The sequence below is a fragment of the Podarcis vaucheri genome (genome assembly GCF_965113315.1).
Source record: "Podarcis vaucheri genome assembly, chromosome: 8".
NCBI lineage: Eukaryota > Metazoa > Chordata > Lepidosauria > Squamata > Lacertidae > Podarcis > Podarcis vaucheri.
In genome coordinates, this window is record NC_138766.1 from 19,202,397 (window position 1) to 19,274,485 (window position 72,089).

The window sequence follows — 72,089 nt, forward strand, 5'->3', positions numbered from 1 at the left end:
TAGGAGGCACCAATGGTCTCCTCCCCCTTCAAGAGAGGAAGTTGGGGGTGCTGTCCTCTAGGCTCTCCTGGTTGCTACACCCATTTTGTATGCTTCAGAGTGGGCCCCCTTCCCCCCCCCACAACAGCATTTGAGCCCCGCTGAATCTGTTAGGTAAGGTTGATTAATTTCGCCCCTTGTTCCTGATGTAATCGTCACTCAACCCATTGTTCCCAATGTAGATTGCTAGTCTAATGTCTAATGTCTCTTTATACTCATGGCATGATATAGAGAGATAAGCCATAACGTAAGTTTGGATTTACATACACCTCTTCACAAGATCTTTATTTTCCCCTTGTTCCCGATGTAGTTCTTCACTCTTGCCTTGTTCCTGATGCAGACCTTTATTTCCCCTTTGTTCCTAATTTAGGCCTTCATGCACCCTTTCTTCCCTGGTGGGGAGGATGTTATTTTGTGGTTCACCTCAGGTGCCAAAATGTCTTGGTCCGTTCCTGGTTCAATGTAGTGGTTCAAAATCAAATAGTATCAGAATGAACATTTATTTTTCATGCTGGGTGGTATTCACAATAAAGAAGCAGTCCCCCCCCCTAAGAGAGTAGCACAATTTTAAAACAAAAGATTGACAGAAGAACATCACGATTATAAAGCATTTTATGCAGCTCTCCCTTTTTCTTACTAGTATAGTTCAGCTTATTACATTGCAAATTCTTCCGAACAAATGAGAGTCTTATCCCTTGTTCCTGGGGAGAGAAGTAGTAATACTTTGATGTTGCTTCCAAATATAGAAATTACTTCTGTTTTAAAATGCAGATGAGATTCCTTTCTTTCTTCCCCTGCCTTGCTACAGACTCTGCCTGTCATAATTGAAATTTGAATATGACTCATTCTTAAACTTGAAGGGTGTTTGGGTGGGGAAGAAAGTAACAGAAGAAGCAAATAATTAAAAGAGCTCTCTGGAGAGATGCTATGCTCGCAAATTAAATATTGTTTGAGTTATGCTTGAAGAAAGAAAAGGAGAAGTTTTAAGGATGGAATAATAACAAGGGATGAGAGAATGGTAGTTTCTGGTGCAAATAATCACAGTGGAGTGAAGACAGATGTGCGGAATAGTAAAACACATTTTGTTTTACAAGTATGGTATAAAATGTTGTTATAGATACACTTGTTATAACTTTTCTTTCTGATGCATCCAGACCAGCAAGCACTGGATCACTAAATCGTTTCCCATGCCAAAGAAATGTTTAATCTACAGTTTACCCCAATCTCCTGTGCATGAAGTATGATAACATTTGAAAGGAGTTTATATAGAATTATATAATAGTAGGCTATTAATATCTACACAAGTACAATGGAACCTTGGTTTTTGAACGTCTCTGCTGCTGAACATTTCAGAAGCCGAACACAGAAAACCCAGAAGTCAGATGACTGGTGAATGTTTAGACACTCTAATGAATGGTTAGACACCATTCTGGCACCACATTCATAGCTGTAGATCCTGGGTTCAAGCTTTTCAGACAGGGGAAATGCAAAGCTTGAGAAAAACCAGGATACAGGTGCCCAGCTACCGAATATTTTCTTGACTTTTCCATAACATTTTACAGAGAACATCTGATAATACTGAATGGCACCTTAGAGCAGAATGAGGAAAGGGCCAAGGGTTTCCAGAATGACCAGCTGCTATACTGCCATCCACAGTGACGGTAAGCAAGCAATCTTGATTTTGAAAGGCTTTGAATGTTAAAGTATGTCAGTGGCTAAACATTCCTCTATATTTCTCTACTTGCGCATTTTTAATGAGGAGCTCTGGGGATAATTGTCTATTTCATCCCCTATACTTATGTTTCTTTGAATGAAATGGTAACTTCTGAATTATGCTGATGAAAGTCAATATTTATCAAGCGCAGCTCGTCTATATATATATATTACAGGTCTACTAATTGTCAGAGAAACTATTTGTCAAAACCTAAAGATGCAATGACAACACAACAGCTTAATTATTAATTGTTCAAGAAGACATTGTTAGTTTTCATCCTTTTTTTAATGAATCTAAAATGATTTGAGGTCCCTTCTCTTTTTGAATCACTCTAGGAAATGTGTGCTCACACACTGCATAATATCAGACTTCACAGAGACATTGCAGAAAATCACTGGGTGGCCTACCTAGCTCTACAGAGTTGTTATCAGTGTGGAAACTCACGGCACTGCCACAGTGATGAGCCTTAAGGTGGCTTTCAAGTTCTGAAATGTTAACACTGCAATGTTGACTCCTGCTCAGTCTCAGTCCCATCACCACCCTCCTCTTCCCTCCCCAGCCAACATGCTCTTCCTCCTGTCTTCCTACCATTTAAAATTCCAGTGGCAGCACCAGTGACTTCTTCACTGCCTCCTGGTCTCTGGGAAAGTTTGAGCCACTCCTGCTGTTTGCAGTGGACAGTTTTAAAAATGTTCAAAACTTCATTTCTTAAAAAAAGAATTTTTTAAAAAGTATTTAGAAGTCCTTTCTAGACGTTGTGGCAAATAGCAGACATTTTTTCTGATCACCTCATGCAGGATGCCTGAGGGGAGGAAAAGACCCACAACACTGTCTCAGATACTAGGCTACAGGTGAGACAGCAGGGAAGTGGAAGTGTTTGGCTAGGTGGCTGCCATGGCAAATGGAAGCTGTATCTGGTGGACAGGTGATTGAATGAGTGGCAGGTTGATCCAGTGAGCCCTCAGCCAGTGCCTGACTAGGCTTGTTAATTGGTTTAATTGACACAACAATGGGAAATGTGTGTGCTTACTGATGATGGTTTAATATGGGGAAATTCCATTGCAGCATAATACGGGACTTTAAGCTCCTAAATGACTTAATGGTGAACTGTTGATTGCTTTCTACTCTCAACTCAGTGTAACCTTTGGTCATGTGATGAGGGTCTTGAGTTGCAAATTTGCCAACTTGGAAAGGTGGTGGTTAGAGTCTTTTGTTCTTTCATATTCTGTGGAGTAATAGACATGTGATAGACTCTCCTGAAGGAAGCAAAAACATTTCCAGGAGAAATGGAGGCTGTAGAAATAGAGAGACCTTTGCTTATACTGTAGGTCTGTTTGGCTAGTTTTGTTTTCCCCAAAACTCCATGGAGTAAGGATGTAAATAAAGCTCTCCAGATAAACAGCTCCAGGTTAAAGGGGCTGGAATGCAGGCAATGAAAGCTGAGACAGAGAGAGAGGGGGGGGGTTATGTTTGTCAGCTCTGATTATAAGTATTTTATTTCTAAGATGCTGGGCCTGTGCTGGACAGTGCAAGGCATTGTATGGATGTATCTTTGATGCTTTTGTTCTGCAAGTAAACTTTTGAATTAAAGTTATGGACCTTGGTGATGTTTTTATTCCAAAAGGACTCAGTTTTTATGCATCCAATTGCTTCAAACTATACAATATCAATATCTGGCAGCACCAGAACCAGAAGTAAGTGGGGGCACCTACTTTCTCTCTTTTTGTACCAGTTCCCATCATTTATCTCTCTCTTCTTTTCCACTCTTTGCAGGGTAGAGATCCTTCTAGCCAGAAGTCTGAACTTTTCACTTTCAGAGGGCTTTTCAAATTAGGGAAAGGGCTGCATGAAAGTAGGCTGAGGGTTACGGACTGCCTGTCTTGGGCCTGAAGGATTGTAGATGTAAGGAGCCCTTTTATTCCTTCAATTGCTGATCAAAGCATAGAGTAGGCAGAATGACAGCATGCCATTTTGCTTCAGCAGATGAATTAGAGGACTATAATGAGAACTTGGATATATCCTTTGGCTGCTGGTTTATCTCTAGCTTGAAGGAACAGAATGCTGGATTAAGTGGCTTAATCAAATGAATATGTTCTCAATGTGGTTGAGACCAGCAAGAGAGCTGGTTTGGAGGCAAGGAAAAGAAAGTAGAAATGGGGTTCACTTTCTCTTCCAATTCTTATTTCGAGCATCCAAGGCCAATGCCATTTATCTCTCCTCTACCACATGTGGAGATGTTTGTGCTCCAGGTGCAGAGTTAGACGTGCGTATATCTTCAGTTCTTTGTTTAGTGGTTCAAAATGGCCCTGCTGTAACACATTCATTCCCAGCAACCTAGTAGACATCATAGCTAACAGAAGACATTATACCTAACAGAAATTTCCATACAGTCAAATAATATATGGGCAAAGTCCTGTGCCTCGTGGCAATGGCAATTTCTTATTCAGTGCTTTAGTGAAAAATGGAAGCTTCTAGCTGCATATGTCCTACTCTTGAGAAGAAGTATTTGTGATAATGGTATCTTCATTCTGTATTTTCTTGTTCCACAATGACCAGGAGTGCAATAACATTATTCCAAGCCTTACTTGGAATGTGAAATATTGACTTCAGCCATTGACATTATAATGATAAACGAAGACTTTGAACTAAAGTACCTACACAGTTAGCTATGAGATACTTATTGCAATAACCATTGAGCTGTTGGACACTCATATCATTCTTAGATATAACTACAAGGAACAAAATTTTCTTCTCCACTTGAAAATTCAATTTCCCCAATAAAACTTTGCTCAGTAATAACTTGAGAAGTATGATTGCGATAGGAAGCCTCATCATCATTCTGTATTGATTTATGCAGAGGGCTGTGAGATTAATGTTTACTGTAGTAGAAATGAAATCCAGATGAGTCATTATATTGTTTATCTTGTTCTTGCCTTGGTCTTATTAATGCTGGGGGAGTGGGGAGGAAATGCATTTTTGACAGGAGCTTGGAGGAATACATTTATATTTAAGAGCAGAGTATTAAGATCTGGTTAATAATCTTATTTTGTAAAGTGCATCCCTGACAAAACTGATAAGAATAACTAAAGGGTCGAAGTTTGAATTGCCCCAGTGATCTTTGGTGTTTTAATTGGTTGCAAAGTTGTGTAAGTAACTGAGGCTGAGCCAACAAATCACCTCACCGAAATGGTGAGGATAAATTTGGAGGTGTTTGGATGTGAAAGCTTCCTTCCAAACCCCAGATTACCTTTGAAGTCAATGTTTTATATGACTGAAGTCTGATGCACAACTGAGATGCTCAGTTTAAAACATAAAGTTGATTACATACATTGGGATCAGCAGGGGCAAGGGGAATGATTAACCCCCACCCCATGGTGTCCCTAATGGATGACATTTGTGCAAAGTGAGGAAATTAAGAACTACATTTGAAGATAATTTTCCAGAAGAATAAAAGTCAATATTTTGTGTCCCTGAGAGCAGGGGGCCTGTTCTCCACTGACAGGGATGCCCTAGTGGCATGCCATGTGTCACTGTGAGCAGAGGTGCATTAAGCTTTCAAGGCGTACCAGAAATATATGGACCATCATGCCATGTGTGTATAGCTATTCCTACAAGGTGTGACCAGAAAGTTGGGTGAATGGTCACAGAAATCAGACAGTGAGAATATTCAAACATATATATGTTACAAGTCTTCAAAGTAGGCCCCCTCTGATACAATGCACCATTGACAACGTTCGTAGAACTGTTGGAAACTTCTGGAGAAGTCCTTTTTTTTGTACTGCTTTCAGTTCCCTTGTCACAGCAGCTTGAACATGTGAAACGTTGGAAAATCTGTGCCCTTTCAGTGCAGATTTCAGTTTTGGAAAAAGAAAGAAATCTGGTGGAGCCAGATCTGGAGAATATGGAGGGTGGGACAACTCAGTAACCTCATTAGCAATTTCATGTGGAATATGCAATTATTCCGCCCTCATTCAGATGGACAAATGCGAATTCTGCATCAATAACTGACGAACTCTGTCAACATTTGCGACTTGACGGTCATTGACTGTCTACCAGACCAAGGGTCATCTTCGATGGTTTGCCGCCCTTCATGGAAGCGCTTAAACTACTCATATATCGTCTTTCACCACACTGAGAGCCAGTGTGGTGTAGTGGTTAAGAGCGATAGTCTCGTAATCTGGGGAACCAGGTTCGCTTCTCCGCTCCTCCACATGCAGCTGCTGGGTGACCTTGGGCTAGTCACACTTCTCTGAAGTCTCTCAACCCTACTTACCTCACAGAATGTTTGTTGTGGGGGAGGAAGGGAAAGGAGAAAGTTAGCCGCTTTGAGACTCCTTAGGGTAGTGATAAAGTGGGATATCAAATCCAAACTCCTCCTCCTCTTCTTCTTCTTTCGAGTGACAGATTCATCTCCTTACACAATTGTGAGCATTTCCAATGCCGATTGAATGTTTGAATATTTCTCATTCTCCGATTTCTGTGACCATTCACTGAACTCTCCGGTCACACCTTGTAATTATGGGTGTGATGCTATTATTAATAAGCGGAGTGAACGATCCTCAGGAAACTTCACATCTGCTACTGCAAACCAGGATCTCCCAAGAGTGAACAGAACAATGACTCAGGCAAGAGTGAAGCACCCATCTCAGGTGGTAGAAAGACAAGAGACAGGGGCACGGAGGACAAGCAGGAGGACAAGCAAGAAGGGGGAGCGATCCTGACTGCTGGGGGTGTGGGGTACAGTGGGGGCAGGAGGTGGCACCTTCCCTTTTTGCCTCAGGTGGCTAAATAGGATGGGCCACCCCTGGCTGAGGATCATTAACTGCAGGGAAAAGAAGAGGCAAAGTTCATTGCACTCCATCCAGGTACCCTTTTTGCTAATTAGCAGTTCTGTCAGGCTTATACCTTGAGCTTTCTTGACTGCAGTGCTCTCTCTCTCTCTCTCTCTCTCTCTCTCTCTCTCTGTGTGTGTGTGTGTCGGTCTGTCTCTCTCTCCCTCTCTCTGTGTGTGCTGAAACCACTTGGATAGTTTGTCATAGAAGTGTGTGTGTGTGTGTGTGTGTGTGTGTGTGTGTATCATATAATTGCATGCCCTCCAACATTTCTCCAATGAAAATAGGGACATTCTAAGGAAAAGTTGGACATTCCAGGATCAAATCAGAAACCAGGACGGCTTCTCTAAATCAGGGATGTCCCTGGAAAATAGGGACACTTGGAGGGTCTGTTCCTGTTGACAGATCTGGGTCTCTTCACACAGCATGTTTGTGTCTCTGGTGAGCTAAGATCTTACAGGGCTATCACATAGGCAATCATGGATTTGCGACAAGCATGTTTGCACATCACACAACTGAACAATTTTAGTGGCATCATCAGCCAATAAAAACATTACTGTAGATCACGCCTGCAAAATATGTGACCTGCCAAGATGAAGTAGCGCAGTCAGCCACAGCAGCAGACTTCATAGGCCTAGCATTATTATTTTTTGCTGTTTGTTGAGAAATAGAAAAATAAGACTGGATTTGGGGTGGGGAGGCTGCCAAGCTCTTGGCTGGACAACTGCCTATCTGATAATCTGTGCTTGGCTCAATGGGTCGCAAGCTATGCTAGGCTTCTGTCGGCCAGTCTCATTTTGTATGAATATGTGATGCCCATCTGAAAGTCAGAGTGATTAATCTGTGAATGGTCTATCTGAGAGAGAAAAATTCTGCTTCATGTTCAGCTTGAAATAAGCATGTTAAGTGCTGTTCTGAATTAATACATTCTTCTTTATTAAAAAAATAAGACTTTTCAGATGAACAAAACTCCTTTTTCACATTCATCAAGGGCTCCCCTCCCCCCTTTTTAAAAAGGCATTAACATGTGCTTAACTGTAGGTGCATAATTCAGTGTAGAATAAGAAATTAATGTTTTAACATTTACATTCTTTTCAAGTCTTATTCATTGTAGTTAAAAGGAACTTGCTGAAATTCATAGAACACAACCCTCCATCATACCCTTCAACATTTCTCTGATGAAAATAGGGATGTCCCATTCCATAATGATAATTTTACTATTTATACCCCATACATCTTATTAGGTTGCCCCAGCACTCTGGGCAGCTTCCAACATATATAAAAAACATAATAAAACATCAAGCATTAAAAAACAGCAACAACATCCCTTCAGGTGGTTCAGGGATTGGGTAACTCCATATTCTCCAACATTTCTCTAATGAAAATATGGACATTCTAAGCAAAAGTGGGACATTCCAGGATCAAATCAGAAACTGGGATGGCTTCTCTAAATCAGGGATGTCCTTGGAAAATAGGGACACTTGGACGGTCTGCTACATCTCAAAAAACCCACTAGCCAAGAAGCCAGCAGAGTAATATGATTCAGGGGCTATGCAACTTGCCTGTTTATAAGCCTATTTGTTAGGCGTCTGAGGATTACAGAAACAAACATTGAAAAACAATAGAATTTAAATATTATCGTACTGTACTGTAAGTAGCTTTGTCAGTGAACCACTTTGGTGTACCTTAACTCCCTGATTATTTTAATAGAAAAAATATTTTCCCCAAGCAATGTGATAAAAACAAACAAACAAACAATGTTCAAATGTGGAGCATTTCTTACGAAAATGTCATTACTTTTGCAACAACAGCATAGCATAAATCAGAAGGAATGTACAAATGTACAATTGTTCCCTAACTTTTATTTCCTTTTCTATGTGATGTAATTCACACACCAAATATATTTATATCTGCAGCTAGTATTGTAGAGGTTCTAGCTCTGGGCTACTTTTAATCTGTTTTAGTATTTTAACTTTTGTATGTTTTAAAATAGGGTTCTAATTTTTTATGGTTTTAACTTTTTGTAAACTGCTTTGGAGTTGTCGGGGTTATGCAAGCAGTGTATACTTCCATGGAGAAAAAACAAAGCTCTCTCTCTTTGCCAAATTCAGGGTATTGGTGTTATATTTTAAATTTAGTTTTAAGTGGATTTGTCCAAAAATATCATCCATTTATTTCCCATAAAAAATGTTCCCAAACTGGTTCACAGCATCAAATGAACAACGGTAAGTCTAACAATTAAAAATAATAATTGCATTATTGCATTATGTGTTTATTAAATTTATACCTGGCCGTTCCTTCCAACGAAGTCCAGAGATAAACAACTTTGGAACTTAGATGTATCTTCCCATGTGCATTTGGATGTGCAACAGATTAATGACTACATATCCCAGTCCTGCAAGTAAACTGTCCATAGAAATCTCGTATTTTTCGCTCTATAAGTCGTGCCACACCATAAGACGCACCTAATTTTTGGAGGAGGAAAACAATAAAAAAAATATTCTGAATCCCAGAAGCCAGAACAGCAAGAGGGATTGCTGCGCAGTGATCCCTCTTGCTGTTCTGGCTTCTGTGATAGCTGTGCAGCCTGCATTGGCTCCATAAGACACACACACATTTCCCCTTACATTTTAGGAGGGGAAAAGTGTGTCGTATAGAGCAAAAAATATGGTATACTTACATACACTGATTTTCTTAACTGAATAGGAGTGACTGAGGTTAGACCCTGACATGGAAAACACTCAACATGTACAAAATTAATGAGACCCTAGCATATAAACAAAATTCAGAGGAGCTTTACATAGTCATTTAGATTTTCTTCTACTCAGAGTACTCCCACTGGGTAGTTCAGCACTGCTGGTAGCATTGTTTGAGTAGACTTCATGCTTTTTGGCCTTTTTATGGGTAACAAAACAATTAACCTATGCTGCAGTAACCCTCAAACTCATTTAAGATGGGATTTTCCTATTAGTTCAAGCAACTCACTTTGGTGAAGCCTTGATCTATGTGCCTGATATTTTCAGCAAAATGGCATGTCCATGTGGAAAGGGATGCAGTGAAGCATCCAGTCACGATCTTGACCTTTTTAAAAATTCTGCTATTTTGATAACATTCCAGCAAAAATAAAATAAATAAGAGCATAGCCAAAGTGACATTATTCCCCCCCCCTTTTACTTTCTATGCACAGGCATAAGTTAATACCTGACTTAATCAATTCTCTGTCTTAGCTTTGTTCTATCCAGATATTGTGAAACTGATTTATTTCCTCCTTCGTGCATAAATAGAAACATAGGAGTGCTTCATTTCCCTAGCTGCAGTTAGCTACAAGCTTAAATAAGTTGGAAGTCCTTATCAACAGACCTACTAAGCAGAAAACAGCCCAGCAGCCATGTTTCAAAGCCTACCAAATGGTTGAGACTGTCCCACTACCGATTTTTGTGGCTTGAAAAATGCAACAAGAACAGATTTATTGAGTGTGTCATACATGGGTTACTTTTGGGTTACAAATTGGGCAGGCTTGTGTAACACATGCATGTAGGCACACATGTATCCCCATTTACAGGGATGCGGGTGGCGCTGTGGGTTAAACCACAGAGTCTAGGACTTGCCAATCAGAAGGCCGGCGGTTCGAATCCCCACAGCGGGGTGAGCTCTTGTTGCTCGGACCCTGCTCCTGCCAACCTAGCAGTTCAAAAGCACGTCAAAGTGCAAGTAGATAAATAGGTACCGCTCCGGCGGGAAGGTAAACGGCGTTTCCGTGCGCTGCTCTGGTTCGCCAGAAGCAGCTTAGTCATGCTGGCCATGTGACCCGGAAGCTGTATGCCGGCTCCCTCGGCCAATAAAGCGAGATGAGCGCCGCAACCCCAGAGTCAGTCACGACTGGACCTAATGGTCAGGGGTCCCTTTACCTTTATCCCCATTTACACACACACACAATGTATGGGCATGATACTTCAAGTCTGCTTTTGCCAACATCCCAAATGTCTCTGTTGGAGACATACCCAGAAAATTCACTTTGGCTTTTGTGCAAATGCCTTCATGTGGGATTCCACATGATGTGCAGGGAGTGGGGCTGTGTTGCTGGCTCCAGCTTGTGCACCAGTGTTTGGCAACCCTTCTTTTTGCAATTTTCAGGTAGGCAAGAAAGTCATGCCTGGCGGTGTGGTGTGTTCAGCATATTGGGTTGCAAGTTCTGCAAGGCAGCTTTAAGATGCTAAGAAGAACTTTACTGGATCAGACCAAAGACCTATCTAGTCTAGGATTCTGTTTCTCACAGAGGTCAGCCAAATGCTTATTGGAAGCACACAAGCAGGACAGGAGGACAATAGCCCTCTCCTGCTGTTGCTCCTCAGAAACTGATATTAAGAGTCATCATGACACAAAACCAAGCATAGGCAAACTCCAGCCCTCCAGATGTTTGGGACTACAATTCCCATCATCCCTGACCACTGGTCCTATTAGCTAGGGATGATGAGAATTGTAGTCCCAAACATCTGGAGGGCTGGAGTTTGCCTATGCCTGCACAAAACCGATGATAGCCTATTCTCCATGAATTATTCTAATCTTCTTTTATACTGTTGCAAGCCATCCCAATCTCCAAGATTCCAGGCTAACCAAGGGTTCATGTTTGCTTTTGAATGAGGTACAGCAGAGATTGTGGTGTATTTATGATACATGGTTTATTTACACATATGTGCAACCTGAGCTTATGATGAAGGGGTTCACAGCATTAACACCCCAAGAGTTGCTTCCTCCATAGTTGCGGCCCGGGATTCAAACAGAAATCAAACATTGTTTTCTCTCTTTCTATCTCTCGTCTACCAGCTTGACGATTTTCTTCTAGCTCCCGTCACTTGAAACCCTCTGTTCTCAACTCTTGCTTTGTTCTTCTAACTATCCATAAGTGCCCACCCCTTTGCCTTCCCACATAGAGCCCCTTCCCTTTGTTCCCCTTAATGACACATCACTCTTGCCTCACCAGGAAGCTTGCCTGGCCAATATGTCAACACTTGCTGGATCCAGGTATTAGAAAGAGCCGAGGTATAGGACGGTCTCGCCATATAGCCCTCTCTTGCCCACCAACTCATAACAATACATTTAAAACTGGTGACATTAAGTCAGCATTCACCAGATGTGATGTGTTAATGAATAGGTCTACCTTACAGTCTGGTTACCCCCAAGGATAGCATGAATTTTCACTGACATTCCAAGCTTATACTTCATGTATGATTGAAGAAAGTTCAATATCAAAAGTATTGACGCACGTATTGCAAAATAATTAATTTTAGTTTCAATGACTTGTGGATAGGCTATGCTAGCTTAACGATCCATCAAGAAAGCAATAGTAAACCTCAAAAGCTGTCTGAGTGATTGTTTTTATGTGGCAGATTTTATCTTAATAACAGCATGCTTGTTTATTGTTTCTGGTAAACTTTATGACAGTTCTTTCCATAAGGTTTTTAATCACACATCTCAATTGGCCAGGGGGTTTCTTAAGGCAAGAAGAGCTAGGTTTTATTTCCACAAAGGACTTGCAAAGGTGTTAGGCACATAGCATGCACTCTGAGACTTTGCTGTGCACTCCAAGTCTCAGAACTAGTGGTCTGCTGAAACCTGTCATCCAATACGTTGAAAGTATTCGTCCCCTGTAAAATAAGTCTGTTATTCTGCCTCACGCACAGTGCACATTAGAATTTCAGTGGGTGCAGAATTGAGCCTGTCTTATCATTCCAAGTTCCTTGTGTAATGGTTGGGTTCACATTTCCAGAATTGTAGGGGAAGCCCAATAAAGTTATGAGCAGCTCGCTTGTGAGGTGCTGGAACATCACCTTGCCAATAAACAATATAAATAAAGCAATATATTCTAAATCATTGGATTTCTGAGACAGTGTTGTACACCACAATTGATTTTCCATGAGGTGCCAGTGAAGAGTGAAGAGGTAAAGATAAACTCATATAAAAAGGAGGTCAGTGTAATTTTTTGAAGGACCATGAATCTTGATTCTTACTAGAATATAAAAGAAATCAATTTAAGTATTGCTATATCCATTCAGCGCTGCTTTGCTCACATGGATGGACCGTGTTCCACTCAAGTACATAAGATGCTATCAGGTTTGGTTTACCTTTTGTAATTAGAGAGGGACAGCGAGAAATAAAAAAAGGGACACATAATCCTAAAATTAATGTTACAGGTGTATTTAAGTATACTAATCATATTTATAGCACAGTACTACCTATCAGGATATACCGACTTTGTATGCAATTAAGGCCTTTAAATTTTCACCTGGTTTGTCGTTTATGACCTCTGATGAGACTAATAATATTGCACTGACTTGCTAAGAGAGCTTTGAGTCACTTAGCAATAATGCTGTTACGTTTTTCAGGGTCACCATGGAACTTTATGATATTTTATGTGACAGGGCCATTTTCCTTCAGTAATAGATTATGTTCTGTAAATTTAACCCCCCTCAGCAGAGACTTCTGACTCTGAGTCCCTCCTACTAACATCTGCTTTTGTGGGCATAGTATGATTGAGCTTAACCTAAAGTAGCCATCACATTGAGCCTACACCAAAATGCTGAGATGCATTTGGAGGTTCGTACTTAGGTGACACATCCAAATATTTTTGAGAGAAGCAAAGTTAATAATAAATACACAAAGCTGAATAATAATAGAAAGCTAGGCAAAATTCTTTGATGGGTTCTGCAACCTGGATATTTTTATATGCAACCTGTGCTATGAGTGTCTTCTGTCTCTCATCAGATTCCCATTAGGAATCTGGAACTGATGAAGAAGTTACCTACACATGAGACAATGCTACTAAGACCCTGGTCCTCATGTCAGGGGTACCATTTATGTAACATTGATACACTACCACATGTGGTGATTCCTTTTTTTATATAAATTGTTATTAACAGTTTCAACATAACAAATTATCAAAACAAATCATCTTCATTATTCCCCCCCATTTTCCCCCTCCCACCTCCCCAGCAAACCCTCCCTCCTTCCCCCCTACGTCTTCCCTCAGCTCCTCTCTCTGATTTCTCAACCAATGTTAACTTCTGCATATTATAAAATTGTATGCATCCTTATATTATCTATTTATTATGTTAATTCTCAATAAATTTGTGTATGTTTATTCAAAACCTGCCAAGGAGTCCAATTCATTTTGTTGTCTTTTAAAATAATTTGTAGAAGGTTCCCATTCTTCTTTAAAGTCACAGTTGTCCTTGTCTCGTAATTTGCATGTCAATTTCTCCAGTTCTGCATAGTTCATCAATTTCTCTTGCCACTGTTCTTTTGTCGGGGTTTCCTCATTCTTCCATCCTTGAACAATCAAGACTCTTGCCACTGTTGTAGCATACATAAATAAATTCATTCTTTTCCTTGGCAGGTTTTCTCCTACTCCACATGTGATGATTCCTGAGCAACACTTACTTACTATTTATAGGGAAATTTAAATCCCACATTTCACTAAGATGATCCCTGTGTGGTTTAGAATGCAATCTTTTGCCACCTACAGTAATTCTGAGGCATTAAAGAATAATACAGTGGTACCTCGGGTTAAGTACTTAATTCGTTCCGGAGGTCTGTTCTTAACCTGAAACTTTAGCTAATGGGGCCTCCTGCTGCCGCCGCACCGGCAATTTCTGTTCTTATCCTGAAGCAAAGTTCTTAACCTGAAGCACTATTTCTGGGTTAGTGGAGTCTGTAACCTGAAGCGTATGTAACCCGAGGTACCACTGTAAATCTCCACAAATGCTATGAAAATACACTGCATTGCTAAAATTTAATCTTCAACCGATGCAGAACAAATCTTTGAACCATCCTGTGGATCCTTCCACTGTATCTTCCACTGTTTCTTTTCCTATTGCTTGCCACTGAAACCTCAAATAGCATTCTTAAACCACATGCTCAGTAATAAATCTACTGGCCACCTCAAGAGCAATTCTCAGAAAGGTCTCCAAGCATATACATATTGGACTGCATCTGCAATGTTTAGATAAGTTATCTGAATGAAGTGGTGAATAATGGCAGTAATAAACACAGAAAGTGTGTGTGAGAGAAGGCTGCCTCTCTTGTGTGGGTTTTCTGTAGTTGATTTGGCATTCAGTCAGTGCTATATCTGGTGGCTTGTTCCACTGGTGACATCTTGTATTAATAAAAAGCAAACCCCGTTGTCTCCTAGTGCCTTTCAGGGTGAACTAGCAAAAGCTGTAAAATGTCAGATGCTGATATGAAAGATGATATCTCTCTGGCCTATATGCTCTGACAATGACTCAAATATATTAGAAATGGGACTCCAGCAGGCAAGCAGTTCTTCTCAAAGGGAAGGACATCCCAAAAACAGTCCACTAAAACTTCACAAAACTGATGTCGTCTTTCAAGACAGTTTCTTCTGTATTTAAAACAGGGATAAAGTAAAAAGTGAGAAATATGTGGGATGTGAAACACAAGAGCAGTCAAGTACAACATTCCTAAAGTGAACATGTTTTCACATGGGGAGGAATGTTTGTCCAGCCAGCAGGTGAACTTCCTGTTTCCTTCTGGGCTGGGACAGACTTCCTCTGCATGTGCCTAGAGGTGGGTGTGGCCTCACCTGTGCAGGTAATGACAAAAGCACAGGGCAGGGCAGCCATCTCTCTATCTTTCACCACATGCATCAAAGAAGCAACATCTGCTTAGTCAAAGATGCCCTCTTGGCTTCCAACCAAGAGAGGACAAAGGGACTTTTTTCTTATGGAATAGTTTCCAAGTGTATGTTACTTTTCTAAGCTAAGTTTGCCTTCTGGGATCCAATTTTGAAATCAATGTGAGTAAACTCTTTTTATGCTTTTGTAGAAGACTGTGTTGTGTCTTATCTTTTATGAGGGAATAAGGGGGAAACACCAGAACAGTTATTATAGAGGCTTTAGTGAGGCTGAGCCAACACATCCGCTGCAAGTCTAAAAGAAGGGAATGTTACTCTGCTAAAATTGTGGAACTTGTTAACACAAGTTGGATAAGGATATATTCAGACAATGTATCCTCTCCTGCATCCCTGAACATTCCCACAAGATGGACAATAAGTAAAAGGTCATTCATTAAGAAAGGCCCATAGCACAGTGTTCAGTGAAGGCTCTAGCCTATGGGTGGGTGGGAAGCTCTCAAACCAAAATGGCTCTGACCTCCAGGGGGAGCAGTCTTATATAGGTTTTCCCCTCCCCTTTGTAAGGGCTCATGGGGCAGCATTTTCCCATGAGCCCATTGCACAGAGAGGATACTGGGCAAAACCTTGCCCACTATTTTTGCAACAATCTATGGGCCACATCGAGGGATGCGGGTGGCGCTGTGGGTAAAACCTCAGTGCCTAGGACTTGCTGATCGTAAGGTTGGCAGTTCGAATCCCCGCGGCGGGGTGAGCTCCTGTCGTTCGGTCCTAGCTCCTGCCCACCTAGCAGTTCGAAAGCACACCTAAGTGCAAGTAGATAAATAGGTACTGCTTTATAGCGGGAAGGTAAAGGGCGTTTCCGTGTGTGGCACTGGTGCTGGCTCGCCAGTTGCAGCTTCGTGACGCTGGCCATGTGACCCGGAAGTGTCTTTGGATCGCGCCGGCTCCCGGCCTCTTGAGCGAGATGAGCGTGCAACCCTAGAGTCGGTCACGACTGGCCCGTACGGGCAGGGGTACCTTTACCTTATGGGCCATGTCGCCGCTGGGCAAAGGCATTCTGCACTTATGGGGCACAGAACAGGGCATATAATACAATAAAAATCAAACAAAGCTAATGTCTAAAAAGAGCAAAGTAATAAAAAGGAAAATAATGGAGAGAGAGAGAGAGGAAAAACAAAAAAGAAACATACCCGCATAAATACAAAATTTTATATTCTATCAACCTTCTTCAATTCACCACCTCTCGCCTAGTATACTGTATACAGTGGTACCTCGGTTTACACATGCTTCATGTTAGACACTTCAGGTTACAGACTCCGCTAACCCAGAAACAGTACCTCAGGTTAAGAACTTTGCTTCAGGATAAGAACAGAAATTGTGCGGTGGCGGTGCAGTGGCAGCGGGAGGCCCCATTAGCTAAAGTGGTATCTCAGGTTAAGAACAGTTTCAGGTTAAGAACGGGCCTCCAGAACAAATTAAGTTCTTAACCTGAGGTACCACTGTAGTTCTGATTGTCTCACCAAACAAAGGTAAGCAAGCAAAATGATCAAGGGGCTGGAGCAACTCCTCTGTGGGGAAACACTGCAGCATTTGGGGGCTTTTAGTTTTGAGTTTAGAGAAAAAGTGAGTAAGAGGTGACATGACAGAATTTTAAAAAATAACACATGACACAAAGAAAGTAGGCAGAGAAAAGTTTTTCTCTCTCATGGACATCCAGTGAAGCTAAATGTTGGAAGATTAAATACAGTTAAAAGATTCCATTAGCTACAGGAGATGCCGACAATAAGAGAATGGCACATAAAGCTGGTCGAATACGCTGAAATGGCTAAATTGACACACAGAATTCGCAATCAGGACGAGAAGTACCAAAAAGAATGGGGTAAATTTATGGTTTATATAAGTGAGAACTGTACAAATATGAAAATGTTGGCAGGATTGAAGTAAATCTTATGTCATGGTGTAATTTTTTAATTAAAGAAACTGTGAATTATGGATTGGATTAGGAAAACTTGTGGAAGGGAAGGACGGAAGTCAACGGCTCTATGGAGCATAAAGTAGGATTTTTTGTAATAAGAGTTGATGTTTTTGTTGGTTGGTGTTGGTTGGTGTTAAATCGCAATAAAAATCATTTTTTAAAAATACAGTTAAAAGAAAGTATTTATTTCACACAGCACATAGTAAAACGATGAAACTCCCTCCTATGGGAGGCAGTGATGGCCATCAATATGGATGGCTTTCAAAGAGGATTAAAGAAATTCAAGGAGGATGTGGCTATAAAGGGTACTAGGCCTAGTGGCTATGCTGTCTCCTTTGGAGGCAGTGTGCATTTGAAAACCAGTTGCTAGAAACTACAGGAGGGGAGAGTGCTCTTGTTCTTGAGTCCTGTTTCCCTGTTTCCCATGGGAATCTAGCTGGCTACTATGAGAACAGAACACTGGGCCAGATGGGTCTACTGGCCTGAAGGTAAAGGTAAAGGATTCCTGGATGCTTAGGTCCAGTCAAAGGTGACTATGAGATTGTGGCACTCATCTTGCTTTCAGGCCAAGGGAGCCAGCATTTGTCCACAGACAGCTTTCCAGGTCATGTGACCAGCATGACTAAACTACTTATGGCACAATGGGACACCGTGATGGATACCAGAGTGCACGGAAACACCATTTGACTGGACTTGACCATCCAGGGGTCCTTTACCATTACTTCTACTGACCTGAAGCATCAGGCACTTTTTGTTTTTATTTTATCCAGGTATTAAACAGACACTTTGAATAATGGATCCAACATACTACCTGACAAGAATTTTATGACTGAAGCTTTAAAAGGAGTTCAAATTCCTTTATGTGGAAACTGAAAGCAGATTCCTAGAATACCCTTATCTCAACTAACCTGCAGTCAAAGGGGCATTGTTAATCCCTGACCTCAACTGGAAACCGATGACTTCAAAAGTATTCTTATATGCATTTCTACAGGGCATGAGACATTGAACTGAAATGGATTTGAGGTTACTCGGTATTTTGCAGGAGTGAACCAGAAATGGAACGGGGGGAGAGAGATAACAACACTGCCAAACCACAATGACAGAATTGCGTGGCAAGGTTATTTGGTGGCATGCAACACTGTCATCATATTTCTCTAGCCTTTTCAAATACTGCCTGAGTTTCCCATCATGCTGAAGTGATTTTTAAATGCGTACGCCTCCATCTCATAATAATTTACACGTCCCTGGCCTTGAACTAAATGTTGTCTCCCTCTGCTTGTAACCTGCGTATTCCTCTTGTGCTGATTTATAACAGCTTCTAAATACAGACTAGAAGTGGCTTGTCATTCCCCCCCCCCCCCGCCTTTTGCCTGAGGCTGTTGAATTCCCTGCCACTTCGATATCCCTGTTTGAAGACATTCTTGTTCTCTGGAGCGTTTCAGGCAGTCCTATTTAGTTTTGTGATTTATTCTCCTGTACGTGTACCTTCAGATGCTCTCCGCGGAAGGTGCTTTATGAATGTGTGTTGCATTATACCGTACAGCTGAGTGGCTTATGGCTGGGGAAGTGGGAATTCTCTGAGATCTGAAACTCAAACAGCAGCAGCTATCCGTCATTCTTCTCGCTAGCTGTGTGAATATCTGATGTGCCCAAGGGGTTAAAAATGTGGTCACAATGGCTCAGTTTTATGACTCAGACATATATGCATGCAAGGGTAGGGATGGGGTTATCTCCATGTGGTACACTTCAAAAACCCATCCAGTGCAGTGAATGAGAATACTCTCACAAACATGTATCTTGCATGAATGCAAAGGCGAATCCATAGATGTTGGGCATTTATTTATTGAAAAGCATTTCTAAACTGCTCAGTATTTTAAAACCTCTCACGTCGTAGACAAAACTATGGCATAAAAACAAGAAAACAGTATCAGGGTGTGAACATTAAAATGGTGTGATAAAAACAGAAACTCAGTTATAAACAAGGTGCAGTCTAAGGGGTTGGGAAAAACCTGGGCAAAAATATAAATTCATAAAAGACATCAGAAACGTCTGATACATACAACAGGTGGAAGGGCATTCCAGACCGCATGGAGGAATAGCAGAAAATGCCTGTTTTCTTTTCTTTTTTAAAATAAATTTTATTAGTATTTTCCGCACAACAACAACAACACAAAAGATATCTAAAAATAACAATACACAACACACACAAATCAACATTCGAAAACTAAAGAAAGCAACAACAACAACAACCAAAAACAAATCCATATCTTACAGGTTAATATTATAAACACTAAAACAACAAGAAGAAGACTTTGACTTCCACCAATCCCACAACACCTCCTTTATCTCTCATTGTGTCTTCCTGTTTTCTTTATCATCTCTATCCTAACATCTAGATATAAATCCCTCTTTCATATCCTTTCACTTCACAAGGTTATTCCAGACTCAGCCAGATTTCTGTCCTCGAACCTTGACTTTTGAGGTATTCATTTCGGCACTCCCATTCTTTTTTTACTTCACTTTTTGGTTTTTGTCTTATTATGTCTGTCAATTTGGCTAATTCTAAGTATTCTGAAAGCTTACATAGCCACTCTCCCCTAGTGGGTAACTGATTCCCTTTCCAGTACTTAGCCACCAGGATTCTTGCTGCAGACCTTGCGTATAAGAAAAATTTAGTTTTGCCTTTTGGAATATCATTATTTAAAATTCCTAAAACGAATGCCTCTGGCCTTTTACTATATGATATTCTTAATATTGCCTTTATTTCTTCATGGAAAATGCCTGTTTTAAGGTCACCACCCTGTGATATTCTGTAAGGCAAGGTGCCATGAGCAAAATTTCCTGTTGATCTAAGTGGTTGACAGGTCTACTATACAGGTACATGCAGTAGCCTGGTCCTAAGTTGTTATGTTAGAAATAAGACCTTGAACATCACCTAGAAGTTGATTGGCAACCAGTGCAGTTTCTTCAGCAGAGGTGTAGTATGTGTGCACCCAAGTATGATCGGAGCCAGAGGGAGAGGGAGGGCTCCAGAGGGCTTTCTGGAGAGCGTCCCGGGAGGGAGAGAAGCAGCACATCTTCTGGGGAAGGAAATCAGCGTAACACCAGTGGAGAAGAGGGACAGATGGGGGAATCGGCGAGGTGGCTCCAAGACTCTTCGCCGGGAACCAGTGGGGAGAGCTCGGGTCCTCCGATGCCCACACGCTCCCTGCGCAGAAGGCTTCCGCGCAGAGAGGCTAGGCGGAGACTAAGCGTCAAAGAGCTTCTTTGCTGGAAGAAGTTCAAGAAACGCCCACTAACGGATTCTGCCAGGGATTGAGACAGTCACGGGTGCGTGGCTGTCACTCAGGCAACCAGCCAAGGGTGGCGTTGGTTTACACACAAGCCACCCTTAGAACCATTACATCATGTCACATATCATATGTGTTTTATTGTAAAACACTGAATTTAGAACATGGATCTGTATTACGATACATGTTTTGTTTTTCAAGCCACCTAGTCGTGACCAGGATTAGCCAATCAACAAAATTAGCAGATGCTGATAATGATGCACCCGTGGAATTCTGTCTTTGTGAATTATGATATGAACCAACCTCATCCACCACTTCCAGACTAATGCACAGATGAGAAATTAGAGTTGTGTGCTTCACTAATGTTTGGGTGTAGCTTTTGGCTTAAGGAATGTATAAAATGCATTTAATATAATTACTCTCTGTCATCTTAACCTACCTCATAGAGTTGTTGTAAGGATGGAAAATGCCACATTTCCCACCATGAGCTCCATTTGGAATAGGACAGAAAATATATCTGCTTGCTCATTGCTCATTAAGCCATATATGGTCAGGATTGTGTTGGTTTGGGGCTACTCAAGTGGATTGGGTGTTACTAGAGCTTTTTTCAGCGAAAACTCGCCAGGACTCAGTTTGGGCACCTCTCAGGTGAGCACCATTGCCATTATAAGAGAACAAGGGAGAAGTTAATGGTGTGTTCTGGCACCTCTTTTTCTAAAAAAAAAATAAAAAATAGTACTGGGTGTTACCTAATTTATGACCCTATGAATGAAGCAGATTCTGTGACATTGATTAAGAAAACTTCCTGACATGCTTCCTAACTAGCAGAATGTATAGGATTCTGGACAAACCAGAACATTTATTTATTTATGTTCAATATTGTTCCATGCATCCAGACATTGTATGTAATTCTGTGTACTGTACTTTTCTGTATATGGGCATATTCATGCTTTGTATTTTGGTTCATTTAACTTAAATGTATTGATAACACATCTATGTTTGTTGTACAGTATTTACTTTTATTTCTCAATAAATCTTACCCCCTGCACAAACTATTTTCCGCACTGTACCAAGTTTCCTAAAAATGCATGTAGATTATGTTATAACAAGGGAAATTCAAAGATGGTGTATTAAGATATTATGAAGAACAGTACGTCCCAGTTGCCCCAAGTCACAATTTCCTCACCTTAGACAGACTACACAATACTGAGGTACATGGACTTATGGTCTGACCCTGTTTAAGACAGTTTCCTATTTTCTTGTCAACTTAACTTTACGCTCTAGCTGCAAAATCAAACCCATCTTTTAATTCCTCATTTTACTTGTTTTCTCTTACTCACACATTCTCAAAGATGCCTATGGCATCAATAGTTTTACATTTTCCAGTTTCCAACATTGTTGACTGACAAAAATGGCGGGGGGGGGGGAATGAGGAAGATGAATAGTCTCAGGGTAAACTGAACCCTTCTTACTACAGATCCTCTTAAATTTCCTTTGATTTGTTGGGGTGTTGTTTTTCTTCTAAAGTGTGAGGAAACCTCACATTTTCCTGTAGCTGTGGATTGCTGGAGAGATATGTCTCAAGTTTATTTCTTCTTCTTTGCCAGTTCCAATTTAGCTGCCAGTAGTAAATATGATGTGATATGATTTGATACAATATATGAGCTCCTCTTTTCTTATTTTGGTGCAATCTCTCTCCCCAACGCTTTGTGGTTGCCTTCTCTGGGGAGACAACTAATAAAAAAGGAAATAATTGAAGACTATGGCTGCTGGCCTAAGAAAGACTTCCTAGAGAATAGTCAAGCAAGTCTCCCTCAGGCAGAGCAGCAACCAAGCAATATAATGTATTGGCAAAAGCATTATAATAACTTGAGAGTAGTTTCTTTCTCTCCCCCCCCCCTTTTCAGTTCCTTGGGAAAATCTACAAATAACCTCCTACCCATGAGATTATATGGCAGCTTTCCCCAAGCTGATTACTACCTGGAGTGAACTACAAGTTACTGTGTTTTATAATAGCTCAGTTACCTGAAGTTGCTGCATTATCTATACATCCTCTGTTTGTTTTAGCTATTCTTCACCACAGCTGAGGAGTTTTTAAGGAGCAGTACTTGCCTCCTTTGGCTGTAATCTCTTCTGTTTGTCACTGTATACCCTTTTGTGACTCTTTTGCACACACAATTTCTCTCTCTCTCTCTCTCTCTCTCTCTCTCTCTGTGTGTGTGTGTGTGTGTGTGTGTGTTTGATCAGCCACTGTATTTTAAAGAGCATTTTTGGTAGTTACTTCCTTATAACTCACCATAAAGAAAGACATGGTTGGTTTTCACCTGTGGCTTGAAACAGCATGGATGATACAGCATTGTTCCGTATTGTCTCATCTGACTGCCAGTGGCTCTCAAGTCTCTCAGAACCTGATGGCAAAGCCCTCTTTCTATCTTAGGAAGCAATCCAAGCCCAAGATCCACTGGGATTTTTTTAAGATCCCATGGATCTCTAGCTCAAACAGCCAATACCTGGCACAGCTATGCTAGCATAAGTCTCACATTCCAGCTCAGCTGAAGATACACCGGCATACCTCTCTCATCCCAGCTCAAAATGAAACTGGAGCCAGGCAGTCTCTGCTGTTTATATTGACAGAAGCACCAGCTTCCCAAGTCTACCTACAAAAGAGGCAATAAAATTGCTGAGTGGCTGAGTTTGATGGCACAGAAACCTCCATTTAAAAGGTTTATCTTCCTCTTGGGTCAAAAAGACCTAGGCACAGGAGCTCAGCAGCAGAAGGTCTGCAAGCTTTAATGGCTAAAAGCTGGAATTCATTTTGATAGAAATCCACTAGGAAAGTTTGAAGTTATAAAAAGTGAGCAAGCAAATCCGGTCTTCCGGGGAGATAAAGCATTTCCCAGAAAACAAAAGCTTGCAGTCAAACTACGCATTGTAATAAACATGTGCCCCAAATGGTGACCATGTGTTTAATTCACCCTTCTTCTCTCAGAATGCCTGAAAGAATTTACCATGTGTTGTGAAACACACATTAGTCTGCATTTCCTCATCCACATTCTGCATCATTGGCTGCAGATGGTGATGGCCGTGGTGGTGGTGGGGAGAACTTCATGATGTCACAACATGAGGTAAGTTGTGACATTATGAGTGAAAAGAAGGAATCAGACAGCTGCTATCTCTGGCAACTCCTACACATTTGCTGCAATGTCTAGTTGGCTGACATTTGTGTGTAGAAATTGCATTTTTATTCAGTTGTTTACTTCCCAAGGCCTTTCTTTAGGGATACAGAACCCTGTCCAATTAATTTGTCTAATCTTATGAAAGCTTTTGGAGGGTGGGGGCTTCTCTAAATTATTCAGGCAATTCATCTGAGGACAGAACTCCACATTTGCTTCAAATTGTCCCTTTAGGATGGGTATTTTCTCAAAATATTTGAATTTGCAGATGTTTTCCCCTTAATCTTTAGATTTCTGCAATGAAGTTGTACATGCTCAAAACCTTGACTGTGAACAACAGCATTTGAATGTATATTTTTTAATTCCTAATAATTAAAAGGAATCTAAACTACATTTCTCGAGTGACCAATGCCGGCAATGAACATGCTACAAAGTCTTCACTGAATAAATATGGCTGAACTCCATAAACTATGGATTTTTTCTTCCCCTTGGTTAGTGGATATAGACCCACCCACCCCTGCCAAAAAAACCCCATCCACTTACCACAATTCATGGTTTCAGGAAAAACGTAGAAATTCTATTTCATATCCATATGGTATTTTATTATTTATTTTAAGCTGCCCAGAGAACTTTATGCTATGGGTAAGGATGGACAATTCTGCCAGTTTTGATTCCTCTTAGTTTCTCATTTTTCCAGTCTTAAGTTCAGTTCTCCATATTTCCACATCAATTTGCTTTAAAAAAGGGGGGGGGAAGGTCATCGTGAAAATTTCTCAGCATTTTAGTGTGAATTTCTTCTAACATGCATATTTTTGCAAAGTAATTCTCCCTAACATAATGGATTTTTGTGTGTTATAGTTACTAATATTTGTACTTGACTACAATGCATTTTGTGCACATTACTTGGCTAGAGAGGTGCATTGCAAAATTCAGAGAAGTGCAAATTTCAAAGGATGGCTGCATATTGTTTCAGAAAGTGAAAATTTTGGAGGTTCGTGTTTAAATGTGAACAGCATACAAATGCCTATCGCCATTTTTCCCCATATTTAGCCTTGACTGCTCTTTCCCCTCCTTTTCGGTCCCCCACACATCTTGATAAATTTGCAAAAGTGTTCAGGGGTGGTGGTGAATGAGAGACTGTGGAAGCTGAGGGGATTGGTACCCAGTCACTAGGAACCAATGCAAAATTCTGAAATGTTTCACCTTTCATGAAAAAATTCCAGATTAAAGATGGCAACCCTAGACTACACTTGCAGCATCACTTGTTAAAGTCTCTTGAGCAGCCAGTCTACTGTCTTTTTGCATAAGATTTGAGAAGATTGCTCTGACTCAATTGACAGTACTCAGCTAAAAGGCTATTCATTTTGCTTACAGCATCTCCTTATACCCCAGTCACTGTAAACATCCCAGATATGATGCCTTTACTTTATATAAGAAATGAAAGTCCAAACTGCTGTTGGGTTCATAGTTCTTATTCCTACAGGCCTCCAGAGATAATTCTGTTTTAAGCTGTTGTAAGTCAACAAGCTTCTGGAAGAGATATTGCTGAAGTCACTTAAGAAATACTGTAGCTTGCTCAGCCTAAGCGACAAGGAGAAAGGTTGATAAAAGTGATTCAGATAGTCCAGGGAATGAATGTTATAACTGAGTACAGTTCCAGTGCACTGTGTTATATTAAAATGTGACTTTGATCCATAAAGAGAGAATCATAGCTCTCCTGGTATATAGCTTTACAGGAACACCAAGACCGAATTGTTGGGTTTACAGCTTAAACAATGCAGAAAATTTCATTTCAAGTAACCCAGGGCAAAGATCGCAGTCTGGAACATGTTCAGATTTGTCACTTCTTCTTCTTACTCCTGTTCTTAAAATTAAAAGCATTGTTTTATGGTTTGAACCATTCACCAGGTACTTGTTTAAATTCCTTGTGTGTCCCTTTCTGAGGGCAAAAGCAAGCACAAAGAAAGAAAGAAAAAGAACAAGACTTCAATGCTACCAACAGAAAATAGAGTAGTAATGTAGGGAGCGATGCTAAGTATGGGAAGCTTGCATAATTTACACTAGTGTAAGTACTCCAGATCCAAACTCTGTTTGGGAGTGGCACTACTGCTGCTGGAGCTAGCCTAAGCATGTGAGAGGTTACTTTGGCTATTGTGTGCTACTGTAAAAAGGAAATTAATAACAAACCATTTAAATCACAGGGCTTTCTGTAATTTTACTCCTAAAACAGCACTTCATTTTTATTAAATTGCAACTTACTTTACATTTCCTTTGATAAGCTGGAAGGAGTGGACAGCAATCTAGTGCTTGTGATTCGAGGACCCGTCCCCCGCTTGGGAATAATAAAGACACGTGGACACAGTATATTAGGTTAATGGGCTAGAAAAGGCCACTTTCATTGATTACAGCATGTGAGAAGGTATTGAAAATCAGCAGCACAATGGCGGAGAGAGCTGCCACAGCAGCATTTGAGCGGCTAGACCACGCCCCCGTGGTGTCACCCGATTGGGTGCCCAACTGGAAGGCGTGGCGCGCCAGCGATGATGTCAGGGCAGGGGGCAGAACGCCCCCTGCATGACACGGGAATCGGCTCCCGCTCACAATCCCTCCCCTCTGGAAGGAGGAGAGGCTTTCTTCTCATGAGTGTTTTCTGTAAAATGCACATGGATGCATTACTGTCACACCGTTATTTTCTGTTCGGACATCCCTGAGGGATTAACTAGCTACTGTTGGGAGATAAAATGCTGGATCTTAGTCTGATCCACTAGGCAAATCTTACATTCTGTCATGGGCCAGGAGTCTGCTTCGTCTGCTGGGCAGCAGCCTGAAGGGGAGAAGGCAGAGAGGGTGGAATGACTCCAACTGCAGCTGATTAGTCTACAAGGACAAAGGAAAAGGTGCTGATGAGAACCAGCTGGCTTCAGTCTTCTTAAGCAGAGCTTCCAGCAGCAGCCAGATGTTGGAAACAATGCTTGCAGTTCCTTGCCACTTCCTGCTTGTCTTGACCCCATGATCATCAGATTTCCTGACTCCTGGACCACCTGACAACATAGATTGCTATTCTCCCTATAGACCTGACATAGTATGCTGACTCTGTCTTTAGGCAAGTACACCTCCGGAGACTCTTCTAGTCTGGTCTTCCACTCCATTGAGCTCTGCACATTGTTGCTCAGCAACAAGACTACGACACATTCTCCTTTTCACAAAGACACATTACATGTTTGACCTTTAAGCCAATGCCTTATTCAGCTGACATTTGCCAAACAGTTGACTGTCATAGAAAACAGCAGTTCCCATATGAATTTCTTCCCTCCCCTAGTGATATCTGCATCATTATATCATGATGTCCTGGGTTTTCCTGATTCTGCTAGTGCCAGGCTCCAGAACCATTGGCCCTCCGCATGTTGCTTGACTACAACTTCCATTATCACTGGCCATTGGCCATACAGGCTAGGGCTGATGGGAATTAGAGTCCAACAACTTCTGGAGGGCCACAGTTTGCCCAAGTCTTCTGCTCATGGAACCCCTGTGACGTGGAGTGGGGGACATTGACAATTTAATGATGCCAGCAGATTAAATAAGTTGCAATTATAGAAGGACATATATGTCTACTTACTTTTTATGAGGTGGGTGGGTAAGCAGACTAGTTTCTAACTATTTTAATGAGAAGAATGGTGTGATACATTTTGCCTTGTATCTCAGGATCTGATAATTATGGTTCATCTGGGATGTGTGTCAACTCTCCTCTTGCACCTTGTGGATGCCCAGAGCAGTGTTTTTCCAACTTGGGTCTCTAGCTGTTTTTGGACTACAACTCTCATTATATAGCTAGCAGGACCAGTGGTCAGGGATGATGGGAAATGTAGTCTAAACAGCTGGAGATCCAAGTTGAGGAAACACTTGTCTCAGGCTTCCTATTACTTATGGCAGCCCCATCTTTCATGTCCTGCTTCATCTTGGCCTCTGTAGGACTTCTTACTTGGAACATACATCCAGCCAAGTATAATGTGATTTCCTTTCAGATATCTTTTGAGTTGTAGAAATAAACAAGCAAGTGGCAGGTCAAACATTTATGATCATGCTACACCTCAGAGAAAGACCCTTTTGTAGCTCTGTACATTTTCTTGATGAAAAGCTTATAAAAATTGTGCATTTCCCCCCTGAAGATATCATAAAAGATGTATAAGCTACAGCTTTGCCTTCAGCATTATTCTGGACCACACCCCAGGGCAAACTATGCATATGCTTATCTGGCATATTCTAAAATGGATCCTGCCTACTCTCCTTGACAGCTCTTCTCCTCGTCCCCCCTACACTAGCTTTTTTTGGGTATGAAGAAGTTCAGGTTCTCTTGCCAGCATAAGCTCCTCATTTTGTATGCTTATCCTATAACAGGCTCTCAGGGAAATGCACAACCATTATCCAATTCCAGGCAAATTCAAGGGCTTATTTAGTTGATTGATTACATTCATGCGTTGCTTTTCTTCTTGAAGACATCAAGGCAGCATAAAGCTAGATCCACAATGCAGTTCAGAGAGCTGGATCCAGAATATCCCTCTGCAGGGGGTCCCACAGGTGGAAGGACCAAGAGCTGAAAATCACCTGTCTCACACACCCCAAAAACTTTTCTGAGGGTCCTCAAACCCCATAGATAATCTTCATAGGAGCCTACAAGAGGAAGGAACAGTTGACATAAATCATCTCTGCTCTTTCCTTTCTTCCAATGGGAGCATCACATGAGTGGAGTTCCTTTAATTTCAACCCATAAGTATTTCAAACTGAAACACAACTACATGTGTATTTCAAACTGAAACACAACTACATGTGTAGCTGACCAAATGAATTTGCCTAAAAGGATATTTCAAGGCGAATCTAGGGATTTTGTTCAGGCAAAACATCTGAGAAATATCAGAGGGCACCCAGAGAGATTCATAAGTCTGGCAAAATCTCCCAGGAGAAGCCTATACATGCTTAAACTGAACCTATGAAACAGCCTTATGCTTAAGGATCATTGTGGAAGTGCCTGCTTTGAGTTGGAGCAGAATGATGTTATTCTACCTAATGAGTTTAGCTCACCTAAATTCAGCAGTGGACCTTGGAATCCAGAATGGCTTCCACAAATCACTCTGATTCTGTAAGAGTAAAATAATGAGAACATTTTTCAGTGTATCTGACATCTTCAGGATGTGAAGAGGATCGAGGGCAGCTTTTGTACTGCACTGCAAACCCCACCTGAACCTCAGTGAAGCTTAGATTGAGCAATAGTAATGCAATCTTACTAGTCTTCTGTTTCTGAATTGCAGAGGTTTGGGGCAGGGAGGCAAAGCAACCTCTCAATGTATGTGTTGAACTGTTTGTGTAAAACTATAAACTTCTAAATGTAACATATAGATGGGGTCTTTTCTGCACCACGAGGTGAATGAGACACCATTCTTGTACAAGAATAGCTCATTTTGCTTGCTACCCATTTCTTGGTTATTAGTCTCTGCTAGACAACAAACCTCTCCTTCACTGGTGGGGGGGGGGGTTAACATCTACCACAGATGTTTTAGTTGATATTCCTGTATTACAGAGAGTTGGATGAGATAACCCTCAGGGTCCCTTCCAACTCTGCAATTCTTTGATTCTATGAAATGCTTAAGTTGCCATGGAATTCAGCTGAAAAACAGAAATTGGATCAGTATGTAGAGATTTCTGTTCACAACAAATACCAAAGGGGGTAAAATGAGGTTGTGTAACCCACGTGGGTGGCGCAGTGGTCTAAACCACTGAGCCTCTTGGGCTTGCTGATCAGAAGGTCGGTGGTTCAAATCCCCGTGACGGGGTGAGCTCTTTTTGCTTGGTCCCAGCTCCTGCCAACCTAGCAGTTTGAAATCACGCCCAAAAGTGCAAGTAGATAAATAGGTACCACTTCGGCGGGAAAGTAAACAGCATTTCTGTGCGCTGCTCTGGTTTTGCCAGAAGCGGCTTAGTCATGCTGGCCACATGACCTGGAAACACTGTCTGTGGACAGACGTCAGCTCCCTCAGTCTGTAAAGCGAGATGAGCGCCACAACCCCAGAGTCATCTGCAACTGGACTTAACTGTCAGGGGTCCTTTAGCTTTACCTTTTAACCCTAGCAGTATTTTTTTCAGGCATCTGCAGAAGTTCCTAATTCATAGGAACATAGGAAGCTACCTTATAGTGAGTTAGACAATTGGTTCATCTAGTTCAGTATTGTCAGCAACGGTTGGTAGTGACTTTCCAGGATTTCAGATGAAGGACATTCCCAGCCCTACCTTCCCGGACAATAATTTCCATCACACAATCTCATGCCAGCAGAAAGCATGGGGTTTTTTTTTGTGTGTTTTTTTTTGTCAATGGAACCTTTGGCTTCATTAATTGTTTGCAATATAATTAATTGCTATCATTATGTCAATAATTGCTTGAGGGCAACCCTTTGCTGCTCAACTGGGAACAGCTGATATATGATCACCCACCTGTTGAGTCAAGAGCTTCCCTTTGTGTGTGTGGATCAGAAGAGCTACAAACAGAGCATGAAAGGCTACGAGTGCACAGTGAATCGAAAGAGAACTCTATCATTTCCGTCACCCTTCCTCCTCCCCTTTTATTAGTGTATGTTCTCTTAGCCACTGCAGCAACCCAGATATGAAATTATGAGCTCTTGTGGTTGACAGGATGGTCTCTCGTGATTGTAGTGGAGGAGTTACAACATTTTGCTCTGCTTTAGTTTATTTCCCTTTGTATTATATATAATATTTTTTATATAAAATATAGATTTCCCTACCTTGTCTCCCCACAGCATTCAAGGCAGGTCCCAAATCTGTAGAGCAGAACATAAAATACACAAGGTACAATGCTAAATAATGCCAGTTGCTCACTTGAGCTCCTGTATAGTGTACATTTATTGTACATTTTTGTATCCACTTATATTAATGTTGTTCACTGCTTCAGGAGTCTTTGGGCTAAAAAGCAGAATATAAATAAACCATCCTATAAACAGGTCTCATCAACAGCAGTTTTAAAAGGTAGTCTGTCAAACTGAACATGGGAAAACATTTACACTTGTAATATAGGTGGTGCTGTGGTCTAAACCACTGAGCTTGCCAACCGGAAGGTTGGCGGTTTGAATCTCCACAACGGGGTCAGCTCCCGTTGTTCGGTCCCAGCTCTTACCCACCTAGCAATTTGTAAGCACATCAAAGTGCAAGTAGATGAACAGGTACCACTCCGGCGGGAAGGTAAACAGTGTTTCCGTGCGCTGCTCTGGTGTTGGTGTTTCGTTGTGCCAGAAGCACATGACCCAGAAAAACTGTAGACAAACGTCGGCTCCCTCGGCCAGTAAAGCAAGATGGGCGCCACAACCCCAGAGTCATTCACAACCGGACGTAACTATTGGGGGTCCTTTAAAGGTAAAGGGACCCCTGACCATTAGTTCCAGTCATGGACGACTCTGGGGTTGCGGCACTCATCTTGTTGTATTGGCCGAGGGAGCCCACGTACAGCTTCCGGGTCATGTGGCCAGTATGACTAAGCCACTTCTGGTGAACCAGAGCAGCGCACAGAAACACTGTTTACCTTCCTGCCGGAGTGGTACCTATTTATCTACTTGCACTTTGATGTGCTTTCGAACTGCTAGGTTGGCAGAAGCAGGGACCGAACAACGGGAGCTCACCCCGTTGCAGGGATTCAAATCGCTGACCACCTGATCGGCAAGTCCTAGGCTCTGTGGTTTAACCCACAGCGCCACCCATGTCCAGGGGTCCTTTACCTTTACCTTTTTATGCACCAAAGACAGAAAAATGCCCTGTACCACTTTCAAGACAGACACATATAGTGACATGTGACACAAGGTACCAAAGTGTTGTGGCTCACCACCTTTGGAGCGGTGTCTGCTAAAGTTTAGTCGTCTTGGAATAGACATAGCAAGCGAAGGAGAAGCAAACAGACAAGGAGCTTACAGGGATAGATTCATACCTCGTAAGGATTGGGGCTTATTAGCATTCTCAATGAATATAAACGTAAAATGCAGGTCCAAACTAATCATATTTCACCTAGAAATCATTTATGTTAAATAGGAAGAAGCATGAAAAAGCAACAACAGAAATATTGCAAATGCAGTGATGATAATGAAAAAGACAATAAAAAAGCAACACTGCAGCAGTCTTAGCAGAGTAGATATAAATGCATTTTTAATTCCCAAAATGTTTGAACATCGGTATTCCTTTCTCAAGGGAAAAATGCTTCGCAAAACCTAAAAGCAAAGTAGAAGGTTTTGCTTTTTTCAGTTGGGGACCATATTTTCCCCTTGAGAAAAAAACAACTGGCATTTGAAATGCTTTCGGAATTAAAGATACATTTTTGTTTCTTTCTCGTTTGGCTTCTGTTTGTGTGTGTCCCGCCCCCCTGCTGCCTCCAAGGACTTGATGTAACCCCATGGGATCCTGCCAGAATAGGTTCTCGGGGACAGTGATTCATCATTCCGCAAAAGCCTATCTGCAGCCTGCTGTTCCCGCTTGCTCTCTCATTTTTAGATGATAGCATTGATTGGATCAACTGCAAACACAATTCTCTACCTATGAAAATACAGAGCAGTTCTTGCACTTAATTTCAGGCTCAAATAGGCAAATACACTCCAGTGACTGCTGGTGTTTGTTTTTGTTAACAACGGCTCTGCAGCCCAAATAAAATTTCTATCATTGCATTGTAACAGTTAGACAAGTGCACACACAAACACAATTCTTTTGCAAACATTTCTGCATGTTACACCAGCAGTGGAATCAATGTATCCAGCAAATGTGTGCACGCGTTGCATTGCTAAGTAATACATGCAGTGTCCACAAAGGAACTGGAAAAAAAGTTCAGTTTTTGAATGAAGACAGCCAGCCAGTCAGTCAGTCAACAGGATCATTACTTTAAAGGGCTTATGTCTATTAAATAGCCCATTGCGGGCATCACTTTTTATAATCCTTTAAATCATGTTTGAGGCTAGCAACTTTCCCCTAGAGGCCTCGATAAATAGGTTTCTATAGTGTTCTCATTCAGGCAAGATATATAATCCCCAGCTATAGATTTACAGAGGCTACATTTTATTAGCAATCAGAGAACACCAGGGAACAGTGTGGGGTGTGTGTGTGTGTGTGTGTGTGTGTGTGTGTGCATATATATTTCTGCTGATACAGTTATCTTCCAGAAAATTCAAATGCTCTTCCAATAAATGGTACAGAACAGTCTGTACAAAATGCTAACTTGAAAATGTAACGGTGGCATAAAGTTGTACCCTGCTCTTTCTTCCGATATCTTCATCCCCGGTCCCTAGCCTCATCACATGCTCATCTCACTGCTGGTATCATTCTGGAAAATCTGTAACGTGAAAAATTTGGACTATTGTGCAGGTAAAAACCCACTGTGGTGGAAGTGGCTTCAATAGGAAACATCATCTGCCATATCACTTAACTGGATCATGTAGCCAAAGAACAGAAAAATAAAGCGGCCGAGTTTTAATTTGGAATCCTTTCAAGTACCCTCCCACACAACTACAATCAAACAAGGAAAGGGAGGGTTCATCAATACTGTCTTTGGGAGGTGGAAATAGTAATTGACAATCTTACATAATGCAAAAAGAATACTTTTACTTCATCCATGGAAACCGTGATCACACAAACTGCCAAGCTCATACCGAAATCCTTAAAATCAATGGGTGAACATGCTCCCATAGAAGCCAACTCCTAGGAGCCAAGGTCCCTTTACCCTCACAATAAAGTATTTGTAGGGCCTGCCCCCCAAGTTGACGGGCATTGTCATTCAAATGGTGTGTGAGCAATGCATCTTGTGATGGATTATGCTGGGTGGGGCTTACCTGCCCCCTAATGTTTTATTCAGTTTACCTGCCCCCACCATTTATTTTATACTTGCAGTAGCCCTGCAGGATATACATTTTCCAAATAAGTAAATAAAATAGTGGATCCAGGGCTTAGATGAGATTCGAACCTGGAACTTCAAAGTAGGTGTTGACAAATCAGTCTGGTTTTGGTCTGTGTGACTTTCACATGTGTTTACCCATAAGTCCATACTGTCCTGTTTTACATTAAATGCCTTTTTGGGAAAACCTGTGCAAAGCATTGAACTTAAATATTATTTAATTACATGTTTTATGACTGAAAACCTGCTGGACTAGTCTGGTCTGGAACATCCTTTTATTATGCAAACTACAGGTGATATGTAGAATTAAATAGTTAGCCTATGGGAACTAAATAGCTAACTGAAGATCAGTTTAGTTCATATCAGAATCTGCTAAGATCAAATTTCTCAAGCATTGTTACTTTCTAGCTCATTCTTATAACCACGGTGTAATTACTGTTATGTAGAACACAACTGAATATTTGTGTTCGAACAGCTTGGATCATACAGAAGTAAATATCCCATAGTCACACCATGGTTGTGGCTTTAAAACTGTGACTTTGCTCCGATGTTGGTCTGTGGTATAAAGGTAAAGGGACCCCTGACCATTAGGTCCAGTCACAGACGACTCTGGGGTTGCGGCGCTCATCTCGCTTTACTGGCCAAGGGAGCCGGTGTACAGCTTCCGGGTCATGTGGCCAGCATGACTAAGCTGCTTCTGGCAAACTAGAGCAGCATACAGAAATGCTGTTTACCTTCCCACTGGAGCAGTACCTATTTATCTACTTGCACTTTGACGTGCTTTCGAACTGCTAGGTTGGCAGGAGCAGGGACCAAGCAAAGGGAGCTCACCCCGTCATGGGGATTTGAACCGCTGACCTTCTGATCAGCAAGCCCTAGGCTCAGTGGTTTACACCACAGTGTCACCCGTGTCCCAGTCTATGGCATATTCAGGTGCTTTTTCTTCATCCTGCCTTTGAGGACCCATATCCCTCCCATAGTATGTAGGCTGCCTCACAGCACTTACCAACTTGGTAGAATTCAGACATGCATGGTGATATAATGTTTTAAGAACTTCACCATTTGACATATATATCTAACAGCAACAAAAAGGATTATTAGAAACTTTGTTCTAAGATCATGTTAAAGTTGCAGAGTTCATTTCTGGCTCCTTACTTTGTTTCAGAAACTCCTAACTTTCCTCTTTCACAGCTAATTAAAAGACTGTCAGAAATCTCCTGTTGTTTCCAGTAAGCCTGGAATTAAGTGTAATTCCAAAGTGCAATTAAAAGCATGGTTGGTTTTAATATATATACATATTGCAGATCTTCAGTTCTCTATTAGTAGCGCAGTGCAAATCGGCTTGGTTTGGTGAGGCTGTCACAATTTGTGGACAAAACAATCTTTTCTGCAGATATTGCTTTGTTCCTTATAGACTATTACATTTAAGCTTGGAAATGTTCAACTTTGTAATCAGAAGTTAGCTTGTGACTGCTTAATAATCAAGAATTGAAATAGGGCTGTATTCATTAGAAAGTCATTTATAGGAATAGCAAGGCTATCCACTGTGATAATAGAATGGATTAAATAAAACTGAGGGTATTGAAAAGGATATGAAACATCCACAATAGAGAGGACATGCAGATCTAAGCAGGAATTAGCATTATGCAGAAGGTTTCTCTGGGGGTAGGTTATTGCATAACTATTTGCAGTAGAATTCTTGTAACCTTACCCAGCATCCTACGACATTAACCAGTGTCAGGTATACTTATACATTAAGATGGGGGTTTGGAATCCATGGCCCTATAGATATTATTAGACAAATAATAATAATCTCCTCTTTGGGAGGAGAAAAGACTAAGGAGTAAATCCTATCCAAATCCAGAGTGGAGTCCCTAAGACGGTTGGATTGTGCCTTGTACGCCTCCTTCCAGCAACTCCTGCACCCAAGCTGGTGCCAAACATATTCTTCTGCTTTCCTTTGAACAATATCAGTTAGGCTGGGAGGACAGTCTTGTCATCTGGGAAGCCCAGGACCTCCATACACACTGTCCTGCCTTGCACCCCAAGGAGATCACTTTGATGCTGCTAATACAGAAAAAAACAACAACAATGCAGAAGGAGCAGTTATGAGTTACTGGTCTCTACAGCCACAGCAGGCACTGTGATTCTCCTGCAGTTTGACATTACCCCTGGAGGTGCACTCCATTGTCTCTTAAGACAGACAGATGCCAACAAGAACAAATCCCACCATCTCTGGCGTTTAGCCACACTTGCTGGGACCAATGCATACTAAGAATCTTAGTGCTACCATTGATGGGTACTACAAGTTCCTGAAATGTTTAAACCAAACTACTTCCTCCTCCTTTTACATTGGATTCTGGTATCTTGGTCTTGTTGCTCTTGTGTTCCCATAGGGTTGATTGATTTATTTTACTGGCTTTTCTTCTCTTTGTTAAAGGAATGTTCTTCCATTCTTGGGGGATTATTTCCTTTCTTTTATTACTGTTTACAGAACAGATCATCCTTGTAGGATCTTTTCAAATATGTGCACTGTGGTTTCCTTCTAGTTCAAAGTGGTCTTCATGAGGCATGTGGTCTTCCAAACCATTACTCATACAAATAGCCCTACAAACTACAGGCCACTGACTGATATCACTCAGGAACGGGAAAGCAAATGTGCATTAAGTCTATCTGTGTTTGCGGAAGAAATACAGTAACTGATAAAAGTTAACTGAACGTATAGCTCTTACTTTTCATAGAAGATTATTTTATCATTCTGTATCAGGAACAATGTCTCTGTGTTCAGTTCATTGGTGAACCTGTCTGCCCATGCTTCTCCCCCAGAACTGCTTCACCAGTGCAGTCAAAAGCGCCATCAGAAAGCTGAGGCAGATGGCAAGTGATCTGCTATGTTGGAGGGAAGCGTGACCTTCCACATGGAGGAGCAGCAATGTAGTGAAGGCAGAATTCAGGTCTGGGACTTTTATCAGAGCAGCAGTGGTGAAATGGAAAAGAAATGCAATTCTTTCAAGAGGAATATCAAAATTTCATGAAAATTGCTCACTACCTATGCTCCCCAAATAAAGTAATGCTTTTCCTCCTAAGTAAAAGTGTAGCTTTGATTTATAAATAGATTTAGTCTTGTTCGAAACCTGATAATGTTTACCCATATCCATTCTTCCCCAACCTTGTGATATTGCACTCCCAAATGGGATTGTATCTCAAAATGCTGGAAAAAATAGGATTTTGTTGTCAAAACAGTCCCAGATATACAATGATTGTTTAAATGCCTTCTTCAGGGCATATGTATACTTGCTCAAAAAAACAAAAACAAAAGAACAGCCTGCAGAGATCAAAGTTAGATATATCTCCCTTTCACATTAACTGGTTTGATTCATAAATATACCATATTTTTCCATGTATAAGACACCCCCATGTATAAGATGCCCCCTACTTTTGGAGATCCCAAATTTTGAAAATGGGCGCATGCACTATGTATAAGATGCCCCCCAATTTTTAACCTTATTTTAAAGTAAAAACAAACAAACACTAGTCTTATACACAGAAAAGTATGGTATTTAGTCTTGTTTGAATCATGCTCAGTCTTCCCTAAACTTCTGTGTTGAAGTTGTTCCACAACAGCTCTCATAATGCCTGCCATTGACCAGGCTGGCTGTGGCTAATGGGAATGATAGTCCAAAACATATGGAGAATTCAAGCTTGAGGCAGGCAGCCTTACACTGTAAGAAGTTTTTAAAGATAATACACCAGGGTGAATCTAGTTTATATCATCCCTACCTTACTGGCTATGCACTTGGGTTCAAGTCTGTCTCTGTCTCTGTATGTTTCTAGAACAAGCTGTTTTTCCCGTATCATCCAGTGTTCTTCTATTGTCATCTGACAATAGAATATAAATACTAGAATAAGGCTCAGTAAGGATTTTTGGACTCTGAAAACACTCCATGTCTCTATTAATTCCTACAACATTGTATTTGTTGAGAGAAATCCTTTGGTTTAAATTTGTTTTGAAAGATTATAAATGAATTGGACTCTACTGTCAAGCAGCATCCACAAAAGCTTTGAATTGCACTTATGTAAGCTGTGCTTCACGAGGAGTTCATTTGTGGTGTGTGCTGAAAATTCCTCCTACATGTTTTCTTTCTTTCTTAACCATTCTCCATCAGTTAAGAAGGAAATGAATTGCATTTATCAAAGGTAGGAGGAAAGTTAAGTCAAATTCTCATGGGTGGGGTGCATAATTTTTATTGCACTTACCATTAAGGTGGATGAGGGCTGTTTATCCTTTCATCCATTCTACAAATCATTTCTTCCATGATTTATGGCTTCTCAATTGCCCATGCACTAGGGGGAAAAACACACACCATAAGGCAGTGGTGGCCCACGTGATGTAGTCCAAAGCATCTAGAAGACAATTCCCATCACACCTGACCAGTATGGCTGAGATTCAGGGATGGTGGGAGTGTTATCCCATCACCAGCAGTGAAGTAAGATTCAATTGCCAAGCCAGTTGTGGAATAGACATCAGGAGTGTGTGCAGGAGCCAGGCCCTGTGACTGGTAGGGCCTCACAGGACTGGGGCCTTCCTGAGTTTGGCCTGGAAGGGCAAGGCGTGGCCACACAGGTGAGGCTTGACAGAAGACTCGTAGCACCTGGTGGCAAGGGCCAGGAAGGGTATATAAGACCAGCAGTTCCCTCTGGCTCTTTGCCACAGCAACACGCTACCCACCTAACTGTGCTTCAGCTTCCTGAATCCTGGTTTCCTAACCCTCGGACTCTTGGCTTCCTGACTCCTGGTTTCCTGATTCGTGGACTCTTGGCTTCTTGAACCCTGGACTGCTGACCCTAGATTGCTGATTCCTGCTTCCCGACCTCTACCCTGGTCCCGGCGTACCAAGCCGGGACTCCGACTGCCTGTAACCCGGACCGTGACAATAGAGTAGTGCCATCTTGTCCTTTGCAGCAGCAGTGGCCGCCTGCCCTGGCTCTCATGCTCTTATGTTAAAGCTAGGAGATGTGGAGATGCCAGACCTTCTTGGCTTAGCATGAAAATATATAGTCAGTTGGGATTGCCTCTGAAAGCCAGCACAGCTCTCTACAAACTCTGCTGCTGCCTTGCCATTCCCAATGCAGAAAGTGGGAAGGATCACTGCAGAAAAAAGAGAAGGTTGCTAAAGCAGTTGCTAGGACACAGGGCAGCCTTCGTGAACTTGGTGCCTTCCAACTTTGGGGACAAAACATCTCAATAGCTCCAGCCAGCATAGTGGAAGCTAACATAGGGAAGGGGATCAGGCTGCCACAGCACATATCTGAGGGAGAAGCACCTCATCCCAGCAATATTGTCTTCTGCTGTTCCTGACAAATGGTGACCCCCCTGGTCATTTGAAAGAAATACACTTTTTCACATACAATTTATAACCAAACATAACCTGGAAATTAAAACAAAGATGACATAGGGATGGGTTAATCGGTTGGTTTTGGTTTCTCATTTTTCAAACCTATATTTTTCCATCAGTTTGCAGAAGAGGTCCTCATGAAAATTCACCAGCATTTTAGTGCAAATTAATCCCAATATTCACACTTTTATGCAATTTTGCCTAACACACACATTTTTATAACTCACATTTTCTCCAATATTCTGGTTCTTTTTGTAATATAATGCATTGTGTACATTATTTTCACTAATATATACATTGCTATGGAAACTTACCTTAGTATTTGTGTTTTTGTACACACTGTGTGGCTGGAGAACGGCATTAAAGAATTCAGAGAAGTGTGGATTTTGAAGGACAGCTGTGTTTCAGTTCATGTATTCTCTCAGGTGGGTTTGGCTTTAAATGAAAACTGAATCAAAAGTCTTGCCCATCCCTAGCTGGAACCTAAAATATGTTTGCTTGAATCTTTACTCCATAGAAGCAAACAAATCTATCTATCTATCTATCTATCTATCTATCTATCATCTATCTATCTATCATTTCAGAGGAAATGTTTAGGATGGGATTATCAGTGTGAAATACACCATTATTTATTTTGTAAGATTATTAACATGTGGAACTAAGCCCCACATTATCACACTGTCCTTCCTGTGGCTCTCCCAGCTTTTCCCCCCAACCTGGTCCTGTCAATGGGAACAGAATATTAGCATGGTTTGGTTATAGAGTGAAGTGGCTGCAGGCAGGGCGAGCGGTGGGTAAGCAAAGCAAGAGATATGCGATCATTGCAAGAAAACTTATTTGAAATTTTGGGGCAGCAAACCGTCATTCTGTAGCTCATCCCTCGTGCCACATCAAATAGATGTTCTGCAAGACCTTAAAAGTTTTTCTTTTCCTTTCTGCTACAGCTTGATGATTTATTGTGTTGTTTATTTGTTCATTTCTTTTGTTTTTCCTTTCCAAGGATGGCCTTTAGAAACCTGTGGGGAATGTCATAGAACAACTGGAGAATAATAATAATAAAAAGGATTCTCTTCCATCAAGGCTGTGCTGCGTGGCACTTGACAAAAAGCCTGTTAGTTTTGCTTCCTATTTGTCTGCTCAGAAAGTTTAGCAATAAAGCAAACATATTAAAACTCAACTGAATCCACAGCTGGTTAGTATATATATGTTGAGGAAAGGGCCATCTTTCCATAAAAGTGTGCTGTTTTGCAACTCGGGAATCCTGGCAAAATTTATTGTATCTGTTACACACCAGTAGAAGGATAATGTTGCAGTTATTCTGTTCAATCTCAGCAGTTTAATAGGAAAGCATCTGTTCTTAATACAATATTATTTGATAATATTTACACTTTGGGCATACAATATACAGGTAAGTATGGTGGGTACATATGGTTGTTGTATGCATTACGTAACTTTCAGGTAGGGATGGAAAGATCTGTCGATATTGGTCCTCCCAGTTTCTCTCTTCTCCAAGTTGAAATTCAGTCCTGCACATTCCTCCCCCCCATAAATTTGCATTAAAAAACAACAACCATACAAATTCATCAGCATTTAAGGGCAAATTCATTCTAATTAAATACATTTTATATGCAGTTCTAACTAATGCACATTTTGGCAAGCAATTTCCTCAAATATATACGTTGTTTTCAGCAATATTCATTCTTATGCACACTTTCCTGTGATATGTCTATTTTTGTAAACATTGGTTAACATATTACATAGCAAAATTCCGATACGTGTGGATTTCAAAAGATAGCTGCATTTTGATTTGTTTTATAAAGTGTAAATTTGAATAGGCTTCATAGGAGACCTGAATCAAATTTCTCCCTCCAGCCCTGCTTGCAGATAATTTATTTCAAGTCAAGTCAAGTTTTTTTCTAAATCTTCATATCCTTCAAGAGATGTCACTTCAGCTCCTTCATCCAATCTTGACTTTGCCACCTGCAAAATGCTTGAATCCCTGAAGGACATCCTTTCCAAACGCAGTCTTTATTGACACTTCTGATATCAAACTGAACTGGTTTCCAATTCTGCTTTATGATGCAGGATACACAGAGCTTTCACCTTAGAGATTCCAAGGCCTAAAGCAAAGTCAAACATTGTCCACAGACAAATATGGCCAAAGACAGCTTTGTAGTTATGTCCCAAATTTATCCAGGAACTTGTGGGGTAAATTTCAACGTGGCCCTCCAAGTCTCTTTAACTCAGGCTTCATCAACCTCGGCCTCCAGGTGTTTTTGGCCTACAACTCCCATGATCCCTAGCTAGCAGGACCAGTGGTCAGGGATGATGGGAATTGTAGTCTCAAAAACATCTGGAGGGCCGGGTTTGAGGAAGCCTGCTTTAACTGGAGCTTCAAAAGTTCTCCAGGCCACATCCCTCACTAGCTGATCTTAATATCTAAAATGCTTTTGCCTGGCTGCAATGAGTCATTGAGACCTGGTAATACCGCTTGCTTCTCTGGCATATGTGACTGTGTGTAGAACATACCCTTCTCTGCAAAAGTAAAATTTACATTTGCTTGCCCAGGCCTCCTGGCCGAAAAAGTTTCTATACCCTTTGATCTCTTTCAGCTGTTGCATCACTTTCCCAAACTCTTGGGTCACTTCATTTAGCTCATTCCCTTGCTTTCTCCTCCAGCTGAAAGAGCTGAAGGACCTGGACTTAAATGTCTACTTGGTCATGAAGCTCCTGATGTAACCTCAGGGAAGCTTAGCCCATCTCACAGGATAGATAAGAATTCAACAGCCTTTTAATATGTAGCATCTAGTTTTACTACTGTCAGTTTTAATGTGCAATATCTTTTAGCCTTGTTGATGTTAGGCTGATGGTTTTATATGTTCTTTGTTATTGCTTTTAGAAATTGTTAGGTGTATGTTTATGATTATATTGTATCATTTTATGGTTATTCTGTATGCCTCTCTGGGGTTCTTCTCACAGAAGAGTCAGATTCATTTATCGTTGCGGTTGTTGTTTGTTGGTATGTGCACTATTATGTGGGTTCTATTGAGAAAAAACAGAACACAAATGCAATAAATAATTATGAGCACATCTTAAAAGAAAGGGAGAAGGAAACATGAAATAATGTGTCCTGGGTACATATTTAAGCATTTTTATTTTAATGAACTATGTCCATTGTCATTGTCTAAGATTGGATGCAAATATCAGATATGATAGTTTGATCAGGATAAAAATAGTTATTGTGCTCCAGTGAAAATCTTTGGGTTTAAAACCCCACAGGTATAGGGCTACCACAAATTTTGTGCTTGGTTAACATTCCATCTTGGCCTGTCCTGGTCTTCATAATTGGAAGTTTCTATGCTGCCCCTCATCTGAGAATCACGGGGCAGTTCACAATATAAAAACACAAAAATACTTAACATACTAACAAATATGTTCCCAATGGTTGCCTGGTTGTAAGACATAATGGGCTGCAAACTGTCTTAACCTGCTTATGCTCCACTTCTGGAAATAATTCTAAAAAAATATCCCAATCTCAAATTATGGAGTGCAATGAAGGACAGTAATGCCAGCTCAAGATATTTTGCTATCTAACGTGAAAAGGTAAATAGTGCCTCCCACCCACTCACACACCACAGTCAAGGTATTCCAAGTCAGTCAATTTATTTTGATACCTGAGGCAAAAAAATGTCACAAGTGGGAGTGCGTGTAGAATACATTTTACTTAAATGACTACCAATTTGTCCGTCCTTCCATGATGCTAAACAGGTGGCAGCCTCACTCTCCCTAATGGAAGAGCTGGCCTTTCAGGCAGAGAAGAGGGGTAATAAAGTAACAGAGCAGGGCAAAAGGCTTTCGTTTGCAGGAAAGCTAACAGCTGCTTTTAGGGAGTTTGTTAAGTGAGCATCATAGCACCTTGGCTTTCAAAGCCTTCTGCTAAGAATTCCCCAGATCTCCTCCTGTTGGTTTTGTGTCCCCAGCTCCTGGGATTCCACCTCCCCTGCTGGCGACAGAATTTGCTGCTGTACAGAGGGATCCCTTTTGTGATGCAGTTAATGGTCAGAGACGCTACAGACTCCTGCTGTGTGTGATGTTCTCAAATGGAATGGTTAAGCTTTTCATCATGTTTCTTTTCAAAATCAAATTTAAAGGCAGCCCTTCTTCTTAAACTTCTCCTTTAAATCCTGATTTGCAGCTGAGTGCTAGTCATGCCAATGAAGCTGCAATGTTGTTGCTGCAAAAAGGAAATAGCGGGGAGCACAGAGGGGGTTTATAAGAAGAGGGTGAGGGGAGTCTCTTGTATATAATCCTTTATATTTTATGCTACACCTGATGTTCTTAAAGCAGAGCTTTACTAGAGAGAGAGGAAAGAAAATAACGACTTTTTTTTTTATCCTTAATCACACTACTTGCAGATAGCCATATGTAAGAAAAATATCGTGTCAGATAAGCCTAAAACTTATTTAAAAGATTACCATCTTTACTGCTGTAGTGTATGTTAAATGCCAAGCATGGTTGAATGGCTGTTATGAGCAAGAAGTAATACTAAGCTAATGTGATAAGATAAAATAAACAGAAGCATATTTCATTTTTGCATCCAGAGAAATACACAGAACTGGCACCCATATGTACTTGCCACTAGGATGGGGCAACTGGAGCATGTGCCTTGGATACAACTTGGCCCCAGAGATACCGCAGTGCACCCTAGGTGAGACTGCCCTTAAGACTGATTTGGAAGCTGGAGTTGTGGCAGGTGGACTGTTATGCAGCTTCCAAATCAGTCTTAAGGGCCTAGTGGGGGCATAGGCAACCTCGGCCCTCCAGATGTTTTGGGACTACCATTCCCATCATCCCTGACCACTGGTCCTGTTAGCTAGGGATCATGGGAGTTGTAGTCCCAAAACATCTGGAGGGCCGAGTTTGGGGGTGCCTGGCCTAGTGGGAACATGTAACACCAGACCTGAAAATTGTACACTGGCTGCCAAACTGCTATAGGTCAAACTCTGTTGCGGCTCTCTAACCTCTGATTAAGTACTTACCTAATTCGTTCCGGAGGTCCATTCTGAATCTGAAACTGTTCTTAACCTGAAGCACCACTTTATTTTTATTTTTATTATTTTTTAAAATGATATTTATTAAGGGTTTGAAGGTTACAGAAAGGAAAAAGAACAATAGAAAATTAAACAAAACAAAACAATACCTTACAATATATCAAAAAGAAAAAGAAAAAGAAATACAGTAAAACAACGAAGAAAAAAGAACAAAAACATTTAAAAATACATCCAACCTTTCCGACCTCCTCACACCTCCCTTTTTTGTATTCTACTTCAATTAGCTATTTCAGCAAGTCCTTTCCATCTTTCTCAATTTTCGTTCTAAAATTTAACTTAAGACAGTCTAACCTTAAATTTTCCACTTTGGTCCATTAACAATCTATTTTTACTTAATTCTTTATAACATTTCTGCTAAAGCCATATAACTTCATTCCAGCATCCTTCTAACATTCATTAATTTTGCAATATTTCTGTAAATATACTTTAAATTTTTTTCCAATCTTCTTCCACCAACTCTTCTCCCTGGTCTGCCAGTCATTTCCGCCAATTCCATGTAGTCCATCAGCTTCATCTGCCATTCTTCCCGGGTGGGTAGATTTTGTGTCTTCCAATGCTTTGCGATAAGTATTCTTGCTGCTGTTGTAGCATACATAAAAAAGGTTCTATCCTTCTTTGGCATCAATTGGCCGACCATACCCAGGAGAAAGGCCTCTGGTTTCTTCAGGAAGGTATATTTAAATACCTTTTTCATTTCATTATAAATCATCTCCCAGAAGTTCTTAATCCTTGGGCATGTCCACCAAAGGTGGAAGAATGTACCTTCAGTCTCATTACATTTCCAGCATTTATTGTCGGGCAAATGATAGATTTTTGCAAGCTTGACTGGTGTTATGTACCACCTGTAAATCATTTTCATTAAATTCTCTTTTAAGGCATTACATGCCGTAAACTTCATACCTGTGGTCCATAACTGTTCCCAGTCAGCCATTATAATGTTATGTCCAACATCTTGTGCCCATTTAATCATAGCAGATTTCACCGTTTCATCCTGAGTATTCCATTTCAACAGCAAGTTATACATTCTTGACAAATTCTTAACTTTGGGGTCTAACAATTCTGTTTCCAATTTTGATTTTTCCACCTGGAAACCTAATTTTTTGTCCAAATTATATGCCTCCATTATTTGATAATAATGGAGCCAGTCTCGCACTCTGTTTTTTAGTTTTTCAAAACTCTGCAGTTTTAATCTTTCTCCCTCTTGTTCCAAAATTTCCCAATACTTCGGCCATTTGGCCTCCATATTGAGTTTTTTCTGAGCCTTTGCTTCCATTGGTGACAGCCATCTTGGGGTTTTATTTTCTAACAAGTCCTTATATCTTATCCAGACATTAAACAGTGCTTTTCTGACAATATGGTTTTTAAACGCTTTGTGTGCTTTAACCTTATCGTACCACAGATATGCATGCCAACCAAATACATTGTTGAAACCTTCCAAATCCAGCACATCAGTGTTTTCAAGAAGCATCCATTCTCTCAGCCAACAAAAAGCGGCTGATTCATAATAAAGTTTAAGGTCTGGCAGGGCAAATCCACCTCTTTCTTTAGCATCCGTTAATCCGTTAAATTTTATTCGAGGCTTCTTGCCCAGCCAGACAAATCTAGAGATATCTCTCTGCCACTTCTTGAAACAGTCCATTTTGTCCAAAATTTGCAGTGTTTGAAGCAGAAACAGCATCCTTGGCAATACATTCATTTTTATCGCAGCAATTCGGCCTAACAGTGATAACTTCAAATTTGACCATATTCTAAGTCCTTTTTCACTTCAGACCAACATTTTTCATAGTTATCCTTAAATAGATTCACGTTCTTAGCAGACATGTTAACCCCTAAATATTTCACTTTCTTAACCAGTGTTAATCCTGTCTCCTTCTGAAACTTATCTCTCTCAATCACAGTTAGATTTTTCTCTAAAACCTTAGTTTTCATGTTGTTCAACTTAAAGCCTGCTACCTGACCAAATTCTTGAATCAATTCCAGTACTCTTTTAGTACTAGATTCTGGCTCCTGTAAAGTCAATACCAAGTCATCAGCAAATGCTTTCAGTTTGTACTGTTTAGCTCCCACTTGTATACCTTTAACCAATTGGTCCCTTCTAATCATATTTAGCAAAACCTCCAGGACCAATATAAAAAGCAATGGAGAGATTGGGCAACCTTGTCGTGTTCCTTTCTCAATCTTAAATTCTTCCGTCACTACGTTATTCACAATTAATTTAACCTTCTGTTCTGAATAAATTGCACCTATACCGTTTCCAAAACTTTGACCAACCCCCATCCCCCTGAAGCACCACTTTAGCTAATGGGGCCTCCTGCTGCTGCCGCGCCACCGGAGCACGATTTCTGTTCTCATCCTGAAGCAAAGTTCTTAACCCGAGGTGCTATTTCTGGGTTAGTGGAGTCTGTAACCTGAAGCCTATGTAACCTGAAGTGTATGTAACCCGAGGTACCACTGTACTTGCCTCAAACCTGAATCTAGGCATCTAGGGAGTTCTTTTATTGTACCATTTATTTCCTTTCACCAAATTAACTAACACAAAGCTTTTCTTATTGGACCGTCTTACTTCTATAGACTGGCTTTTGCTCAGGTCAGTTAGATGCAAGAAACCCAACAAAGTGCCTTCCTCTGTCTTATCTTGCATGTATATTTGATGACTGACATCTGATCATTTGAAACTGTCAACCGATGATTCAGCATGAGTTGTTGTTTTAAACCGTCAGTGGTTTGTTACTCATTGCTGCAATTTTTGTAAGGATAATTTATTTTATTATTATTATTGAATTTATATACCACCCTATACCTGCAGGTCTCAGGTTAGTTCACAGGATAAAACCAAACATACACAAATACTTTCCCAGTCCCTAATCCTCAACACAACCATATATGTTTGTTTTTTGTGCTTTTTATTATTATTTATATCCTGCTCTTCCCATAGGAACCCAGTGCAGTGTGAATTGCAATGCTGCCATTTGTCATGTTGTAAAGATATAATTTCAGGGATGCTTTATCCTAAGTACAGGGTTACATGGACTAGAGCTGGGATGTGCATATATGTATGAAGAATTTGTTAAATCACTGAGACCTCTTGTGTGCATCATTGCCTAGGCACACGGCCCAGAATAACATGATGAGCTAGCCTTTCCTCCTATTCACCTCTCCCCTGCTGTTGAATGATGTGCTCCTGGTGACTGGTGATCCTTATCCAGCCTCCTCCTTCTTGGGACAGAAACACTATTAAAGCCACAGTAAGTGAATGGAATCCTGCTCACCTGTGTCTTCTAATCTGGAGGAGTGGGTTTATAGAAAATGAAGTGCTATCCTTCCAGGTGGAAAGGTGATTCACAATTAATTAGCATCAGATTCAAAGAGGAAAAATGGAATCACCAGTTTGCCAAAGAAGTTAATTGACTGCAAGAAGCAACCAGATAATTGTGTGTACCTGTGGCCAGGAACGCTGACCATTGCATTGCATATTCTTCTATGTGACGTGTGCAATGAAGTTTAGAAAACTGCAATGAGCATAAACAAATGAACAGTATGCTGTACACTGTTGACACTTCATCCTTGCCAGTGTCTCAAACATGTCCGTTCAATGTTCCCTCAGGACAGGAAGGTTGTAGCTTTTTGCCTAGTTCACAACCTTTGCTGCTTTTGTGGCCCTGGGAAACATGGGGCATTGGAAGGTGTAGGGATGCTAGCCCTGGAACAGGGATAGCTGGATCCACTGGCTCTTCAGTGGAGATCTGAGATCTACAGGAGAGTCCTGCTCCTCTTCTATGTCATCTGAAGAGAGCTCAATCTTGAAGTCTGGGCAGGGCTGAATCCCGATACTAACTCTCTACTGAACCTACCTATAGAATTTCCTCATGAAGATAGTGGCCACCAGACGACCACGGTCAGTACCACCTGACTGACACATCCAATCCAAGCTTCTACCTCTCCACAATAGGTGGGAAGAGCATGGTGTTTCCCTTTACAGCCATTTCACTCACCCAAATCCCTAGAAAGCAGGATTAGTGTTTGTGGACACTATAATCCAATATGTTTTCTCAGTGCATGCACACGCACAGGTTGCACCATGTGAAGACATTGGACTAGATTATCCTCATGGTCCCTTCCAATTCTATGATTTAAAAAGTGAAAAACCCAGATACCTTATATATATATTAGTTGCTGGGCAGCTCCACTTAACACTACAGTGCAAGACCAACTCTCCCATTAGGCAGAATAAAGTGGCTGTCTCAGGCAGCTGATTTGTGAAAAGGCAGCCATTTTTTGTAATTTAATCTATTATTTTTATTTTACTTTTTTTTTACAGAGGTACCACTGTTTATTGTTTTTTCTCTCCATATTACATCACAAGATAAATAAACCAAAACCATCACCACATCCTCCCCACCCCCTATATATCTATATATCCATCAATCAAACAAACCCAATATTCTTTTGTTTCTCCCCCCGCTTCCCTCCACCCCACTCAATTCCCTCTACATTCTGAGATTACATTTATCTTTGCATTTTACATCTTCTATATATTCTTATTATCTTTCCTTACTGATTTACCTTCCCTCAGATACTTTACATTTTAATCCAGGCATATTAGCATATCTTTTTTTTGTTTGAGCAATATTTTACCATATATTCATCAAAACATTCCCACTCCTTTTTTAATTTTTAATTTAATTTAATCTATTATTTTGGTATTGTTACATCCAGGGAAGGGAGAGGCCTTTGTGGCATTTTCTCAGGTGCTGAAATAATTTGATTAGCCTTAGGGACTATACACCTTAAGAGCATATGAGCGGCTGCTGGATCAGGTCACCGCGCCATCTATTCCAGCATCCTGTTCCCACAGTGGTCAATTAGGTGCCTCTTGGAAACTCGCAAGCAGAACCTGGGTGCATCAGCACACGTTCCATTTGTGAATCACAGAAACTGGTACACAGAGGCATATTGCCTTGAGCAGTGGAAGCAGAACACAGCCATTATGACTAAAGGCCAGTGATAGGCCTATCCTTCATGAGTTTATCTAATCCTTTAATTTTTAAAGCCGTGCTAGTTGGAGGTCTGAATTCCATAGGGTTGAATTCCATAGTTTTAACTATGTTCTCTGTGAAGAAATACTTCATTTCGTCTGTCCTGAATCTTCTAACATACGGTGCCATTGAATGCCCACAAGTTACATTGCTTTGGCAACTTGGCAGGGGGAATGGGGTGCTATTAGGAATAAGGAATGTTGCCTTATACAGAGTCAGGTCTATCTAGCTCAGTATTGGCCACACTGACAGGCAAAAGCTCTCTAGGGTGTCAGGTAGGTTTTCTGCCAGCCCTACCTGGAGATGCCAGAGATTAGAGCTTGGAACTTCTGCAAGCACAGCACATACTCTGTCACTGAGCATTGGTGTTCCTGCTCTGACAACCAAATATCCCAGGTCATCCCTGATTACAGAAATAGAGTGATTGTGGTACTACTTGCTTATCCACCCTTCAGATCTTTCAATCATGGACTGTGTGTGTGTGTGCGTGCGTGTGCTCACACCAGCTACCCATGACCTCATGGGTGCTGCCATTATTGAGTCACTGATGAGGGAGTGGGAAGCCCTTTTCATTGTCCTGCTTTGCTTCATTACATATCAAATGGATGTGGAAAATCATTGCAGAAGACAAACTAGGGTACTTAGGATAATACCACATCAGGACTCTTTCCCCTGACCTGGTATTTTTTGTGTACAGGGATCTTTGTGTGGCAGTTAGGCATTGGTAAACTTGGTTTATTGGAGGGGAGGTCATGGTCTTCACCTGGCCCTCCTCTTTAAAGGTATTCTGTGAAAGGGATCCGGGGGTTTGGATCCTGTCCGAAGCCCGGGTATGGGCTACGGCCATGCCACAACCCCATCGGGGACCCTGGGAGAGCTCGCAGTTGATGTACATCAACAGGGTTCCCCCTACTGGTGGTTGACCCTGTGACATTAACATATATTAGAGAGTGCTGGAGGGGAAATAGTTAAATAGGTTGCACAGTCAGGACCCAGGGGGTGGAGTCAGTGGGACTATAAAAGGAGTTCGGGGAGGGGGTGGTTGGGAGTTGTTGGTGGGTAGTTGGTTGGTTTGAGTGGGTTGGCTGGTTGGGAAAGGCAGTTGGTGATAGAGAGACAGTTAGTAGACAGATAGAGAGGGCAGTGGGTTCTTGAGTGTGGGGAGGTAGAAGAGATAGAGAGAGGAAAATAAGACTAAGAAAGTAAAGAGCAACAAGGTTTAGAATGCTGTAAAAGTTTGTTTGTGTCTGAAATAAAATACACTCTTCTTTATTAATTGAGAACTTGACTGAGACTGAAGTGATTTTACCAGGGAGGACCTGGTTGGTGGCGGCAGATTAGTGGTGTACGGGTCAACAGTCCGTGAGACAACCAGGGGCTCCGTACGAACACCACAGACCCTTATGAGACAGGGAGGAGTCAGATATTGTTGGTTCAGTTCCAGTGCCTAAGCCAATACCACTCACATCTGTAACCAATAAAGTTGTGGTCTTATTTATCCCATTAACCCAAAATATTGGTGTCCATGTGGCTTGGGGCTTGGGGCCTTGCCATCCAAATCTTTGTGTGTGTGGTCATTATAAACCTCAATCCCTCAACTTCAGTCCAGTAACATATGTCAGACATTAACTGTAGCTGTTGCACTTTCACCTTGAGAATAAAATCAACATTTCATCTAATGCATCTATCTCTTGAGGATAAAACTTCCAATGTATCTCATATTTGGTACTTAGTAACTAAAAAAAAAAGTGGAGTGAGGGAACTACATATAAAGAAATGTGTCCTATATAATTAAACACTAGTCACCACTGGATTGAAGTGTATCATCTATAGCTGTAGTGGGCTAAAAATATACCATTAGCTTACTCACTGGTAGGGCATTATTATGCCTTTCAATATATGTACCTGCAACTATAAATTATGTGGCATAATGATACACCTACAAGCTGTGTTAATAAATAGAGATCTACTAAGTAAAATGGCACAAGTTCAGTGCTTTAATAGTTGAGGGACTTATGAGTCAAACTGACAGGATCAAAATATAATTCTGGCAGCTTTTCTGTTCATCTTTCAGAGTGTGTATTTGGTTGCCAGACAACTAACAGGACTGGAAAAGCAACCAGTATTTGCATCTGAAAATACCAGTGAACTTCAGATTCTTCCAGGCTCAGTCTATCGGCCTTTCCCCACTCACCTTTTATATTGGTATAGTTGCTCACTTTATTAAAAAAAAATTGTTATTCTCATGATTGGCATTCTCACATTTTCATCATAGTCATTATTCAGCTGCTGATCTGCAGCGATATACTCATAAAATTGCTTTTTCTTCTACTACAAAAAAAGTGAAAGATCTGGGGTGAATCCTCAGTATTTCCACTTCTGTGGAATGTATTCAAGGGGTCGGGGGATTGTGGGCATTGTCCCATATTTTTAAAATTATGTTTTATGTTAGGTCCAATATGAGATGAATAAACCATTGTTTCCTTCTCAGTTGTGCATACCAATACTGATATTGTGCAAACATATCGCCCATAACAGCAATAATTATCTGCAGATAGAATTTAATCAGAATAACCAGCATATGAGAAGTGCACCCAGCATATGCAGCTGCAGCAATGGAGCAAAATTCACTCTGCATCTTCCTGCTTTGCTATTCTTGTGTTCTAACTGAACACCTGAAGCGGGAAAGCATTTGTTTAGGATTGTGACTCCTGAAACAGAAAATCCCACAATTACCTCTCCCTCAGACTAAGAATGCAAAGTGTCAAATTAAATAATTACCAATTTGTTGTTCCCACATGACACCTAATATCGGCTGCCCGAGGCAGCTTCCTCCCTCTGTCTAATGGTAGGGCTGGTCTTACATAATCACCTGAAGCATAGATACTTCATAATACCATTGTATGGTTCTTACTGTTTTGGAGTGAATTAAGTTTATTTGAGCACTTCTGAGTGCCAACTGCATAGATTCAGCATTTCCTGAGAGGATTTTTTATTTTTTTTTAATAACAACTCAGCCTACAATTCTGTGCATACCTGCAGAAGAAGATTTGTTCTGGGAGAGCGAAGACAAAGCTGAGTTGAACAGCATCGAGATGGATAAATTACACTCCGTATATACCCCAACATGTCTTTATTTCTCTTTCTCATCTTCCATAATTTACAGCACATTGCTGTATTGTCCCATTATTGAATTTTCAATTTGCATGATAGTTGCTTTGATATCAAATAAAAGTTGCACTAGTAATCTAAAGGAAAGTGCATTAAGACTATTTCCAGGAGGACCAGACTGTGCAGATGGCTCATTATTGCCTTAACCCAGAATTTAATGGCAGCTTAAAGAAATATGCACAGAGAGACTCACACATGAACTCACAAATGCCTGCAGATCTGTCACAGCAGTCAGAGAGCTAGTAAAAAAAATACTGGACATTATCACATGCAGGTCTTCTAATAGCCTGCTGGTCTCACCATGTGCCTCATCACAGTGTGTATGAGATAGAAGCTGTGAGTTAATGGGGTAAAAGGCCATGCCTTTTATGTGTTTGTCAGAAAACCTACTTTGTGAGCAAAAATAAGAACATTAGATAGATCAAGGAAATACTGTGGCTGATTAGGAACCTACAGCCAAAGCCTTAGCTGTTTCACTCTGATCAATGGGTTGTATTCAATGTAGTTTTAAGGTAAATGTTCTCTCATTGTTCTCCTTGTGCAATGGAATATTCTCCCCATTTCTGCCGCTGGCTTCGTCCAAATCTGTTCTAGAGAATAATAGGGGAATTCCAAACTGATCCTTCCACTAGTCCAATAATGTAGTTGAATTCCGCTCAATATGTGAAATTCAACCCCTTTCAACCCCCCCCCCCATTGCTTCCTTAGGGTTGCTAGGTCACAATTGTGTCATGACCATAGAAGCCACAACTCAAGTGACCCTATGTCCCATAAATACCTGACCCAGAGTCCCAAGCCTTCTAAAGCTCATGAGTCCTCCTTTTTTCAACTCTCCTATCTCCATTACCAATGGAAGCCCTTCTGTTTTCCTGTTCCTTGGGTTCTCTCTGTTCTTGGACCTCTTTTCAGCTATCAGATTGCCCTTCATGACATGTTCATCTCAGCCAAACTGACAGTAGTTCTTTTCCTAAGAGAAGCTAGATGGCAGATACTTGGGACATGCAATCAATAATAGGTTCCTCAATGGCAATGCATGAAGCCTGGGGCTAGGAAAGCATATGGCAAGCTTTAGTACCCCTATGTATCCCTGATTCTGGCATTCTTTGGCAGGTCTAAGGACACCTCCATCTACCACAGTGTTTCCCAAACTTGGGTGTGCAGCTGTTTTTAGACTATAATTCCCATCATCCCTGACCATTGGTCTTGTTAGCTAGGGATGGTGGGAGTTGGAGACCCAAGTTTGGAAAACACTGATCCACCACATGCACTTCATAGACATCCAGCAACTTCAGATGATGCTGTGGTGAAGACTCAATTACTTGTGCCTGCTTGCTGTAGCAACAGCTTCATTCTTTCAAGAGGTAATTACATGGCAGCTAAATTACATTGAAGGTTTTGTTTCTTACCAGAAAGTGACATAATAATTATTGATCAAACCATTGTCTTTGCAGCACAAATTGCTGTTAAAAATACCTATCATAGGAATGCAAGGGAGGAAATGTAATTTGCCTTCCCTAGACTCAGCAATAGACAAGGCATTGTCTGCAGTTGCCATTTATTAGACGGCTATAAAATATGTTGATTTGGTTTTATTTCCCCAAAGGACATGAACTGCGTCTTTTTCTCTTTTCTTTTGAAGGCACCAAATACAGAATTGTGAGAGGAGCTCTTTGTATGCGTGTCTCTGGGGGTGTGGGAGGAATCCTCCTGAAAAGTTTCATAAGGGTTTCCTTTTACCTATTAGCCAGCCATGAAATTACTTAGGAAATCAGAAAGCTCCAGTGTTAGAGGATTTATCATTCCACCAAGTAATCTGGGGTTGGAAAGCTCATATTTTTTGCCGACAAAACCCTGATTTGTACACTGTTGATGCTCTGAAAGTGGAATACACCAAATTCTCAGGTTAGTTTTACCTGGAACTGAATGTGGAGAGGGCAGCAAACCACTCAATGAGCTATAGCTATGGGCAGCCTGAGGAAGCTCTACCTGCCTTGGGCCTCCCCATAAAATGCAAGCTTAGAGTGAGAGTTTAGGGTGATGACAGCAGCAACCCTTTGTGATACTTTTGTGGGTGAGCTGAGAGTTAGTTTGGATCCTGGGTGAGAGCTGGGGGTGGGTGGGTGGAGTCCTAGGTGAGTGCCTGGAGGCTGAGGAAGTGTAGCCAAAGGTGTATGAGTTGACAATAATTTATATTTATTAGTTATTCTATATGAATGCAGCATTTTAATTTTTGTACTATTTGTTGTCTAAGTCGTCTGTTGTTGCTTTTAGTTGCTTTTAGTATACCACTAGGAGATATATTTTTTAAAAAAATACTGTTGGCATCAGAAGTCTCAGCTTGGTCCTGTGACCATTGGTGCCCAGGCTGATGCTGAAATTTGTGGGTGACAGGCCCCTTCATGGAGAATTCTGTAGGTGCTCAGGCACCCAGGGCCCCAGGGAGTTGGCAGCCACCTTTCTTGAGAGACAATAGAGTGCACCTCCAGGAGTGAAGTCAAACTGCTGCATTAACAGCACAAGCCTAGGCAGTGTGAATGGAGGTCCTGGGCTGCTCAGATGACAAGACCCTAGTCTCGGACTCACTGATTGGTCCAGAGGAAAGCAAAAGCAATACATATGACATGAATTTGGATGCAGGAGTACACCTCCGGGGTCGAAGTCAAACCTCTGCATTGTTGTTGTTGTTTAGTCGTTTAGTCGTGTCCGACTCTTCGTGACCCCATGGACCAGAGCACGCCAGGCACTTCTGTCCTCCACTGCCTCCCGCAGTTTGATCAAACTCATGCTGGTAGCTTCAAGAACACCATCCAACCATCTCATTCTCTGTCGTCCCCTTCTCCTTGTGCCCTCCATCTTTCCCAACATCAGGGTCTTTTCCAGGGAGTCTTCTCTTCTCATGAGGTGGCCAAAGTATTGGAGCCTCAGCTTCACGATCTGTCCTTCCAGTGAGCGCTCAGGGCTGATTTCCTTCAGAATGGAGAGGTTTGATCTTCTTGCAGTCCATGGGACTCTCAAGAGTCTCCTCCAGCACCATAATTCAAAAGCATCAATTCTTCGGCAATCAGCCTTCTTTATGGTCCAGCTCTCACTTCCATACATCACTACTGGGAAAACCATGGCTTTTACTATACGGACCTTTGTTGGCAAGGTGATGTCTCTGCTTTTTAAGATGTTGTCTAGGTTTGCCATCGCCTTTCTCCCAAGGAGCAGGCGTCTTTTAATTTCGTGACTGCTGTCACCATCTGCACTGATCATGGAGCCCAAGAAAGTAAAATCTCTCACTGCCTCCATTTCTTCCCCTTCTATTTGCCAGGAGGTGATGGGCCCAGTGGCCATGATCTTCGTTTTTTTGATGTTGAGCTTCAGACCATATTTTGCGCTCTCCTCTTTCACCCTCATTAAAAGGTCCTTTAATTCCTCTTCACTTTCTGCCATCAAGGTTGTGTCATCTGCATATCTGAGGTTGTTGATATTTCTTCCGGCAATCTTAATTCCGGCTTGGGATTCATCCAGCCCAGCCTTTCGCATGATGAATTCTGCATATAAGTTAAATAAGCAGGGAGACAATATACAGCCTTGCCGTACTCCTTTCCCAATTTGGAACCAATCAGTTGTTCCATATCCAGTTCTAACTGTAGCTTCTTGTCCCACATAGAGATTTCTCAGGAGACAGATGAGGTGATAAGGCACTCCCATTTCTTTAAGAACTTGCCATAGTTTGCTGTGGTCAACACAGTCAAAGGCTTTTGCATAGTCAATGAAGCAGAAGTAGATGTCTTTCTGGAACTCTCTAGCTTTCTCCATTATCCAGCGCATGTTTGCAATTTGGTCTCTGGTTCCTCTGCCTCTTCTAAATCCAGCTTGCACTTCTGGGAGTTCTCGGTCCACATACTGCTTGAGCCTTCCTTGTAGAATTTTAAGCATAACCTTGCTAGCGTGTGAAATGAGTGCAATTGTGCGGTAGTTGGAGCATTCTTTGGCACTGCCTTTCTTTGGGATTGGGATGTAGACTGATCTTCTCCAATCCTCTGGCCACTGCTGAGTTTTCCAAACTTGCTGGCATATTGAGTGTAGCACCTTAACAGCATCATCTTTTAAAATTTTAAACAGTTCAGCTGGAATACCATCACTTCCACTGGCCTTGTTATTTGCAGTGCTTTCTAAGGCCCATTTGACTTCACTCTCCAGGATGTCTGGCTCAAGGTCAGCAACCACACTACCTGGGGTGTATGAGACATCCATATCTTTCTGGTATAATTCCTCTGTGTATTCTTGCCACCTCTTCTTGATGTCTTCTGCTTCAGTTAGGTCTTTACCACTTTTGTCCTTTATTATGGTAATCTTTGTACGAAATGTTCCTTTCATATTTCCGATTTTCTTGAACAGATCTCTGGTTCTTCCCATTCTGTTGCTTTCCTCTATTTCTTTGCATTGCTCGTTTAAGAAGGCCTTCTTGTCTCTCCTTGCTATTCTTTGGAAGTCTGCATTCAATTTCTTGTATCTTTCATTATCTCCCTCGCATTTTGCTTGCCTTCTCTCCCCCGCTATTTGTAAGGCCTCGTTGGACAGCCACTTTGCTTTCTTGCATTTCTTTTTCATTGGGATGGTTTTAGTTGCTGCCTCCTGTATAATGTTGCGAGCCTCCACCCATAGTTCTTCAGGCACTCTGTCCAGCAAATCTAAATCCTTAAACCTGTTCCTCACTTCCACTGTGTATTCATAAGGGATTTGGTTTAGATTGTATCTTACCTGTCCAGTGGTTTTTCCTACTTTCTTCAGTTTAAGCTTGAATTTTGCTATAAGAAGCTGATGATCTGAGCCACAGTCAGCTCCAGGTCTTGTTTTTGCTGACTGTATAGAGCTTCTCCATCTTTGGCTGCAGAGAATATAATCAATCTGATTTCGATGTTGCCCATCTGGGGATGTCCATGTGTAGAGTCGTCTCTTGTGTTGTTGGAAAAGCGTGTTTGTGATGACCAGCTTGTTCTCTTGGCAGAACTCTATTAGCCTTTGCCCTGCTTCATTTTGATCTCCAAGGCCAAACTTGCCAGTTGTTCCTTTTATCTCTTGATTCCCTACTTTAGCATTCCAATCCCCTATAATGAGCAGAACATCCTTCTTTGGTGTCACTTCTATAAGGTCTTGTAAGTCTTCATAGAATTGGTCAATTTCAGTTTCTTCAGCACCAGTAGTTGGTGCATAGACTTGGATTACTGTGATGTTAAAAGGTCTGCCTTGGATTCGTATCGAGATCATTCTATCATTTATGAGATTGCATCCCAGTACAGCTTTCACCACTCTTTTGTTGACTATGAGGGCCACTCCATTTCTTTTACGGGTTTCTTGCCCACAGTAGTAGATATGATAGTCATCCGAACTGAATTCACCCATTCCCGACCATTTTAGCTCACTGATGCCCAGGATGTCAATATTTATTCTCGCCATCTCATTTTTGACCACATCCAACTTACCAAGGTTCATGGTTCTTACATTCCAGGTTCCTATGCAATATTTTTCTTTACAGCATTGGACTTTCCTTTCGCTTCCATGCATATCCGCAACTGAGCGTCCTTTCGGCTTTGGCCCAGCCGCTTCATCAGCTCTGGATCTACTTGTACTTGTCCTCCGCTCTTCCCCAGTAGCATGTTGGACACCTTCCGACCTGAGGGGCTCATCTTCCAGCGTCATAACTTTTATATGCCTGTTGTCTTTGTCCATGGAGTTTTCTTGGCAGGGATACTGGAGTGGCTTGCCGGTTCCTACTCCAGGTGGATCACGTTTGGTCAAAACTCTCCACTATGACCTGTTCATCTTGGGTGCCCTGCTCGGCATAGTTCATAGCTTCTCTGAGTTCTTCAAGCCCCTTCGCCACGGCAAGGCAGTGATCCATGAAGGGGAACCTCTGCATTAGCAGCGCCAAAGTGACCTCCCTGGGGCCAAGCCTGGGCAGTGTATGTGGAGGTCCTGGGGAGCCCAGAAGATAAGAAGCCTTCTCTCAGCCTCACTGGTGGAGTCTAAATAAATGAAAAGGAATATGTTTGGTGCCAACCTGGGTGCAGGAATTGCTGGAAGGAGGTGTACAAGGTGCCATCCAACCATTTTAGGGATCGCACTTATTTGTTCTGGGTTTGCTTCTTAGCTCTTTCTTCTCCTGAAGATACAGAAATGGCATAAGTAAGTAAGTAAAATAAATAATTCACCATTGATGAACTGTGCTCACCTTTGTGGGTTACAAGGTGTGCAGCTCTCCTATAAAGACAGGCCACAAGGAAATTAGAATCTTTCCTATACATCAGTGATGGCCGAACTTGGCCCTCCAGCTGTTTTGGGACTACAGTTCCCATTATCCCTGACCACTGGTCCTGTTAGCTAGGGATGGTGGCAGTTGTAGTCCCAAAACAGCTGGAGGGCCAAGTTTGGCCATCACTGCTATACATAGTCCAATAATTTGAGATTACCTCTGAAGAGACAGAGATGTTTTGGTGATCTCCTTTAAGATCTTCTGTAAGACCTCGAACTATTAAGAATGGGTTAACTGTAGTCCTATTAACATTATCTACTATATCTACAGCAAGCTGAAAGAATTCCCTGAGATCTAGCTCATATATGAGGTTGGGAGCCTTTCTGATTAAACTGACACTTAGAGAAAATGTTGGGCATGGCTGTGTGAATATCACAAAGGTTCTTCGCCAGCTCCGGTGCCCTTGTTTCTAAGTATGGAACTAAAATGAGCAGTTCCTGGATTTATCAGCACGACCCCTGCCCTCTGCTTTACATAGCAGGGTGAAGGAGAGAAGGTAGACAACTGGAATTGAAACACAGAAAGATGATCCCATTCTTAAGACAATGGATTTTTCTTGCTGAGGCTTTTTTTAAAAAAAGGCAATGGGGTGAGATGAGCAGTTTAAGACTGGATACTTTGTTTTTTAAAAAATGCCAGAAAGTGGATTTAAATAAAAAAATTCCTTCCAGTAGCACCTTAAAGACCAACTAAGTTAGTTCTTGGTATGAGCTTTCGTGTGCATGCACACTTCTTCAGATACATGTGTATCTGAAGAAGTGTGCATGCACACGAAAGCTCATACCAAGAACTAACTTAGTTGGTCTTTAAGGTGCTACTGGAAGGAATTTTTTTATTTTGACTATGGCAGACCAACACGGCTACCTATCTGTAACTAGAAAGTGGATTGTTTATGTTGACAATGCTAAAAGAGGAAGCACTGTGGTCCCATGACATAGACAGTAAACCTAATGTTGGAAACCAGAATTACGGACAGTTTCTGCAACAGCACCTCAGCTGTTGGGTAAGACTAATCTTGGCTGCATATGCATCGTACATATAAAGCACATGAGTTCCCCCCAAAGAATTGGGAATTGTAGTTTGTTAATGCTGCTGGGCATTATAGCTCTCTCTCTCTGTGCAAGTAAACTACAGATCCCATTATATTCTGGGGGAAGCCATGTGCTTTAATTTCACTTTAAATGTATAGTGTACACAGGCCTAATGGTTATGTTTATGACAGATTCTGGCCTATAGGTGCTGTTTAAAAGGCCAACAAATGATCATCTTTGTGTCTGTGGATCAGGCCAGATGAAAACATTTTGCACTCTAGTCTTTATTTCTCATTACACAATTCACTTTCAGATCAATTCATCTATACATTTCAGAAATTTCAAGGTGATCAGTCAGGTGATTTCAAATTAGGTAGCTGCTGGCCTGTGTAGAGAAGCAAAGTTGCCTGAAGGGTAGCTTAATATGTGGTTGTAGAATAGTTATGAGCTAGGTTTTTTTTACACCAAAAAGTGTCATCTGCCAAGGAGATTTTTCAATTTAAATGATTTGAGCATAGATTTAAGTTTGCTAAATTGATGTTCTAAAAAATTTATATATTACAAATTAGTACTGGATTTGTTTGTTTGTTTGTTTGTTGCGATTTGTATGGCATTGGTCATTGGCTGCAAGAATTAAAAATGCATGCTTCAGTACTCTGGATACTTCTGTACTTCTTAAAGAATTGCACAACTGAGATATACTGCTGTACAAAAGGAGATGGGATCCCCCCCTTCCTAATTGGATACCAATAAGATTTTTATTACAATATTTCCTTTAAAAATTAATCTGTAAATTAGTTGAGATCAGAAGTGCCTTTGGCAAATCCTAGTTTAATGAGCTAAGAGATTATACAGAACATAGAATTAATATGGTAAACCTTCTATAATTCCCTCTTATGACTGTGCAGTTTATTAAAACAAAGCACTGTGAAACAAAACAAAGATGTGTATATTGCCTGAACAAAAGCCTGTGTGGATGCTCAGCTATTATGGAGAATGTGGAACTGGGGACTGAGTACTCCAAACACACACACACACCTTAACTTCTTAGACTAATATGAAGTCTAGAATGCAGATATTGGATTGCACACTTCTTTGATTTTTTGTGATACAGACCTTGGCTCAAAAAACAAAAGGTTCTTTTCTGAATTATATTTAGAAAAGATTGTTTTTCTGGGAGAATTGTTTGAAAATATTATTTAAAGTGGTAAATGACAAAATAATGTAGAAATGGGACACAGACTTACAAATGAACACATGTGAAAGTGTCATGGTCTGAAAACAGATTAGCCCAACCATCCCTACTAGGCCATCAACATTGCTCTCCTCTCTAGTGTCACAAAGTAGATTCAGTGTTCTTTCTGATACTGACACTACAATCAGTGGCAGACCTTGGGGTCTCAGATCTCAGCGGCATCCTATGTTGTGCCAAAAATTCAGTGCTTCTTGTCTTACATTCTACATCACAGTTGTAGTGCTCCCTGTGGTGGCCCAGATCAAGTCCATCATCAGTAGCTGGAGTGGCTTGGAATCCCTCTTTGACCCTCCCTGCCCCAGCAATGCCCAGTTTCAGGAGTTTACACTGACTACTATTGGAAGTAATATTGCTGATGATACTTTTGCCCATCCATGCTTTTGGCAGGGGTAGGAGGGACCCCTACAGTGGCAAAGGCCCACCGGCAACAGAACTGAGTGGAGTCAAGCAAAGGCTTGCCTGTGCTGCAGTCAAAGACTTTGAGGAGTTGGATTGTTTTGTAAGTCAGTTTTGAAGCACCTGCAATGACTTGTTATGAAACATGAAGTCTGGATCTCAATATGAAAGGCTTGTTTTAAAGAAGTCTATTCTTTCACTCAGGTTTCTGACTTCATTTTCAACTTTCCAAGGGAGCATACCATTGTAATAATTCAGTAGCAAGACGTGTGCTGTTGCGTATTGATCTACCAGTCTATTGATAGAAGTACACTGAAGATTTTATACATTCCAAGATTTCAATGTTTTAAGTTTGTAAATCTTTCTGCTTTTATGTGAGAGGTTATACCCAATTGCAGTGACCTTGAATTTGATTAACCACCAAAGTGACAAATACTTCTAGAAGACCTGAGAAGGATTACCTGAAGTATCATCCCTAATGCATTCAGGCCATTATCACTGAAGTCTCTTTCATTTGTAGAACTCTGATTAAAATGGATTGCACATTTACAGTTTTATTTGTGATGAATTAATTTACTGGTTAATTTCATTGATGTATTGATTACAGCTTTCAGCCTAGATGAAAATGAATAGCGGTGTCATAGAACACAAAAGAACTTTAGAAATTGAAACATCTGTCTCAGATAAGTTTGTAGGGAGGGGAGAGGTCACTGAGGACAAAAGGAGAAGGCACCAAGTTCTTCTTTGCAGCAATGAGGTTTCAAGCTTAGATTGCCTAGCGTCTCATTAACTCACATTATTGGTCTGGGGTGTCATGGTGGCAGGACTGGACTGATCCACATGGATCCATTCTGGTTGTCTTGCATAGATGAATTATGCCATGTGTTTCTCACTTATTTTTCCACTAAAATAATTTCTCTCATGAGTTTTGTGTAAACACATATTGTGTGAAATCAAACCTTTATTAGGCATTATGCAAATAAAAACCGTAAGAAGGAAAATAACATGTAAAAGCCTTGAAATATATATAAAAAGGCAGCAGTTGGCTACAATCATATATATATATATACATCTAAAATCAGTGGTTTTCCTTGTTAACCTGCTCCTTGGAGGACTGCAGCCAAAAACTCGGCTACCCCCGCCGTTACCCTTTGGTCAACGTCGGATAGGCAGAATCCCGCACATTCACCTTGCTGGGGTTCCAGACCACCCAAAAGAGGGGACAGCACGCGTTGACGGAGCGTACTGTACAATGGGCAATGAAAGAGAATATGCTCTACAGTGTCCGGGACATTCATAGAGCATCTGCAGAATCTCTTGTTTCTAGGGATGTTTTGATATCTTCCCCAGACAAATGCTGAGGGAAAGACATTCAACCGGGCCAGCATAAAAGCCCTACGTTGGGCTGGGATTATTAATTTAGTGACGTAATTGACTCTGCTATCTAAGATATTTAAATCATAGAATATGGGGGAGCAAATTTTATTTACAGCTGCCATAATATTTTGTCTCTCCACATCCTTTAGTCTAGCTAGGATATTATGGAAAATGTATTGCTCATTAGAATTATACAGGGGCTCCAGCTCGATGCCTAAAGATTCAATCTTTTTTTCGAGGTACTGATACCATCTTGATTTATAGGAGTCTTTGAGCAGATCAGCGAGCAGGCTTGATGGAGAGCAGCGAAAATGGCAGCGTAACCAGTACTTTATTGAGGTGGACCAGGCCCAGTATTCCATTGTGTGTATGCCTATTTCTGCACACATTGTTTCATATTTGATCGCAGCTGGGAGTCCAAGAATACGTCTCAGAAAGCTGGAGTGAATCTTATTTAAATCACTGTTATATGCTTGAATCCATAGCGGGATTCCATAGAATATCTGGGCTTGCACTTTTGTTTGAAAAATCTGATTGGCCGCAGGAATAAATTGATTACCTTTCTGATAATAAAAACGGGCAACTGCTGATGAGGTGCACTTTGCCTGTTTTATGGCATTTGTGTGATGACTTGCCCACCCTAGATTGCTCTGGAATAAGATTCCCAGATACCTATAGATTTTTACTTGTTGGATTTCTTGCCCTCTTATTTTCCATTTCTCTAGTTTCCAACCATTTGAGAAGACCAAAATTTTTGTCTTCTCGTAATTTATAGAGAGTTTATTACATTCGCAGTAAAGGGTTAGAGAAGATATAAGACGTTTCAGACCCAAGCTCGTTAATGATAGTAGGACTGCATCGTCTGCGTATAATAAGAGAGGAACTGGTTTCTGATTAAGTTTAGGGGCATGTGATTCTATTTTTTGAAGGTGATCTGGCAAGTCTGATAAGAATAAGTTAAATAGAAAGGGGGCAAGAATACATCCTTGTTTTACCCCTTTCGAGATTGGGATGTCTGATGAAAGATGACCTATGGTGTTAAGTTTGACTTGACAGACATTGGAAGAGTATAGATTTTGTATTAGAATCAATAAGCGCTGATCAATTTTTAGTTCTGCGAGTTTCCTCCACAGCTTTGGGCGGTCAATTGAGTCGAATGCACCACGAAAATCTACAAAAGCAGCATATATCTTAGATTGCCTTTGGGATCTATATTTTTCAACCAAATGCATAAGTATAAGGCAGTGGTCTAATGTAGAGCAACCTTTAGAGAAACCTATTTGTTCTTTCCCTGGTAAATTTAAATTTTTCATCCATATAAGGAGTTTAGATAGGAGGTGCTTAGCGTAGATTTTCCCTATCACTGATAGTAAGCTTATCGGTCTGTAATTCTTTGGTTCTTTTGGGTCGCCATTTTTAAAGATTGGGATAATTATTGATCTTAACCATATCTCCGGTATGATCCCATCTTTGTCTATGAGAGTAAACAATTGAGCTAGGGGTTCTGCCCACCAATCTATATAGGTCTTAAATAATTCTATTGGTAGACCGTCTGGCCCAGGCGATTTCCCCGATTTGAAATTTTTAACTATCTCTCTAATTTCCACTTCTTCTACCCTTGGCCACTCCTGGAGTTTATTGATTTTATTTATAGCGGTCTCATTTCCTTTAAGTTCACTGTGTAGATTGTTAAATACAGATGTAAAGTATTGGGACCATTTGGATTCTGCAATTGGTGGTTGGGTTAGTTGATTTTCGGCTTTCAGTCCTCCGTACACTAGGTTCCAGAACGCTTTGTTGTTTTTACTCTGAATTGAGTCAAATAGTTGTAGCCATTTTGGGGTTGCATATTTCTGTTTCTTTTCGGCCAGAATGTAATGATATTTTCTTTTTTCATCAAGATAAGAGGGCTCTAGTTTAATGCGATTATTTTTAAATGTTTGACGCAGTTTTCTTTTTAGCTGGAAACATTCATCGTCAAACCAGGGGCTAGCGCTATGTTTAAGTATCCAACCTTTAAGTGGAGTACTAAGCTCTACAAACATTTGGAAGATTTCATTATAAGTTTTCAGAATATCACTGCAGGGATTAGTGGTCTTTAAATTGGATAATACTTGTTTTCTCAGGTTGGCTGTAAGTTTTTGCCCCACTGCTGCACTCATTTCCTGAGACCATTTTAATTGAGTCATTTGTTTGTATTGAGAAGGTTCTATGATATTGTACTTAGTTATTTTGGTTTCGTTCTTTAAGTTTATAGACAGCGATAGTGGCTGATGGTCGCTTTCAGTACGCGTTCCAATTTTGAGGTCCATGATCGAATTTATAATATTATAAGGGGCAAGAATATAGTCGATGACACTGCATCCTCGGGGGGAGAAGTATGTAAACTCCCCGCTTCTATCGCCTTCTGTTGAGCCGTTCACAATCTGCAAATTAAAGTTGTTACATAATTCAAGTAGGCGTAAGCCTTCGTTGTTTACAACCCTATCTCTGGAGAAACGTCCTATTTTCAGGGCATGTGCGATATCATTATCAGTATTCCAATTTAATTTGCTACATAGTTGTTCATTGTTGGTTCCCACTCTAGCATTAAAATCACCTGCTATTATCAGTGAAGCATTTGGGTATTTATCGGTCAAATTTTCTATATAGAAGGTTAGCTGTGACCAATTTTCACTGCTGCTGTTGTTTTTGGTTGGGGGGATGTAGACGTTTACAAGTAGCAAGGTGTCGTCTTTTTGTGTTAAAAGTAGAGCTTGTGCAAGTGGAAAGCATTTTTCTAGCTGCTTGATCTCAAACCCTAAGTTGTCTTTGATCATACAACAGAACCCTGCTTTCGGCCGGCCCTTCGTGTTTGTTTTCAAAGCGGGTTTCGTATAGGAGGTGAATCCATTAATTTTAATATCTCTAGTTGACCATGTTTCTTGTAGAAGTATTAATTCAAAATCTTTGAAGAAGTTCATTAGGTCTGGGTCTCCGCCTTTGTTTCCCCACCCTGCAATATTCCAGGACAGTAAGCGTAGAATCCGTTTTTGAGTTGGTGGCTGGTTAACAGCATTTAGTCATTCTAGTTCTGTTATTGAGTCCAGCGAGGAATTTTGTCTTTTGCAAATACAGCCATTTGTCGCTGCTTTCGGTGGGGAGGGTAATGGTGGGTCTTTTAGATTCTTTTTTAAAGTGCGGGGAATTATTTCCTCCCTTTCTTGATTTTCTTCCTTAGCTGTTCCTTGTTCCTGGGGGATTTCTGTGCTTGGTGGACTGTTATGGGCAGTAGGGCTGTTTTCGGTCTCTACTTCCATTTCTTTGGCCTCATTTGGCGTTAGGCTCAGTGTGCCAGGTCTGTTGGAGGTCATCTTTTGTTCGGCAATGTTAGAGTCCTTTGTAGTACTTAAATAAAGGGTACCTATTTCGTTTGGAGCTAGTATTTGATATCCCAGCCAGGAATTTGTGGTCTCTTTACTGGGGTTTTTCCTTGCCATTTCATATTTTAGAGGAGGCTGGATTTGAAGCTCTGCATCTATACATTTGAAAGTTCCATTAGTAGCTCTCTTTTGGACTATGCATTTTGGGGAGAGGGCAGGTAAGTGTAGAGTTTGATTGTGTATTGTTTCTACTGCATTTTGCTGATCTTGTTGGCGAATTTCGGTCAATCTGGCCTGTAGTTTCGTCAATTTACTGAGTATGTTTATTTGTTCTTTATCTGGTAGCTTAGTAAAATTGCTTAGCAGATCTTCTTCTTCTGGGACGGTCCAGTCTATTGTGTCAAAAGCGAGGCTGTTATTTGATGCTACAGTCGCTTGGTTTGGGAGCTTGGGTTTTTCTTGCGTGATTTCCCGGGAAGCTGGCTGCGGCTTCACCCATCTATTGAGTTCTTCCATGGGAGTAGGGCAGGTGTCGGCTTCTGGTGGAATGGCCTTGTTCATCTTATTTTGTCTTTTAGATGCAATCAATGGACTGAGTGATATATCTTTGAAGTGTCGACGCGGAATAATTCCTTTCTGGACTAAATGAGCCTTTTCCCTTAAGATTTTGGTTGGGCTTCTGTGACTACCAAATCTTAGTAGTACTTTTTTGGAGTATCCATCGTTAGTGAGCCTCTTGACTGCTTTTAAGTCAATACTTCCACCCTCAAGGCCTAGGAGCAGATTTAGATGATGTCTGGCCCAGAAGGATGACTCCCAGTAAGGTAGGGGCCCTCTATATGGAAAAATGTGGAGAACAATCTCACACGGCCTCAATATCAGGTTGAATGAATGAGGGGGGCTTCCTCTGGCTTTTGGCTGGTTTAGAGGTATAAATTTGTATTTGCTCTGTTTGCTTCCAGGGCTTGTTAAGGATGTCAAAAAAGGAGTGAGTTGCCTCCTTTCATCTGGGTTATCCAGCTTCTTGGAGATGTTTTGTAGTTGTTCAAAGATTTTTTGAACTGTTTGAGCAGTCAATAGGCAGCATTCCTCCAGCAGCTCCACCTTTCTACCAATTAGTGCTTGTGCCTCGATTATGGGAGTAGTAGCCTTGTCCTCATTTATCCCTGAGGATATCTCTTCAACTGTCTCTCCGTGAAAAGAGTTGGGGAATGTTTTGGGAGGGAATGTGTGCTGTTTTTGGGGTAGCAGGTAATTATCTAGATTACTCTGTTTGAAGCCAGAGGGCTCTGCGTCGGTTTCTATATCAGGGCACCTGGTTCTTTTGGCTCTTCTCATTGCTAGATTCTTCTTAAATCAATGAGATCAGACTTCTAAATAGAGTAATAAAGTGCTAAAGTTTTCAGGTCGCAATCTCATTCGATTCTCGTTCGGTCCTGGCTGGGCTGCTGCTAGGAGTTTTAAAGCTGGGTCCAATTAGAGCACTCCTTTAAGGTATCCCCCCCCCCCTTCGTCTCAGTTTGTTAAGACAACTGGGTTGTTTGGGGGGTCCACGGAGTTTGAGGTGGGAAAAAAATTTTTTTGTAGTTTTATGAATTTGTAGTTTTTAGAGTTGAAAGCCCACTAGAAGTCCTTGGAGTAAATTTATCACGAAAAGTCGATGAGAAACTGGGAGGGAGTGCCTTAATGCCCGGGAGGGAATGGCTGGGAGCCTTCGTTAAGACTTCATTAACTTCATTGGGTCCCGGCACCGAGGAGGATAAAATAAGATGTTCAAAAGCACAGCGAGATAATGAAAGGAAATAAAATCCAAAGGAAGGAGGGGAGTCAGCAACAAAGGGCATTTAGTTAAAAGAGTTCTTTGAGCTCCGATAAGAGCGTCTTACCTCGGTGCCATCTTGAACATCGTAAACACATATTGTGGTGCACATTCATCTCACACATTACAAAAAGCCTGAAATCAGTCATTATTTCTATAATGTGTATTGAATGAGTCCCCCTTTCCCCTTCAGGCCTCGATTTTGAGCTTTTGCTAGTATTTAGCTGGTCACTGCTTAAAAAGCAGCAATTGGACTAGATCAGTGATGGCCAAACTCAGCCCTCTAGGGACTACAGTTCCCATCATCCCTGACCACTGGTTCTGTTAGCTAGGGATGATGGGAGGACTAGATGATCTGATCTAGCAAGAGAGTTCTTATGGCCGTGTAAACCCTCTGTTTTCAAAATTTTGATTGCGGTGTTGCCTCATCTTGTTTCGCCGATGTTATTCTGTAAAGTGCCAGGTAAATAGATGGTTATCAGGCAGATAAATAAAGGGCTGAATTAATGGCATCTGCCTTAATATCTGTATACCAACGCTGATTATTTCAGACCCAGAATGATTTACTGAGGCCTCACTCCCTGTACAATGGCAGTAAGCTGATTTTTGCTTTGCAAATGTAGTGGGGTTCACTGTTGAATGCCAGGCAGTTGACCACTGTACAAATGGCATCTGCCAACTTGACAAAGTTTTGGCAGTTGTTGTTGTTGTTCCATCATTTCAACCTTCTCTGCATGTCAAAAGAACACCTAAGGGATTTGTGTGTCCATTTAAACTTGGCTCTCGGTGAAGGGGGTACAAATCAGAGATTTAGAAAATTGTAAAGTCAACGCATTGAAACAATTATTTTGGCCTGCACTTCTCTCCTGACCAATTAATTACCGTGTTATGAAGAGAAACGGAATCTGTGCTTGTTAGCTTAATTGAGAAAAGGTAGGTGAAATAGTCCCCCGCATAAATCTGTTGCATGCTCTGCAATCGCTTAAGGAAAGCACAATCCATTTTTTGTTTTGTTTTGTTTTCAAATTTGCCTCCCCAATATTAATCAGGAACTTTAGCGTTTAGAGAGATGGATTTGCTTGTTAGATGCCCCCAGTGGAGATTAAGCACATTGGCTGCTACTGCCTCCAAATGTATTTCAACTTTAATTGCATGGAGCAATCAATGCTAATGGATGGTGGCAACAATGTAAATACCTCACCGCCTAGGCCTTCTGGAGAAAAAAAAACCTAGGGTGATTTGGGAATGCAGATGTTGCAGTAAGAATTGAGTTTAGGCTCAGCAGTGGTGACAGAACCAGAGCCTGCTTGTGTAAGATTCCCCACAATTCTGCATCCATTTTACACCAAAATTCCAGAGGAAGCAAACTATAAGATCTTATATATTTATTTAGCACCTAATATAGTATGCTATTTAAACTAATTTTGTTTATGATGACTCCTCAAATAAAGATGGGAAATATCTGTCAATTTTGGTTCCCTTAGTTTCTCATTTTCCCAATGTTTCATTCAGTTCTCTACATTTCTTCAGTATCTGCTAAACTCTTCTTTAAAAAAATACACATGAACATTCTTCTGCATTATAGTGTGAATTTCTCCTTTTAAATAAATTTGTGCATGCAGTCTTGACTAATGCACACATTTTTGCAAGCAAATTTTCCCTAATGGAATGCATTTTGTATACTTTTTAAAATTGATTTTAGGCACACTTTCCTCTCATATATGCACTTTTGCAAATCTCCTTTGGTTGGAGAACTGCATTGCAAAATTCGGATAGGTGTGAATTTCAATGGACGGCTGTGTTTCAGTTTTCGTATTGTTTTGGAACGTGAAAATTTGATAGATTCTGCTTTGAACTGAATTGCTCACTTACACAATACTATTTATTACCTTCGCACACAGACCAGGTGTGTACATTGTACGTATGTTGGGAAAGGTAATGAGCTTTGGGCACTCTGCACAAGGAGAGGGTATCTTTAAGGGAATCTGCTTAAAATAATAGGACTAATTAGCTCTTATGGATTACCGTATATAGGCAGTGGTTTTGCTTAAAATTGAATGGCAAATCCTAAAACACAGTCTAGAGGAGAACATGAAGTACGTTTAAATTTGAATTTTGTTTTCCCCCAATGTAAACTGGGGCTAAGAATAAGATATACGTATACATATACATATACATATACATATACATATACATAAACACGCCTCTTCAAAGTATGCAGGCCTTCTTGTGGCAAACTAACATTGTATGTTCTATTAGGTGCACAAAGATTGGGGGAGGGGATCCTGTGTCAAAAGTATAAGAGGATTGTCAGCCAACAACCTCTCCAATGAAAATGAGCAATTCAGAGTAAGTTCTTATATGCCTATCTCTATGCTCTTGTAAGTGATTTTATTAATCAAAGGATAATCTTATTTGGGGAATAAAATACCTCAGGGTGAGTTGAGCTTCTTCAGAACAAAGTTGGAATACAGGAATAATTTGTAATTAACTTTCTAGATAACTTTGTGGACAATAATGGCGTTGGCTGATATATTATGCACACTACATATTTCCCAATTTGCACTTTGACAGATACAATTTATATTAGTTTAGTTATTGCTCCTCCCATTCAAAGCTTCTTTCCCCCTGCATTGCATGTATGTGTATTCAGCACATGAATTTGAGTATTATAAACAAGGCAACAATACATTATGTCTATGTGTGTGTGTGTGTGTGTGTGTGTGGGCACACACGCACGCATGCAGATATGTGGCTGGTGGGAGGATGGGGAGAAGAAGGTGGGGAGCCCTAGTTCACAGTGGCTTTTACAAGTTGGGAAAAATAAAATAGAAAAAAATAAATAATCTAGCTCTCCTGCTTATTAATGGATAATGGAATGCCAGCCATCTTCCAATTCTAAGTTCATCTTCATGGCCTGTTTTGAAGTAAGAAATGGCTATGTTGGTATCCACGGAGACAGACAGGCAGGTTGATGGGTCAGAACATGGCCCCAACTTCCAATTGCAATGAAAATCTGTGAATGGATATTCTGCATGTAGATTATGCATTTATGTTAGTGGCAGGGTCAACAGGTTTGATTCCCTTCCTCTCCTCCATGTGTCCGTATCCATGGATATGTCACATGAAGTGGGCTAATGAGGTAAGACTAGATAAACCCCTTTGGGAAATTTTTGCCCCGCATGGGTTTTCCGTTTTAAGGTTGGGTGGAACTGAATGGCATTTTGCTTTAGGGTTGGGTGAAATTGTAAACTTATAGACTCTCTCACTGAGGAAATTTTACTTCTCTCGGTATGGAATCCTTCTCAATCCCCCCTGGATTCTTCAAGTGTTTTGCCAAAGCAGAAACCTCCACGTTCACTTCAAGATTTGATATAGACTTCAAGTAGCAAGTGGTGCTTCAATGGTAAGGCCACTTATGAGAATGGTTAAAGAAGATTACACGGGCTTTTAAAGCAATAGCTCCATTATTATTTATAAAATTTCAAAATTACCCGCAGCACACTAAATGACATATCTTGCACTGTGTGGCACCACAGTGTTCACAAATCCAGTCTCCATCAATAATTTTTCAGTGGTATTCAACTAAACTATTGTGGGGGCACAAGAATTGGCTCTAGCTCAATGGTATTTCCCCCCTCTCCTCCCTCCACGTTTCCCCAACTCTCCCAATCTACTCCCCCCTTCCCCCCCTAGAATTCAGAGGAAGTTGAAGTTTGAAACCTGGAACCTGATGGCTTCTCTCAAAATTTCCTCAAAAAGATGAAAATATTCCCCCACTATGTTCAATAGCAAACGGAGGAGTGTGCATTAGAGACTGATGATGCTAGCACATTCTCTTGTGGTGGTTTGCTTGAATAGTTCTTTGTATCAATTTCTGAATATAAATATATAATGAAATATAAAAATGTGAAAAATAAGCAAGGAGTCAGGCTGGTTCCAAAACAGCCAAGAGCCAATTGCATCATGCTCCTTTTATCCCCTGCCCCCCCTACATTTACCCCACTGTTTCACCAAGGAGCTAGTAAGTGCTGTACATAGAGATTTCCTATTTTATAATCCTCATACCAACAAGGACTGCGTTCCCATGACAAATTATTACATTTTTCTGACATTTCCCTAACTCTTATTTTCTGTATTATATTTGAGCTTTCGCATGACATAAAAACCAATTCTTGAAAACTAATGGAATGGAATGGAATATAGCTCAAGTTTAGTATTCAATTCCATTTTCATTGG

The 72,089-nt window shown here is 41.0% G+C and overlaps 1 long non-coding RNA gene across 1 annotated transcript; it reads left to right on the forward strand.

Moving 5' to 3' along the window:
* The first annotated feature begins 1,607 nt into the window (after positions 1–1,607).
* On the forward strand, positions 1,608–40,031 carry LOC309538997. The gene is made up of 3 exons (XR_014222590.1): positions 1,608–1,700; positions 23,490–23,625; positions 39,992–40,031. It is a non-coding gene; the product is annotated as an uncharacterized lncRNA (long non-coding RNA).
* Positions 40,032–72,089: the final 32,058 nt, after the last annotated feature.